Genomic DNA, 72,089 nt, shown 5'->3' with positions numbered 1-72,089 from the left:
TCGTGACACTATTGATAACCTTAAAAAAAAAAAAAAAGTTACTGATCGAGTAATTAGCTACACATTATTAGAAATAAGAATGAGTCCCAGAAGAAAAATTCTGAAATGTCATGATTCCTCTGATAAACAAACAACAAATTGGTGATATATAATGATGATCAAATGGTTCAAGACTTGTGACATGTTCGATCGTGGGCCATTGCTTAACTCAGAACCAGTTGGCATTTAATATATATAATAATACATATAGAGAGAGTGGTTTATATATTATATGGTATTTTTTTTTTTTTTTTAATGTTTCGATTTGTCGGGAATAAATGATATCAATTGGGCCTACTGAAAAACCGGGATATATTTTGTTATAAAATAAGTGGGTTGAGTAATCACATTGTATTTAGAAAAAGAGTCGACAATTGAGTTCGAATGACTTATCATTTTTCTTTTGTAGATAAATTATAGTCTTGTGCATTTTTTTTTGGGGTATGAATGCTTCGTTGCAATTGGATTATTTTATCGACAGAGTTTAGTAATGACACAAGCTTAGACTTAGAACACTTTTGATTAAATACCAATGTAGTATGTACTGGACATATTTCTCTTCTTTCAAATATGGACATTAATTGTTATTATAATTTTTCTTTTAAAAATAATTAGTTTAGGCTTTTTTTAAATTAATTAATTAATTAAAATGAAAGGGATTCAATTATAGATAGCTATCTCAATTTTACAAAATCACCTAAGCATATTACCTACTAATTGGACAATAAGTGAGTTAAAATTATATCTTAATATCAAATTATTGACACATCTTTGATGCATGCAATTTCATTATAATCGTCTTCATTTTTACAACATACCTAAAACTTATTTTATAGAAATTTCAAAATCTATAAATTTGGAATCACTGGATCAATTCAAAACATGATCACAATTGTTGAATTACTATTGAGTTTATTATTCTTATTTTTCTTTTTTTTAAATATTTTTCTTTTTGTTTTTTAAAAAAATAAAAAAAAAAATCCGTATAAATTTTGAAATTGGAATTGATTAGATTCAAATGAATACAAACCTAATTTAAGATCGACCATAATCAATATCATATTAGGTATTCAAGTCACACAATATTTACTTATGCATTAGGTATTCAAGTCACACCGTATTTGTTTTTCATACTTTCTCTCGTGACGAGGGAGATCACCAACAGAGAAAGTATATAAGACAAATGTTGTGTGACTTGTTTGCACTGTGCTATTTATATAAGATAAAACGGGAATTTGGTTGTTGCCAAGTGTCCCTGAATTTTTTACCTCTCTAAAAAAATTTGAATTTTATCTCTTTCACTGGAACCGTGAAAGAACATTCTGAAAGCTTCACCTCAAATTTTTTTTTTATTTCTTCATATTATATTCTCAAATTTTGTATTTTCTTATATTATAACTTCTAAAAAAAATTATTTGTTCATATTATAATTTTCCTAAAAATGTTATTTCCTTTATATTATTAAACTCTGCCCAATAAAAAGGCTCCAATTAAAATTTAAACTCTGCCAATAAAAAGGCTCCAATTTTTTTTTATTTCCTTATATTATAAACTCCTTAAAAATTTTATTTGTATCAATTATTATAACCAATAGAAATTTAAGAAGGACCAAAAGATTTTTATCTTTATCTTACCTCTTTTTTCTCTCTGTCTCAGCTCCAACTTTCCATAGTCTTATTTAACATTTATCTTCTTCTTTGTTTTTTTTTTTTTTCCTTCTTATTTCTGACATATTTTTTCTCATTTTTCATTAAGTATAAATTCTGCAGAAAAAATAAAAAATAAAAAATTGTATAACTCTAATATCAGTTATGTGACAAGAAATTATATATATATTAGATATTAAAATATCATTTTTATATTTTTTACCTAAGGTCTCAAATTATATTAAGTGGCCCTAATTATACCATTCTTCGCATTATTATAATATTGTAGGGAAATACTTAATTGTTTATTTACCCGGATTAATTATCATATTGGGTGATATTTTTGTCTGTTGACAAGAATTTCTTTAATGCCAATGAAAATGGTATCAATGCATAAGCATCACTATAAATTATTCTAACCGAAAGGCGTTAGTGAATATTTCTTATTTAATTAACTAAAATAATTGTAAACAGAAAACATCTTTCTACGCTAAAATGCATTGTTTGCTAGTGATGCCTTCTTCCAAACACACAAACACAGATACAGTGTCACACTAATATGTAATTTAATCATGTTTTTTTTTTTTTTTTCCGCCAACCAGAGAAGACTATTATAGAATAAAAGAAGAATTACAATCAAGAGCTAAGGCATCAAGAAGCCATGAAGGCCAGATCACCACATTCAGCCACCAAGGCCATTTTGCTCACTAAATGAGCTACACAGTTACCATCCCTAGGAAACTAAGCTAAAGAGGACCCCTTACATACAGAAAGAAGAATAGAGACATCTTGAAAAACCACATATAAAGCTGCAACTGAAGGCTTCAGCCACATCACTTGTTGGCAAACCCCTTCAATAATCACGTTTTGATAGCCCCATAAATGTAACAAAGAAAGACATTCACGTAGCACAAGACCCTCAGCCAAACAGGGACCCCCAACATGAGAGAGGAAAACAGATGCCACCTTAACCGGCTGTCCTAGATGGTTGCGCAGAATCATCCAACCACCGCAAAATTGTCTGGCTTGATTAAAACCCACTTCAAAATTGAGTTTGAGAAATCCCAACGGCGGAGGGCGCCACTGCAAAGGAGGATGAACCGATAAGGAAGAAGGAGAAGGAAAAGACATGGATTGAGATTGTCGTAGAATCTCTTGATATTCAAAGAAATCGGTAAGAGCTTTTTGTGATGCCTCAAAAGGATCCCATCGGCAATGATTAAAGAGAAGATCATTTCTGCATTTCCAAAGAGTCCAACAAATAAAAGCTGCAAGGCTATAACACTGCGAAGAACCAGAAGAGTGCCTCCACTTGTCAGACATCTCCACCCATCGCTTGGGCCAGACAGTTGGACCACAACCCCTAAAATCCAGTCTTAACGGACTTAATCTCCAAACCATACAAGCAAAAGGACATGTACAGAGAATGTGATCAACTGTTTCGGCTGGAGCGTCACAGAAAAGGCAAAACAGCACTGCAGAGGCTTTACGCAAGGACAGCAAAAAATTAACTGGAATGCGCTCATGTAAGCTTTGCCAAAGAAAAAATAAAATTTTTCGATGCGCTTAAATTTTCCAAATAGTATGCCACATATTAGATTTTGCAGCATCAAAACTATAGCCAGCAGAAGGAGATGGATCAGTCTCGCTTTTTAAGGTTGACAGAGCAATATGATATGCATTTTTGATTGAAAAAGACCCATCCTTTGTGGCACCCCACACCTTACAATCTACACCCCCACTGAAACTGATGGGTATTTGAAAAATAAGAGCACAATCTCTCGGATTGAAATGATGACGAATCAAATTAGAATTCCAGGAGTGTGACGAGGGAACCATAAGATCAGCTACTAAAGAAAAAGGCGACCCGAGAGGGTTTGATATGGCAATAGGATGAGCAACATCGGGAAGCCAGTTATCTAACCAACAATTGACTTTCGATCCGTCACCTATGCTCCAGCTCAATCCCTTCTTAATGACAGCTTGGGTAGATAAAATATTGCGCCATACCCAAGAGGAGTGGGATTTGGGCACAGCATTAACAAAAGCACATGATTTAAAATATTTCTGCTTAAAAGAATGATAGAGAAGAGAATCGTTACCTTGTTCCATATGCCATGTCATTTTAGTAAGAAAAGCAAGATTGAAGGCTTCAACATTTTTGAACCCTAAACCACCATCCACCTTGAAAGAGCAAAGACTGTCCCAACTCACCCATTTAATCTTGTTAGATTTCTCTTCGCCGCCCCCACCAAAAATTAAGGAACTTACTGGTCAAATCAGCACAATTCTTCTTGGGAAGACGCAAACATTGCATAGCATAAGTGCGAAGAGACGAGAGAACTGCTTTCAACATAACCTCCCTCCCGGCTTTAGATAACAACTTCCCTTTGAAAGATTTTGTTCGAGCAGAGATTCTGTTGGATAGGAAACCCATTGTTGCCACTTTAGATTTTCCCACAAAACAAGGGAGTCCAAGATAAACATTGTTCCAATCCACATTGTAAATTTCCAAAATCATAGTACACAAATTTTTTTTATCCGAAGCCGTATTTGGGGAGAAGAAAAGACAAGATTTATCCAAATTCACCAATTGGCCCGTTAAAGCCGAATATCTATCCAGAATGGATTTAATACAACGCACCTCCTGATCTTTGGCTTTACAAAAAAGAAGGGCATCATCGGCAAACATTAAGTGAGAGATCGATGGACAGCCCCTACCCATCTTCATACCCAAAATATTTTTCCGTTTGCCAAACTCCTAGAATAAAAGTGATAGCCCTTCAGTGCACATCAGAAATAAGTAAGGGGAAATAGGGTCGCCTTGCCGAAGACCCCAAAATGGAGTAAAATAATCTCCCCTTTCACCATTAATCATCACTGAGTAGGATACCGAACTAATACACTCCAAAATCAGACTAACCCATCTCTGGTGAAAACCCAACTGTTTCATAAACTGACAAAGGAAAGACCAACTGACTCGATCATAAGCCTTGGCCATGTCCAATTTGAGAGCCATAAAACCCAACTCACCGAACTTCTTAGATTGAAGAACATGCAAAAGATCATGAGTAAGTACAATATTATCATGGATTAAACAGTGAGGGACAAAAGCACTCTGGGCTTCATTGATCAGAAGAGGAAAAAGGGGCTTGAGTCTGTTAGCCAAAGTCTTGGAAACAATTTGTAGGCCACATTACACAAAGCAATTGGCCTGAAATACGTCATCATTGTCGGATGTTTGATTTTTAGGATAAGAACGAGATTGGTAGAATTCAAACTCTGTGGAAGTAAGCTGCCTTGGAGAAACGAATTAAAAGCTTGTAAAATATCAAATTTAATGACCTCCCAGTTGGTTTGAAAAAACAGAGGAGTAAAGCCGCCCGGGCCAGGAGACTTATACGGACCCATACTCGCCAAAGCTTCTCGCAGTTCCTCAACAGTCCCATCTTGTAATAAAATTGTATTCATATCCTTAGTAACTTTAGGGGCGACAAGATTCCAAAACTGATCATCCACGTGGGCCGGCAACGATGCATATAGATTATGGAAGTAGTCCTCAGCGACTCGCCAAATATCATCCTTTGAATCCACCCAATGACCACTTGGGTCTTCCAATCCAATAATTTCATTCTTTCGGCGCCGAATTTTTGTTTTTCTGTGAAAAAAAGAAGAGTTTTTATCGCCCTGCTGCAACCAAGAAATTCTGGATTTCTGGAGCCAGAAAAGCTCCTCATCCTTCCATGCAGCGCCTAATTCCTGTTCCAGCTTGAAGCATTCCAGTTGATCATAACCCTGCACTTGTTCCTTGAGAAACAATAAACGCCGCTCCAACTCCAAAATTCTAGTTTTAGCATTATTGGGTTTACCTCGACACCAAGTTCTCAAAACAGATGTGCAGTGTTGTAATTTTTGGTTGATGCCTTGCATAGGCGTACCAGTCATCACAGTATACCATGCTTTCTGAATAAGAGGTTTAAATTCTTCTTCTTTGACCCAACGAGCGTCGAACTGGAAACTGTGCTGAGAATGAGAAATCGAGTCATTGAGACATAACATGATGGCAAGATGGTCAGAGCCTTGGACAGTAATGTGATGTAACATACAGCGGGGAAAAGAATGGAACCATTGACCCGTACAAAGGGCTCTATCCAACCGAGCAAGAATAAGTTGACCACTTTCACGCTTATTACGCCAGGTAAAGGGAAAGCCCTTAAAACGGAGATCAATCAACTCACAATCTTCCAAAAACATTTTGAACTCCTTAAGCATCCAGCCAGACTTCCTTCTACCACCTCTTTTTTCGTCTCTATGTAATAGAGCATTGAAGTCCCCCATAAGAATCCATCGGGGGCCTAATTGAAACATCAAACTATGGATATATCGCCATTAATAAGCTCGTTCCTTGTCAGAGCAGGAACCATACACCCCTCTAAAATACCAAGGAGTACTTCCACGTCCCCCAATCACTTTGCACGTAATTTGAAAATCAGATAAATCAATTATTGAGATATTCCACTCTTTAGAGAAGAGAAGAGCAAAACCACCAGCCTTGCCCACTGATGGGACCACAAAAAAATCATAATAACCTAGTAAAACTCGCACTTTTCCACGCGATCACTGGCGTTCTTCGTTTCGGACAGAAAAATAAGAGGAGGGGAATAGAGGGTCACTAACCTCCTCAACTGGGAAACTGTCAGGGGGTCCCTAAACCCTGACATTTCCACACCAAAACTCTCATTGAGGGGGGTGGGGCCATTCGAGGTTGGCTACCGCCACTGATTTGGATGAAGGGATCGATTGCTCAATTGTCGACTGCAAGGAAGACCTAGTTTCCAACGTCTTTACTTTCTTAGACTCCTTGGAAGGATGAAACTCAGTCTCCCCGCATTTGCGTTTTGGACCGTCAAAAGAAATCGTGGTACCAGAATCAGAATGAATTCTGGCCAAACGTTTCCATGGTTTATTAGGGGAAACAGGTTTCTTCGGGTTGACACAGGCAAGGGGAGAGAAAGATTTAGATGCGTCAGGTAAAGAGTGCTGAATTTCAATTGGATTGAATGTAGTAGAAAAGGGCTCCCCCAAAAACTGAGAACTGGCCACTCCTGGATCAAAAGGGGATGTTGGGCTTGACCTGTGAATAGGGTTGGTAGTTAGGTCACTATGGGTCATTTCATGATCGGGGTGCAAACTGGGCTGACTAAAAGGAAGAGATATAGCTTGACTCTTAATGAACTTCTCCCTACGAGTATGTAGGCCCGGATTCGGCCCAGAAGCAAAGTTTGGGCCAGAGAGATTGGAAGACTTACCGTGGGTAAAGTGACCTTAGAATAGATCCTCACCTCTTAGTTATTAGTTCGGCAACAATCCCGACAAGGCAAATCCTCGCGCACTGTAGCCACATAATCAGCTGGCGGTGCAGAAGTACTGTATGCAGTAGGACCTGTGGGAGGTATTAATTGCCCATCCTGAAACATGACGTCAGCCACTTTAACCGGGGTTACGAGAGGAATAACCATGGTTTGGTTGCTGCTACTAGCTTCGCCAGGAGAGAAATTGGTCACTGGAGAAGCTGGAAGTACCGAATGCGAGCTGTGAGAATGGGAAGAACACGTGGAGTTTGCCGAGAGCTTACCTTTTTTAAGTTTACCCGCCGAGCCCATCGCACGCAGCCAAGTGCTAAATTGATGCTCATTCACCGGAGTATCCATCGGCCACGGGCAAGATCGGTTATCATGCCCAACACGCCAACAGTTAAAGCATAGAGAGGATAGCTGTGATACCCCTCGGATCCGAGACGCGGGTTGATCAAGCCCAGTCTCAAACCTGAGAGAATATCAAACAATCAATATTTTATAACGAGCACGGAATACAAGATGAAATAAGAAATAAAATAATAACGGAAGAATGCTAATTGAAAATCCTTAAAATAATATAATTATTGAAATCTGTTAAATCCAAACTCCATAGGTTTACAACTTGGGAATCCATCCATTGGACCCCTTATTAAAGGTTCTCAAACCGAAATTGAAAAACAAAAATAAAAACTAAAGCTAACATAAAGAAGATTCCTACATAGTCGGAGGAATGAATATCTGTATTTGCTCTGCACGTTCAAGCTCTAACCCTGGAACTAACGAACACTTGAAAAATAAAGAAATGGGTCAGGCCCACATGCAAGTCCTGATCCTACTACAATCCAAACAGTAATCCGATATGCAGATACATCCTAGGAAGACTCAATAATAACTAGAATAGTCCATATAAGTATATAGTACACACTATAGGACGCTCGTTAGTCCAGTAGGTTTGTCTCCGCCTGAATAGAAGACAACGTGCAAATACGCACCCTAAGGTGGGTATGAGTACCTAGACGTACCAGGGAATAACACCTATGTCCAGTTATCCATCCTAAGCGATATACGTGCCCTAACCATGGTCATGAGACTCAAGCTCATACCACGGCACCATATAATATATATATAAAGTCCGTACTCCTTCTAATACATAATACCATCCATCTGTGTAGTGGTATGATATATGTATAACAAATCCATCCTGAAACCATAGTGGATCATTCAATTCACAATTGATATGACACATGTTGGTAATGGACTTAATCTTTATGATTAATCCATACCTTAATCCAAATTTAGGTAGGGCTTAGTGTCTGAACTAATCCGTACCTAGTATGACACTGTCCCATACCGGTGCATACCATCCTCCAGTTTCCGTAATTAATAACACAGTATAATTACTTATTAACCACATCCCAGAATAAACATAAATATAGTTTAGCATGTACACAACCAATTTATGCATCCCATATAACATTTAGATATCCCATTACAGTTCTTGATATAAATGAAAAGACTGTACATTTAGCTCCTCCAGTTAACACAGTTGATGAAAACAGTATCAGATACTAATCAACCATACTCCAAAATTTGCATAATTACAGTTTAACATGTGTATAACTAAATTATGCATCCAATAACAATTTTAGAATCTAAGTTCCAGTCATTTAAATACATGAAATAAAACTGCACATTTAATTCCTCCAAACAGAACCATAATTAATGCAATCAATGGAAAAGGTAATCATCAATTAATTCCAGCTAAATAGATTTATGTTTCCGGATAAATAACTATATACTTGTACACAGTTAAGACAGGTTTAATGTCTTTAATTTAGACAAAGAACCCCAATTGTTTCAGAAAATAGTAAGAACAATATACTAGTTTCAATCCTTTCATCCACTGTTTCCCAAACATGTTTAATGTTGAACCTTATCTTTGTGCATACTTCAACATAATATCATTAACATGCTTCCCAACAGTTTATACATCTCTGGAATAATTATACAGATCATCCACATTCCCTGAACCAACCTAGGAACCTTCCTACAGGCCAAACCGGACCCATAACCACGCAAAACCTCAAGAAAATGGGTTGGAGCCGCCTCCACTTCATATGGAGCCGGCTCTACCCCATGTAGTGCCGGCTCTACAAGTCCTAGAGCTGGCTCTACCCTTTTGGTGAGCCGGCTCTCCTCTTTTGAGAGCTGTAATACCCCTAGTTTTCAAAAGGATAAAATGGGAATATTTTGGTTTGTTTTTCATTTTTATTTAAATTATTGGACTTATTTGTTATTTGGTTAAATTAGTTGTCTTATTATTATTTGTGTGTATTTAATTTAATTGTTGTATTGTAATTGTTTATGTATGTTAAATTAATTATTTATCTGTTTTATGTTAATTGGCTGTGTTACTTTAACTATTTAATTTTGCTTTAATTTAATTATTTTTTTACTTAAAAGTAAGATTAAATGACGTATGTTTTAATAGGACTTATTTGGTATATATATATATATTTTTGTATGGTTATATAGGATTAGGGTTTTCTTTTATAGAGATAAATAAGCCGACTTATAGTTAGCTAGGAATTGGAATTAGGTCTTAGTAAGTGCCTATATATATATAATCCTATATGTCTGTTAGGGTTAGGAAAAACAAAACCCTATTCACGGAATAGTATTTTGAGAGGAAAACAGAGAGGGTTCTTGAGAGAATCTGTGAGGCTAATGGAGGAAGGATAGAGGACAAACAGAGGAGTTGCTCGTGGGTAAGTCAAGAGGCAACAGAGGAATAGAAGGTTTATCAAAGGAGGAAAACAATCTGGGGAATTCTGAAACGTAGAGACAGCGTAGAGGTTTTAATTCAAAATCTCATAGGCAAGTTTCATTCTGTCTCCTTCCTGTAAACTTGTGTTCTGTGCATTCTAAATAGTCTCCAGGGGATTAATTAAAGTTTTAAAACTAATAATTGATGCATGTTTGCCGGACTGTAATTGAGGAACCTTTGAAATAACTGAAGCTTGTTTCTTTGCATAAACGGTGAGGATTATGTGTTAAACTCTTGTAAATTAATTCATAATGGAATGTGAGGAGTTGTTAGGATGGTTAAGAAGTTAAGTAGACTTTAAAAATGGATTGTATGCAGGTTAGAGTATTTCTGTAATTAGTTCTGCGTTTTTGAAATTGGAACGGTGGGTGTTTCTGCATAAACTGCCCTGTAATTGTTTGGATTTTTTATAGAACAATTGGCAGTAGAATCAAGGGAGTTTATAGGAGTATTAGGGCTTAAATTGAACCTTTAAAAATCCTTAAGAAACTTAGGACAGACAGTTGGAACTTCTGCCGGAAGCAAAGACGAAGCAGTGAAGTAGAGAGGGGCTCTCAGGGGTGAGAGCCGGCTCCTAAATAGTGGGAGCCGGCTCCCATGAAGAGAGAGTCGGCTCTCCATGAGGGAGAGCCGGCTCTAGAAGCCTAGGAGCCTGCTCCAATAAAGGGGAGCCGGCTCCCATGGAAAAAAAAACCCCTACGGGTGTTTTCTGCAATTTTTCTGAAGTCCAGGGGCTTAAAGGTAAATACTGGAAAGTGATGGGGGGTTTTTAATGATTAAAATTAACTTGTTAAAGCCTTCAAATAGTTTGTTTATGCTAAAGTGCTAAATCTAAATGCATGTCATAAAACATAAGCTTATAATAGGCCTACTGTCAATGAAGGAGGAATGCTTGTTTTGCTAAGTTGTTTTGACAACTTAATTTGGACTGACATTGTAATTATTGTTAGAATTTATATCAATGATATATTTAGCATAGTTCAGTTCCAGGAATGTTAGTTATGACGTCATGTACTCGTATCTAATAAGTTGTATATTGTCGGGAGTAGTGGAAGGTTAGTTGCTAGTTTCGTGTTAGCAAATTAAATGAAACTGGTATAAAATACTTTTGAAGTTTCATATGATGTACTTAAACTTTGGAGTGTCATTATATCTGACACAGAATTTATAATGGGGAATTACATAGATGCCATGAGATTTAATTATAGATTTGCATGCCGTAAAGGATTTGGGAGGATGTAAATGCTAGTCATCATTTTAACATTTAAAACGAACTAGTATGGATGTATTGATTTGGAATTCTAGTATAATGTGCAGTTTAAAATTCTGATATTCATTATATTATGATATGGAGGATAATTGCTGAACTGTCTTAATTTTGGTTCTGTCAATTACATGGAAATGGATGGTTTAAATTGTTTATTCTTATTTTAACAATTTAAAAGGAGGTTCTATGAATATAATCATATACTGGATGCACGATAGGAGCTTGTCTATATCTGATTTCTATTATGTTGGTTCTGGATATACTTGATGTTCATTTTGAATGTGCATCATGTGTGGATCATATGCATTATATGTACCGGTATGGGACGGTGACATATCAGGGATGGATTAGATCAAAAAGCTAAGTCCTACCCCTTTCATACATACGGAATGGATTAACTAAAATAGTTAAATCCTACATGGATGCATGTCCTGTCAACTAAAACAGTTGAACGACATAACGGATGTTTGTTTTATTTTTCTGCATTAGGAAAGAATTTATATATATATTTATGGTACCGTGATACGAGCTTGAGTCTCCTGATCACGGTTAGGGTGCGTATATTGCAAAGGTTGAGTAGCTGGATATAGCTAATGTTCCCTGGTAGGTCTAGGTACTTGGCCGCTAAAAAGCGTGTTTTATATGTCACCTTCTACCCAGGCTGAACTATGTTATAGGCTAGTGAGCATCCTATAGTATGTATTTATATATCTATGGACTATTGTAGATATTGCCAAGCTATCTAGGATGTATCTGTGTATCGGGTTTATGTACGGATTGTAGTAGGATGGAACTTGCATGTGGGCCTAACCCACCTTTATTTTTCAGGTGTTCGTAAGTACCAGGCTTAGGGTTTGATAGTGGTGATGCAGATACAGTCACTCACTCTTCCGACTAAATAGGATTTTTCTTTCTGGTTTTAGTTTTGGATTTTATTCTGTAAAGTTTTATCAGTTGAGATTATTAGGGGTCCACTAGTTGGATTCCCGAGTTGTACGGATTGGAAAGTTAATTTATATTAAAACTTTTATTTTTGGAGGTTTTATAATTAGAATTCTTTTCAGCATATCATTATTTTATTCTTAATTCAGTTTTATTCCTACTTGTTTATATATTGATTGTCTGGTATCCTTCGGATCTGTGCCCGGACTTGATCACCCGTGGTTCTAGAATCGAGGGGTATCACAAGAGCCGCATCCCCTAACCTGTTCGTCTTCTTCGCCTCCGGCGAAGTCTAGAGCCTCTGTAGTATTTTAAACTCCTATTCTGGTGTTTATTTAATGTTCCAGATTTATTTGAAAGCCCCTGACATGCAACAATAATCCCAATTAAACCAAGCTTAAACTCAAGAACGGCATGCAACAAGTCACAGAAACTTTAAGAACTTGCACCAGTTTGGTTCACGAGATTTATTATAGTTTAAACATGCATTCAAGATAAATTTAAACATTTATTTAATCCGTTTTAATGTTGGTTTAATCCCTGGAGTCTTTCTAAGCATGTACAGAACACAGATTAAAGAGATAGAGTGGAACAGAGACTTGCCTTGAGTTTCAGACTTTGAAACTCCAAACCTCCATCTCTGAATTGTCCGTCAACGTCGTCGACTACTGTCCTACTCCTCCGACGCTCTTGGTTCAACCCAAAAAACACCCCGTCCAACCTTCCTTGAACCTCTCTGTATAATACTCAAGTTCCCTCTCTGTTTCTCTGCTCTCACAACTCTCTGTATCACTGTATACGGGAATAGAGTTTTATGTATTTTTCCTCAAACTCTAAACCCACATGAGGTCATATATATATACGTAGTAAGCCAACCCTAATCCTTGTATAATTTGAGCCCTAATGCAACATTTAGTCGGCCCAAGAATAACCTAAGTTATAACCTATGTCGGCTAATATGTGAATATACAGAAAACACAATCTTAATTTAAACCAATTTAATTAAATAAAACCAATTATCAATTAAGTCAAATAAAACATCATAAAATAATTTAATTTAAAACAATTTAATAAAAGAAAACAAAACAATTTAATCAATTAATTAAAACAAAATCAAATTTAAATAACCATGGAAGAAACACACAATTAAAATTACCAATTAATAGAATAACACGCAATTAAATAATTAAATAAAAGATTAAACAATTAAATAAATGCCAGGACTATCCTTTTAAAATTAGGGGTATTACAATAGCCTCTCATACTGAAGTTTGGTCCACTTCCGTTGATTGTCATGCATAATTCGAACTCCTCTCCGGAAGGGTTTAGAAATATCCACTGTAATTCGGAGCCGGAGATAGCGTCCCTCGGTTAGGCCGTAATCTCGAACTTCCACCTTTTTCACAGGAAAGAAAAGAGGAACCAATTTCCCAAGCCCCTTCTTCAGTAACTAGCTGGATGGGGACATTGGTAACACGAACCCAAAATGGAACACGCTGGAATGAGGCATCTGTAAACACAAAATTTGGAGACCATAGTTGAACAGAGAGAAGATCGCCGTCAAAACTCCATGGACGATTTCTCATAATTTTCTCACTAGCTTCTGCCGTTGGGATTATAAATTAGAACATGAGATCTTTAATCTGGTACATCTGAAGACTCTCACAATCCCAAGCTTCACTTAATGCCTTGCGCATACCAAACAACTTCAGGGGTTTATCAATAAACAATTGACCTGCTAAACTGTGTGCACACCATTTAGATGCCTCTAAGGTCTTTGGAGCTGCAATGACCACCTCTCGATCTTCCTCTTCGGAAAGTTTGCAAAACTCAAGCTGAAAAGCGAGGTCGTCGTCCATCGGAAAAACCAAAAGGCAAGAAAGAACAAAGGAAAGGAATTTGCTTGACAGAACAAGAAAAGAAAGAAAACCTGAGCCGCTTGCCAAAACAAGAGCAAAGTAATAGATCCTCTCTCGCTGATCGGATTAGAGAAGAGCGAAAAGAAAACCCTCTGGAAACACCAAGGGAGTTTCCAATTATTTAATCATGGTTCGTATAGCTCGATACACTATTTTTTTTTTTTAGGGTCCTATACTAATCGATTCGGTCAATTTACACTGAGTTTGTCTGAATCTGTTATACCGCGATCTTCATCACGACCGATACCGTAAACCACAAATTAATATTATGCAAGACGAGAGTTACAAGTGGGACTTGTCCCACATCGAATTTGAATGGGGGTTGAAGTGTATATAAATGGGTGGGTACGCACCAAACAATTTAAGTTTTTTGGTAAATGGACAAGCGCTCCCTCGTGATAGTTGGTATCAGAACCAGACTCATTCCTTAATTCGGTGTCACGCTAAGCTCCCAGCCCGTAGGGCGTCCGGGTTGTGTAAATTCGGATGGGGAAGAATGCCACATCGATCGGGTTTGCGTGAGAAAGAATGCCACATCGAATTTGGATAGGAGTTGAGTGTCTATAAATAGTTGCGTAAATGATTTATTTATATGTATATTTACACTTAATATTTTTTGTTATGTAGGAGGAAGTGACCTTCAACAACTTGTATAATAGGGTATTATTAAAAATTGTGTGAGGGCATATTTAAATTTTCATAAATAAAAATAAAAATAAAAAAAGAAGACATTTTTGAGATTTTCACAAATTTTAAAGGTAATTTTGTAAATTAAAAAAAAAAAATAGTGGGAGCAGCTAGGTGCACTGGACCCTTCATGGGTCCGTGCCTCTATAAGAGGTTTATAGTGTATTGTTGAGAAACATTGAAAATCTTACTGAAAGAGAGTTAGGGACTATAGTAAACGCTTTTGTCAAATCTCTATCAATATAGCATACTTTACCGAATCATGTATAAATTTTCGTGCTTGATATTTTTACTTTTTTATTGTGTCAGTTCATTGCGTTTGTCGTGATACTATCAATAACCTAAAAAAAAACAAAAAAAAACAAAAAAAAAAAAAAAAAGTTACTGATCGAGTAATTAGCTACAGGTTATTAGAATGACTCCCAAAAGAAAATTTATGAAATGTCATGATTTCCAGTCTATGATAAACAAACACATTGGTGATATATATAATGATGATCAAATGGTTCAAGACTAGGGACATGTTCGATCATGGGCCATTGCTTAACTCGGAACCAGTTGGCATTTAATATATATCATACATATAGAGAGAGGTTTATATATTAGCTGGTATTGTTTATTTTATTTTATTTTATTATTATTTTTTTTTTATGTTTTGATTAGTCGGGAATAAATGATATCAATTGGGCCTACAGAAAAACCAGGATATATTTTGTTATAAAACAAGTGGGTTGAGTTTGTTGAATTCAAGGTAACCCCGCCATTTTGCAGATAGATTATAGTCTTGTGCATTTTTTGTTTGGCTTCATTGCTCTTTTCGGTGGAATCTCATGTTTTATTTATAATCCTTAACTACGAGTCTTTCTCAAACAACAACAACAACTCCTCCTCCTCCTCCTCCTCCTCCTCCTCCACCACCACCACCAGGGTTTTTATAGCACTGGAAAAGGATATGGGTGCTTACAATATCTACGTTGCAGTTGGATTATTTTATCCACAAGGTTTAGTAATGACACAAACTTAGACTTGAACACTTTTGATTAAATATTTGGCGTGACACCTAAGAGAATGGATTAATTTTACTATCACTCGTAATAAATCAGACGCTTTTCATTTGATTCGAATTCAAATTTAACGTATAATGCATGCAAGACGGCTCTCTTATCACTTGTGAGCCAGCTAAAAAAACATGATACCATTAATTAGCTTGTTACAATTAATGTTTGATGACATTAAACATAATGCCATAAGACTTCTAGACTTTCTAGTCACTCAAGGATGTGGCATTGACTTTTTAATCAAAAAAAGTCTTTTGTTTTTATATAAAAAGAAGAAGAAGAAAAAAAAAATTGTAACGTTCTCGAATTTTATTTTTATATTGTTAATTAAATTATATTCAACGGTATAAAATTAGAATTTTAAAATTAAAATTTCATTATACGAAATTATAATCATTTTCAATAAATAATTGTGGTTTTCAAACGCTCTAGTCTTCCTGCATCTTTTGTTTTGTTCATCTTGGCCAAAAAAATCTGTTGTTGTGTGTCCTTTTCCTTTTTATCATACCCTTCTTCAAATTTTCAAACTCAGCTATTTTATCTTTAATTAGATGTTTTTGGCATTATTAATATATTATAAAGAAATACTTAATTGTTTATTTACCCAGATTAATTATCATATTGGGTGATATTGTTGTCTGTTGACAAGAATTTCTTTAATGCCAATGAAAATGGTATCAATGCGTAAGCATCATCTAGACATTATTCTCACCGAAAGGCGTTGTGAATATTTCTTATTTAATTAAATAAAATAATTGTAAAGAGAAGACGTCTTTCTCCATTAAAATGCATTGTTTGCTAGTGATGCCTTCTTTCAAACACACACAAACACAAATATACTTTGTCACACTAGTATGTAATTTAATCATCGTATCGCTCGATATGCGATTTTTTTTTAATATCCTACATTGGTCGATTCGACTAGTTTACATTAATTTTGTTCGAATCTATTACACCACAATCACGATCACGACCCATACCGTGAACCATAAATTTAATATTATGTAGTTAATACACAACCACATATGTATACGCACAAGCATTTATATATATAGTGTTTGAAAACCTTCTTAAATCTTAAGTGCATATAGTCGTGTGTTACAAGTAGGACTTGTCCTACATTAAATTTGGATTAGGGGTTAAAATGTGTATAAATGGATCAGTATTATCTAAAAGGTTAAACTTTTAGATAAATGAACAAGCGTTTACCCATTACAGTTAATATCAAAACCAGATCCAACATGGGTAATTCTACGTTGGGACGGCATATTGTGTCTGCATTCATCAACAAAATTTGAAACTACTTTAATCATGCTATGCATATGCCCCCACATGCCTTCACATGCTCGAGCATTAATGCCACGTCAACAAACAACAGCTTACGTGGCCACCAAAACAGACTACATCACAGCACTTATGCCAAGTCATCTGACATATCATTAGTCATGTCATCAATTGTTTAATTAGCAACAATATTGACAAATTGAGCCCTTAATTTAGTGTCGCGCCAGGCCAGGAGGGCCTCTGGATTGAGCGGGTTCAGATGAAAAGAATGTTACAAGTGGAACTTGTTCTATATCGAATTTGAATGTGAAGTGAAGTATGTATAAATGAATGGATAAATGAGGGACTTGTCTCACATTGAATTTAAATAGAAATTAAAGTAAATAAATGGACAAGTACCCACCGTTATAACGTGTATATATAAAACAAGAGTTTGTATGTCTATATGTATATTTACACTTAATAATTTTTGTTTGAAATTAAAAATGGCTTAATGAATGTTACTTATCTCTCACACTATAGACTATGGTCAACTCAATTATTATTGCGGAATATTGTAAATGGGCACAGCTAAGAAACAAAAGTGGTTGATATATAATTAAAGTAGGAATTTAATGAGCATTGAAATATGTACCTAATGACATTGCTGTCAAGAATAAAGTTGTTAGGATACACACCATAGATTTTAGGGACATTGATGTATATGTCTCACAAGCACATTCATTTATAGAGCTTAGTCTTTCAGGCTATATATATTTATATCTATATATATATATATATATATATATATATCCACACACATTTTACTTTTAGGTTGAGTTGGGCATTTAAGTCAAAAGTTTGGTCTCCCCAAAATAAAATGATCCTCAAATGAGGAAGTGAGTGTGTGTTTTTGAGGTGTTTGTGTGGTCCTTAAAAAATAAAAATGGCTTTGTACAATAATGTCATTTATTACATTACACTTTCAATTGCCAAGACAATCCAAAAAAGAAAAAAGAAAAAGTTGGATTCTTATAATTACTAAGTACTGCTCATTTATGATATGTAACACCTTCATGAATATTGAATATGGAATTTCCACCTAAAGTGTTGATATTTGAATTATTTAATTTTGGAGTAGGTAGATTTGGTCGATTCTATTGTAGGATCATGATTGGTATTAGGTATTCTTAAATCCTACACATTTTTATTACCATAAATATCAATATGGTATATGCAGCTGGTCTTTTAATGTTATGCTCTATTTTTAAGTAGGATTAAAAAAAATAAATAAATAAAGAGAGAGAAAAGAAGTGAAGAATAAATTAAGAGGGTTGGCAAGAAGGAAAGAAAAATGTTTCTTCCTCTTTCTTTTAATTTTGTGTAATAGAAATGAAAAGGAGAGGGGAGGGAGAGAGGAAAGAGTTTTATTTTAATTATTATATTAATGGAGAAAAAAAAGTTTTACTCATTCATTCATTATTCATTATTCATTATTTTTATTATTATTATTATTATTAATATTTTATTTTGTTGAGATGAATGAGATCGACACATACATTCTCATTTTTAATTATATTCTTTTTATACAACATTAGACTTTTTAATATTTATTTTTTAAAATCATTTTTAATTTTTATTATAAAAAAGGTTGTACTTCCTTTAAACAAAATATATAAACTTCACAATTCAAAAACAAACTTAAAACAAGCAAACTCATGTCCAATCGAATTAATTTGCGCCATGAACTGAAATTACCTCAAAAAATTATAAACACACTTTTTGAACAATATATATATATATATATATATATATATATATATATATATATATATATATCGACTAAAATTAGCCTAATTAGAGTTGGCCCGGGGGCAGACAGGTAGGTGGTAATGGAGAAGAAAGTGTTTGATTTTAATTTCTACAATAAATCCACAAAAAAAGAGTAGGCAGGTGGAATCATACAAAGTTTAGAAAAAGGGTTTGTTGATTTTGTACCGCAAAGTTTTTGATTTGTGGGTGTCATTCATACTTGACCTTATTGTTCAAGACACCACCCTACTATTGATTGAGCCTAGTGTCACGAAGTGATTCCTAAGACGCTTGAAGGATGGAAGACACGCATGCTGGTTGGCAAAGAGCAGAGTTTGACTGGGAATGGTTCCAGGGAAGGGGCGTGCAGGAGCACAGGATGGTACCTCTTCAGAGTTCAGGCAGGTCGACTCGGTTCAGTTCGAGGTGCTTGTCGCTGGTCTTGGACTTGACTATGAAGAAGGGAGTTGGCTATCCCTGCACAAACTGGTCAGGAGCTGGAGCCGTTCCCCTGACGAGGCCATGGCAAGCCGAAACCAGTCAGCATGTATCCTTGGGAGGGCAGGTCGTGGTGGCTGACCAGGGCGCTTGCGCGAGCTGAAGCAACGCCTTGGTGCCGCACGGGCCGTGCCGCTGCGCCAAATCTCTAGGCCCGTGACAAATGGTATCAGAGCAGGACTTGGGGTAAAGCACGGTGGGGTGCCCCCTTGTCGGTCCGGGAGGGGTCAGAGAATGAAGACGGTGCATTGAAGTTGCGTCGATGTGGAGGAATCAATGCAGTTGGGGGGGAGAGCCTCCATCTCCCCAGGAAGAGGCGTCCGTTGAAGTTGCGCATTGAAGGGCCGGAGGGCCGCGCGCACCAAAGTTCGTGCTTAGTCCTTGGGTGATGCAAACCATGGTGAAGGGCGAGCATCAAGTCGGCAGAAGGCCATTGCTTGCTCGGGATGTCGCGGAGGCGGCATGACGGAGAAGAGTCACGTCCTTGAGGAGTGGACGTCCCCTTGGTCCGAGGCCTATCATTGGGCGAGTGCAGTGCAGGGAGCTGCACAAGGAAGCGATGGTGGGAAGGCGAGCATACCGCATGGAGGCAGACTTTGGAAGGGAGTGGACGCAGTAGTGAAGCGCCGCACTGCGACGAGGACGTCGCAGGATTTAGGTGGGGGAGAATGTCACGAAGTGATTCCTAAGACGCTTGGAGGATGGAAGACACGCATGCTGGTTGGCAAAGAGCAGAGTTTGACTGGGAATGGTTCCAGGGAAGGGGCGTGCAGGAGCACAGGATGGTACCTCTTCAGAGTTCAGGCAGGTCGACTCGGTTCAGTTCGAGGTGCTTGTCGCTGGTCTTGGACTTGACTATGAAGAAGGGAGTTGGCCATCCCTGCACAAACTGGTCGGGAGCTGGAGCCGTTCCCCTGACGAGGCCATGGCAGGCCGAAACCAGTCAGCATGTATCCTTGGGAGGGCAGGTCGTGGTGGCTGACCAGGGCGCTTGCGCGAGCTGAAGCAACGCCTTGGTGCCGCACGGGCCGTGCCGCTGCGCCAAATCTCTAGGCCCGTGACACTAGGGTTCACGAGCCATCAATTTAGTCCTTAAAATCAGACACACCTTCTTTGGTGACTCTAATTTTCCTTTTTATTTTATTTCTTTTGAAAGAAAAATTGAATATGTACTACAAATAAGAAAATATTTTCTCATAATAGGTTTTAGGGTCCATCAAATGCAGAAAACACTTTAATAATAACACACTTTCATTACCTATTTTAAAAAGTGTGTTAATAACTCCCTTATTCTTTTAACATTGTGTTGAAACACCCCTCAAACATAAATCTGATATAAAGTTATACTTGTTTTGCTTTGTTACTCTTTTGAAAATTCCCAAGAGGTATGTATGTTAATAATTTCATAGCATAAAGTTGTTATGTGGACATTTAACCTACTTTTAAGGATTTTTTACTCACTTTTACAAAAAATTAGTAATAAAAAATTTCTCTCTATATATTAAGAGTGTATTATCTGTACTAGAGTTACACATTTCCTGGTACTTAATGACATTTATAAGTTAGAAAATTCTAATATATGTATTTCTTTTCCTGATAAAATAGAGATAAAAAAAAAATATCGTAAAAAAAAAAATTTGTTCTCACAGTTGTCAGATTAATGGAAAGTATATCACATGTAATGAAAGTCTCACTTGTTTTTATAATTATTAAAAATAAAAAATTTATTCTCAATTAAAACTTCATATAGTACTCATTTTTCATTACAAATATAATTAAAAAATTAAATTAAAGATACTTATTCATTATAAGTAAATGAATATTATTTATATAACAATAGTCTTTATTTTAAAGGATAAAAAACACCCTTATAATATGCTTAAAGTGCATATCACACCCCTCATGTGATCAACATCATTTCGCTGTGTGTCCATTTTCGTTATTTCACAAAATATGTAATTTTAAATACTACGTAAATTATGTATATAAGAACAATTTAAATAAACTCTATCTTAAATGTGTCGAGAATGATTTATTTGCATAAATTAAAACTTAAAAGAGTGTTTTATATAGATGAGGGTGTGATACCACCCTAAACATACTATAAGGCAAATAGGTCCTTTCTAATAAACAAATAGATGATGCAATTACAAATTGTTGAAGGTGTGGAGGTTGAAAGAGTCAATGTAGAGAGAATACTTTTTTCACAGCTATTTTAAAAGTGTTCTTTTTGCCTTTTAATTGATTTTGATATTTACTTTTAGTTTTAGGTAACAATTAAACCACGAGAATAAAGACAACGTTACGAAAAAATAAAATTGAAAAGAAAACATCTCTTTTACTCTATTTTATCTTAATTTTGTATACAATATAACTATAAAAATTGAAAAATACAAAAATGCCATAACAATCAATGAGTCCAACCAAAAAACACACATTGTTGCTCAAACAATTATAGAGAACCAAAAGCACATTGTCATGTGGAGTGGGTAGGTGATCGAGGCCAAGTGCCAAAGGAATGGATAGACCTAAAATAGGTGGTTCTCTGCTGACATGGCAAATCCATATCTATTTGCCACGTCAGTTTTTTAAAAAACCATAACAACCCGTCCCCTCTTGACAGCTGGTGGGCTGTGATGAGTTGGACTCCAAAACTCCATATCCAAAAGTGACATAAAGACATTTTATCATAGACTATTTATTATGAAATTTCAGCAACAAAATAGTGAAAATTTAACCCTTTTTTTACCCTGAAAATAAGTAGTACTTTTTAGGGATAATTACTAATACATGGGCTTAAGGCCCAAATGTTACTCTAAAATGGAAACAAAGTCTTGATTTTTCCTAAAATGATTGACCTAGAGAATATTTCTCTAAAATGGATTCCACTTTATACTTTATACCACAAAAGAACTTATAATACTTAAATGACCCAAAGTAATATTTTAATATAACAAAAAGCCTTAGATCATGAAATAAAAGTACAGCAATGTCTTTAAACAAAATATTTAATATATATATTAAAATTATACAGTAGCTCAATAAAGACTTATAGATTTCTTTAGACAAAAGATCGTATATATAAATTATATTTAACGAAACAGTATAGCTCTGATACCAAAATTGAGACGGATCCGACCGGATAGAAGCATGCAAAATAACATAGAATCAATTTAATAATTAAATCACAGAAATGAATGCCGAACCTAATATCGCTCTGATAACGCCCTGTAAAAACGCCTGAACACCGGCAAAGAACAAGCCAACAAGCCAACAGTTCGAGTCAACTCACAGAAGAAATTACTAAATTAAACTAAGGCTGCTTGTACTGGTTGGAATATGTGAAAATTCTAGGATCTACACTGTCTGGCTAAATAAAATCTATATATTTGATCTATTTGTCGACAGAAGTCTTTTGCCCGAAAGTACTGAAAATACTAAATAAGGAAAAGAAATTTGTTGAACATGAGCAAACTGGATGATTTATTTCATGGAAAATATATACATAGATACACACTGTTTAGACATGGATACACTCTCACACTATATGTTACAAAGGAAATATACTGAAGGAAGTCACAAAGGAAAACACACTGGAAACTGAAGGCTAGGATGCTTGATGGTTTGAGACTTGTTTGCTCTAAAACTCGATGATCTTTACTTGAGCAGAGAGGCTTCTTTTATAGCAGAAGAGAGGGATGAATCGGCGGTTGAGTTTGAAGATGCTGCATGGATGGTTGAGATTCAAGATGCTTTAGAGATAAGATGACATAAATTATGGCTGAACTGTTGATATCTTCTTCTGAAGAATTATATCTACTTTTGCTGTTGAGAATCTGTTTTCGGTGGATCTGCTTTAACTGTACACTGTTGAGGATTTACTTTTTCTTGGATGTTGAAGTTGCCTTTATCTTTAGACTGTGGAGAATCTACTTTTCCTCAAAATTCGTGCATATTATCTAGATTTCTATCGGTTGGGCTAGCTGGTGAGATATCTCCTCTGTGCATGCGGACCAGATATTCATCAGTGCTGTCTGGTGACCTAGTTTCTTCATTTCTGTAGGCCAGTTCAAGCTGTTCTAACAGCATCTTTTCCTCGTTTATTATTTCTTCAACTTCCGGGGATATCTCAATCTCTGGAGGAGACTTAATGACATAAGGAATTCTTGCCATAACAAAATTTTCTATATTGATATTATGATCGTAGAGTCTGAAACCAGGATTGTAGCTTTGGTAATTTGTCGATAAGCTTTATAGTACACCAAATGGTTAAAGGTAGTAGGGTCAATTTCAACACGAAAGTTATTTGCGAAATCAACAGGTCGTGTTAGAATCTTGACTTCAGTTGGATCAAAATGAATGTAAACTTGATGCTGTCCCAAAATTATCGTTCCATCTTTTACCCATTCTGGGGGAGTACTGTGGATTTAAAGGAGAATTGGACTTTCTGGTATAAAACTCTGGGTTATTTTTTGTTCGAAGGCGATGGCTTGGTTTAAACGGTTGGGAAAATTACACAGAGAATTAAGATATTCTAAAGGCGTATCCTTGGGTATTGTGACACTGTAGATCATTTCTAATTCTAACAGCTTGCTTAAATAACAAATGGTTGTTTTGGTAGAGAAAAGGGTTTTTCTAGTTATTTCAAAAGGAATAAAGAAAATAGGATCTACATCTAACAAGATAACGGACATAGATATTTGGGTGCGTGTTTGTATAAATCGTAGGAAAAAATAGTTATATCGGGTTCCTTTGGGTGGACTGTTATTTTGAGGTAGTTTTGGATATCAACCCATTCGATGAAACCATCAGACTTAATCTCTTCAAGGATAAGGTCTTTGAGATCATCAGGGAAGAGCTCAACTTGTTGTCTTAGGATTCTCTGTAAGTTGGGGAAAAGAGGGGTAGAAGCTTAGCATGCTTGGTTTGTATCTGCAAAAATTGAACTTTCTAAAGATTTTCATCTTCATTAGTTATTTGTTCGGAAATGGTTAGTTCTGTGGGGTTTTCTGTTGATCTTTGATAGGCTAAATTCAACTTTTTATAATGAGATATAAGAATCTCGTGCTCCTTTTGTAAATTCTTATATGCTGTATTAGTTGATACAAAATATTCACTTAAGGTATTTAAATTTCTGACGAGGGTTCTATCGGGGTTGTGTCTAGAAAACCAAATATTATCTAAAATAAGTTTTTGGTCAGGAAAAAGATTATGTTTAGCGCGGAACTGCTGAGCTGGGTTTTGGATAATTAAAAGAGGATTAGAAGTGCCTAGTATAAGGTTATAGCTATTGTTGCTCTTGATCTCCATTCCTGCAAAATTTAACAATCGATTAGTAAACGAGTTAGAATATCTGCTAAATAATTATCTTTTCCTCTGACATGTTCGAATATCGGTTTAAAACCTCTTCCAGTAATACAGTCAATAAAGGAAATCCATCTCTTAGCAGACTTCCGCTGTTGTTTTGCTTTATTTGCAAATTTAACTATGTTATCACAATCTGTTCGTATAAGAAATTCTTTATCAAGGAATATCTGAAATTTTTCAATAGAGTTGGTTACTCCTAGAATTTCTAAGTCTGTTGAGGGTAAAATAGATTGTGTTTTATTAAAAGTTCCACTAGCATGGCGACAAATTTGTTCTTCATCTCGAGAAGATTCTTTTGTTGGTCTTTGAAGAAGTAATCCTGCCCATCCTTGAGCTGATGCATCTGTTTGAATAATTTGATAACTTTTTTCAAGTGGGAGTTGTAAAGGTTCTAACTAAGAGACTAAAGATTTAATTTTCTTAATTAACTCCATATCTTGGGTATTAAAATACTTTTGACCATGTTTTCCTAATTTTGAATATAAAGGTCCTACTAATTGTCTTAATTTGGGAATAAAATTACGACCATAGTTTAATAATCCTAAAAATGCTTGTAGCAACTTGGTTTCTTCTAATTTATCAGGAAAGTCTAGAATCTTTTTGACAATATGGGATTGCAATTCTATTTTTTCATCTTTTATGTATAAACCTAAGAATTCAATATCTTGTTTTTCTAATATCATCTTTTTACAACTTATAATGAGTCCTTGTGTTATAAATTCATTGAATATAATTTCAAGATGTTTTCTATGCTCTTCTTTAGTTTAACTGAAGACTAAGATATCGTCGATGTAAACATAACAGAATTTTGAGTGTTTATTAAATATAGTATCCATTTTACGCTAAAATTCTTGTGGCGCATTTTTTAATCCAAAAAGCATAACAAACCACTCATAATGTCCTTCAGGACATGTGAACGCTGTCCATTTAATGGATTCATCAGCCATACGGATTTGCCAAAATCCTGATTTACAGTCAAATTTAGAAAACCATTTTCTATCTTAGACTCGATTTATTAAAACATCTTTATTAGGGATTTTATAACTATCATCATAGGCATTATCATTTAATCTTTTATAATTTATAACCATACGAGTCTTTCCTCTTTTTATTTCGGCATGATTTCTAACCATAAAAGTTGGACTCCTATGTCTACTATTACTTTTTCTTATTATTTTTAGTAATAACAGTTCTTTAACTTGTCTTTGGAATTCTTCTTGATCGTCTAAGGTATGAAGATTATCTTGTGTCTTTATAGTTATAAAATGATTTATTTTATTTAATTTTGCTTCAATTTTATTTTTATACCAGTGTTTCTGGGGATCTTCACCTAAAATTTCTATGGTTTCAGCTAATCTTATAAGATTATCAATGTTTAGTTTGGGGTTTTTTAATATAGCTTTATTATTTAGGAAAATCTTTGGTTCCTCAAGATGACTAAGAAACATTAAGGCTTCTGAAACGTCTTCTAAAAATTCGGATACATCAAATAAATTTTTGGTTGTTTCATCTATCATAGGTAGAGTATTAACATATGTAATGACTCCTTTATCTTTTTTAGGAATATAAGGATTTCTAGATGGAATAAAGGTTCATTTCTTAAAAAATTGTAAACCTGTAGGGGTATACATAAATCCTCCGGTAAGTGAGTTTATAAAATTTAATCCTAAGATAAAATCAAAGATGCTAGGAATATTATTAACTACGTAAGTCTGGGGTAAAACAAACTTTTCATTATTAATTAATATAGGAATGTTCTGAACACAATGGGTTATTGGAAGTTTTTCATTATTATACTGACTCATGTTATCATTATAATTTAATTTTATTAAGGCTTCGTCTGGGACTAAATGTTTTTGAATTATACTTTTAGATGCTCCGGTATCAAGCATAGCTGAGGTTTGAACTAATTTTTCTCTAAATTCTAATGTCACTGGGAATTGAATTAGACCAGATGGTTTATATATTGAATTTATAGATTCGACTAAAATATCTTCTTGCGTATCTTCATATTTTGTGTAGCAATTATAACATAATAAAGTTTTACAATGGTTTTCACAGTAATGACCATTTTTAATAGATGTATTGCACTGTTTACAATTATAAGAAGAAAATTGAAAATTAACTAAAGTATACTGACATGAGGGATTACTTATAGTGTGAACGAAATCTTCTAGTGAATGAAGCCCTTGTTCAAAGTCATGAGGGATTACTTATAGTGTGAACGAAATCTTCTAGTGAATGAAGCCCTTGTTCAAAGTCTTCATCATTATCAAAGTTACTATCTAAGCTCTCGATACTATATATACTTTCATTATCATCGTCAGAGTCATAAATACTTTCTAGTTCATATAATTCTTCTATCTGTTCTTCAATATCTTCAAGTATGTTGATATTTTCTTGTATCCTTTTAATAGGATTCTGTTTGTATCGATGAGGGCAATTTGGTCGAATGTATCCTGGATCTCCACAAATTAAACATTTGCAATGTCTTTCTTTTGTGGGTAATGTGTTCACCTTATTATCCTTATCTTTGTTGTCTTTTTTATCTTTATTTATCTTTTGCTTCTTATACCAAGGCCACTTTCTGAATTGCCTAGGGTTAGTTCTAACATAGGGGTTTTTATTACGAAAGTTCTTGTAGGTTCTGCTTTTACGCAAATTATATTTTTTAGGTTTATTATGCTTATAATTATAATTTTTCTGAGGCATACGCCTATATTGGGATGGAAAATCTATTTGTCTACACGTATAATAAAATTATTTTTTAATTTGTTTAGACTCTTTACGTTGTCGACATTCTGCTTTTAACATGTTATATACATGATTAACTCTATCTCCTATGGTTAGAGTATTGCGTCTAGGGTTTTCTAACCGTTTTTTCCATATTTTAGCTCCTACGCTTCCAGGTAACTTCTGAAGGTATCGATCGAGTAATGTTTTATCACCTGTTTTACCAGTGGCTGCAAAATACTCAAAAAACTTATTGGTATAGGGTTTTATGTATCTAAAGTCACAAATCTGTAGTAATTCTAAATTACGTAAAGCTTCGTTTTGTTTTATTAAGGTGTCATCCAATAATCTGTCTTCACCAATTAATACCTTTTTAATGAGGCTTGTAAAGCCTTGAATGGTAAAATTATCATGTAAGATGGCATAATCATTTGGATAAATTACTTTATAAGCTTGCCACTAGTCATGAATGGTTCCTCTTAATAAGGTTTCACAATAGGTTAAGGCTTGAGTTCTATTGTCAAAATTGGTCAAAATAGATTGCCTAATACAATCTTGTTCCCAAGCTTCGATTACCTTTGCTCAGTCTTGGGGATCGTGCCTTGCTATGTCTAATATTGTTCCTGATGATTGTGCTGGTATATTTTCATATTGTCTATGATATTGTGTTAAGGTGTACATATCTGGTATATTTCTATTTTTTACATAAGTTTCTCGTGAGAGATTTAATCTTTGTCCAGTAGTAAAATCATCACTTAAGGTATTACTACCTAAGGTGTTATTCTTTCTTTGGTCACTCATTTCTTGGTTGATTGAATGAGATTTTGATGCTTCTAGTGCTTTCCCTTCTCTATGTTCTATTACATTTAACTATTCTTTTACTGTGTTTAAATCTAATGCTGTATAAAAGGATTCAAATCCCACACTTATAATATTTTTCTTTATATCGTCATTATTTCCTTGTCCTAAATAAATACTCTCGATAAGTTGGTATTTAGGTTCTGGATACTTGTCTTGCAATGCTTCTAATTCTAAATTATCAAAATCATATATTATTTTATCTAGAATTTCATCTTCTAATCTATCATAAAGGACATTTATTTCTTCAGGAGATTCTATCTCTATTAGTGTAGTTAAAAAGTCTTCTTGAGTATCATCAACTAAATTGTCTTGTTTTTTATAATTATTAAACTTTATGCTAACATCTTCGTTATTTGAAACATATATCATATTATTTTCGGGAATCTTTTTAGGTGTAGTAGTAAGCTTAGGTAATTTCCATTCGATTCATTCATGGGTAATACTACTTACTTTTCTGGCTTCTATCATCTGGACATATTTGCTACTAAAATGTTTAATTATTTCACTAAATTGGGCTTTAAACTTTAAGTTATACTGATTAACTGCCTTTTCCATAAATAAAGTATTAACTAATAGATTTTCAAATTGTCTTGTCATATTATATCCTTTTGTAGATATAGCTATTTTAATATGTTTACTAAATTTTCTAGTAGTCATCGTATAATTGGGAATACATCCTACTATTGCGGCATTGTCGGCTAAGTCTATTTCGGCGCTGGCTATTTGAGCTTGTTGATGGTTATTCCATCGATCATCATAAATATAAGCAAGTGTTCTAGTTCTGGTTTCTGCTCTATTTAATCCTACTAATCCTATCATTATGACGCCTAAATGCATAAGTTCTAAATTATTATCATTTAGTTCTTGGCATGCTTCTGGTGTTATAAGGTCTAAAATAACTTGATTGTTAACTGCACTTATTTTTCTTTAGCTAAAATGATTATATATCTTGCTCTAAAAATCTAATAAATTATTAGAATAAAGATTAATTTTATTTTTTACCTTCTTCATTCCTTGTTCGATATATTTTTTTAGCATCATGTTCATTATCATATAAATCTTCTACTCTTATTATTTCTTTGGCTTTTCTAAGGATAATGACCATTGTGGTATTTGCTTATGAGGTTGAAGTTGTAATAAATTTACACGCTTGGCTGTTGTAGGAGAGTACTGGTTATTAACTGACAATTTTATTTCTTTTATTTTATTTGATAATTCAGATAATTCTTTTGAAGATTCTCTGGGAATACTTTCTTGTATTACTTCTAATTTCTCTTCAAGTTTATTAACTTTATCAGATAACTGAAGTAATAATTGAATTAAAAAGTTATTTTGTCTAATGTGTATATTAGTAGACTGTACATCTGTTTTAAAGCTAGTAAATCCTATAGGTTCTTTATCAATTTTGTAAAGTTCAGCTAACGCGGTTAAATATTCAGGACTACTGGTGCTCATAAAACTATTGTAATAATTTTTGGATATCGGTTTTAAGGGATTTTAAAGAGCCTATGATTATTTTCTGGTTTTCAGCAATATTTTTAATATCACTATTAATATCTTTAATTGCGACTAATATTATCTTATTGTCTAAATTATTTGGACTAGAATTCTGAATTACTTGTTTTTTAATATAATCTAAATTTTCTCCTAATCGTTTTATAGAAATATCTAAATTATTAAAGTCAAATATATTCATAAACTAAAATCGTTGCCATCTAACTTCTAAAATATTTTGTATTAATATAATTTTAGATCTAAATTCTTAAATTCTTTTTTGTAGACTACGTGTTGTGTCTCCTAATTCTAGCGCTATGTAGCAGTTCCTAAGTGCTGTTTGACAAAATTCTAATACTTGAATAAGTTGTTCTTTGGATAAATTGTGCATAAATTAAACTCTTAGGGGTGAGAATATAAATTCAGCTTAATAAAGGGCTAAAATAGAACTTGGTTCATGTATTTGTAAATATGCAAACTACGTTTGGTTATGGGTAATATACCTACACTAAGACCACTTTACTGTAAAAGTCCCTACTTTTTACCCTATTGTTCCTTTATATATATATATATATATATATATATATATATAATATTTAATAATAATAAATAATTTTTGACTGGTTAATATAGTTTTTAAATAAAAATTGCACTGACCAACTGTTTTTGATGATTGAAATGCATCTCTACAACAAACTCTTAACATAAACTTTAACACTCCAGAAATTATTACATGGTCTCAAGACCAATGGCCTCTTGTCAATCACCAATAGACACATAAATAGTTGTATGTATAGAAAATATGTAAGTTTTATGTAAATTTATAATTACATGTTCAGCGATGATCGATTGAGACCAATAATTCTGAAACCATTTAAAAATTAATTTGACGAGAGTGAAGGTTTTTTTTTATTTTTTTTTTATTTTACAAAATAAAAAGGATTAAAAATTAGATAAGTAGATGTAGAAAGTTAAAATCTGATATTATAAAATTTATCAAAAATACTAAATCATTAAGATATCGATACGAAAAATATTCCTATATCAGCACCAAAATATTCGTATATCAGCGCCAAATTTCATCCTGTGGTTGATGATCAATTATATGAAGTGTAGTTGGGATTTTTTTCAGAAAAGATAAAAAAATGATGGAGTTTAGTCCAAGTGTGGTCACGTTACAACTAACGACTAGTGCTGAATAGTCAATAAAGTATTAATGTAACGGTAAACTGATGGGCAGACGAAATTTATGTGTAGTTAAAATGTTTAATTCATGCCTGACTTTCGATGCCCCCGTTTTTTTTGTTTGGCCTGTAATTTCAGTGTGTTAGTCTTTGTACTACTTCACTAGTGGGTCCCATATATAGAAGTAGAGGGCGCATGCAGAAGCCAAATACACCAGTATTGATGGAAAGGGTGGGATGATTGACTAGACATTGTAAATCTGCAGGTTGGCCCCGTGTATTGAATCTGCAGGTCACGTGCATCAAACCACAGGTAGAATGACATCAGCCCTCACCTAGCTCCAACGCACCTAGGGATCCCAGGTTCCCCAATGCCAGTTGAATCTGGTTCTAGTTATCCGCGCACTTTAGCCATAAGTAGAGTAAAATCACGATCGAATTTAAAAGCGACAAAATTAAATTATAAATAATAAAAATTAAAGTAAAATTGTGTGCATAGAGTCGGAATGAGAGTGCATTTAAAATATAAAAACAACACTCGCTAAAAAAAAATGATGTAACTTAGCTACTCCCAAAATCAGCTAATTTGTACCCAAAAGCATGCATACACGGCCACACACACCATAACCTTGAGACCTTTCCCAGGCAGGTGCACAGATTTCAACAACAAAAATATATAAGCCAGAAAAATGTCCTCCAATTTTTTATACTACTTTATTTGGGATGCAGAGTAATTAATTACAAGGAAAAGCCAATTGTATTTACTGTTTATCTGATTAATTTAAAGTGGCTGCTGGAGTGAGCATTTTTGTTAATTGAATAATAAGACCAATTATGTTTCATAATAGAATGCGTTAGGTATTATACATGAAGGGAGTGGACTGAGTAGAAGAGATATAAGATCGCTAATGAAATAGTAGACTTTGTCTGAATAATAATAATAAGAATAATAATAATAAGGGTAAATTTCTCAAAACTCTCAAAATTATTAAAAAGTAATCATAAAATCCCAATCAGTTTTAAAAACCCCTAATAATATAACAACGTTATCATTTTTCCCCAACTTTGGCAATTCGCCATTAAGGATATGTGAAATGACTAAATTATCCTTATTATATTTCTTTTTATTTAAAAAACCAAAAAATCATATTTTTGAAATTACAATATTATCCTCTACAGTGTACCTAACAGTGAGTACAATATTAAATTCAAACGACGTCGTCACTCCTCTCTCTCTCTAGCTCGGCAACAAGAATTGGGTTACAAGAATTGAACCAGAGAAGTATTCACCACACCCAAGCTTACAAGATAGTCGTATATTATATAGAGAGAAAAACAAATACACCACCACCAACAATAGTCATCAGTCAATCGCAATAGTTTTCAATTCTATTTAAAATTCAATTCGCATGATCAGATTTGCGATTGGGAGTTTTGTGAATCATCGACCTGATTTGCTAAATTTTCTATAACAATTTATTAGAAAATGATTGAATTTGAATTCTAGGGTTTGATACGATGACAATTTCTTGATCGCCGTTTATCAGCGAGCAGAATCGTAATTGAGGGATCAGGGTTTTGTATGGAAACTCGGCGCCGGAAGCGAGAGGAGGCCAATTCATCAGCCCCTTCATCTTCATCTTCTGGTCCCGCCACCCGTTCGAGGAAAAAAACTCGTCTCTCTGCAACTTCGTCTTCAGTCCCCGCCACTGCCACCGCCAACACAGTCGTTGTTTCGTTGACCTCTACTCGTTCCAGAGCTTCTCGTACCAAAAATTCATTGCCTTCTTTGTCTTCTACACCGATGGAATCAATGAACGAGCCATCCGGGTCTGTCCCTCGTCGCGAGTCCAGTGGCCGACGTAGAAAGAATAACGGTTAGAATAAGGACAATTCAGATAAAGGGAAGAAAAAGGAGCATGAAGTTAGGGCTAGGGTTAGAGATAGGGATACCGAGAGGAGCTCAAGATTGAATATAGACGGTGGCGCAAACGATGATGATAATGACAGTGATGGTGATGAGGGGATTATCGGTCACCTCCACCTTCTCACCGACATGCCCCACCACGCCTTCGCCCAACTCGCTCGCAAACTCGGACCCATCATCTACCTCCAACTCGGCCGAGTCCCCACCCTTGTTATCTCCTCCGCTCCACTCGCCTAACTCGTCCTCAAAACCCACGACCATGTCTTCTCGAATCACCCCCAACTCGTCGCAGCTTAGTACCTCTCCTTCGACTGCTCCGACGTCACGTTCTCCCCTTACGGCCCATATTGGCGCCAAGCCAGAAAGATCTGTGTCGCAGAGTTACTGAGTCCAAAATGAGTCAACTCATACCAACTTGTCCGGGAAGAGGAGGTGAACAGGTCGATTTCCACCGTGTTAACTCAGTCTGGGTCCAACATCAACATGAGCGAGTTGTTCTTCATCTTGGCGAACAACATACTGTGCCGAGTGGCGTTCGGGAAGTGATTCACGGACGAGTTAGGTGATTCAGCTGGTGAGCGAAAGAAGCGAGTTGGTGGGTGTTTTAATGGAAACGCAGGCTTTGCTTGCCGAGTTTTATGTAGGGGATTTCTTTCCGGAGTGGGACTGGGTCAACTCAGTGAGTGGGTCGAAACGGAGGTTGAAGAAGAACTTGGATGATAATGACATTGAATTTGACTTCAAGGGCTTCTTCAAATGAACACGTGAGCTCTGATCATATGTTTATAGAAGGAAATTCGAATAAATAATGCTGAATTATTAGTAAATCACGTTGTCGGAAGTGGGTTTGGCGGAAAAGAAATGCATCGGACTGAAATGGGTTTCGTGGACATCCTAAACCCATGACCAAACCCATAACCAGCTACCTCATCCTAGACTAATGGAGGAAAGAAGATGAACTAAAACGATGACACTGTGGGTGTGTTTTACTATTACAAGTTTGGGGGTATTTTCGGTATAACACATTTAAATACACATTACTTGTTTGGCATATGTGACAACAGGGGTATTTTCGTCACAAAAGTCAATTTGTCAAAGCATTTGTTAAACACGCGCTAGGTTAACGGGGCCAATTACCAAAGTTGGGGTAAAATGATAATGTTGTTATATTGTTGAGTGTTTTTAAAATTGGTTGGGATTTTATGATCACATTTTAATAGTTTTGAGGGTTTTGAGAAATTTGCTCTAATAATAATAATAATAATAATAGACTTTGGTGAGAAAAATCGAAAAAGTAGACTTAAATGATTTAGACATACATTAAAGATCTAATTTGCCGGTCAAATGAAGATGATTAGTTACAATAAATATAAGAAATGGAGAGGACGATAAAAAATACTGTAATATGGAATGGAGTTATCAAATTGATTTTAAAAGTTAAACATAGTGAGTTAGTTAAGGAAAAAATGACTATGATACCTTGAATGAGAAGTCTTAGTTAATTATTTGATCAACAAACACTTGTAAAATTTTAAAAATATATATAATAAATTTTTTAAAAATATATATAATAAAATGAGAAAAAAAAGAACAACTAATTAAAGATAGCATGATATTAGAAAAACAAAATAAAATGCAATGAGAAAATTATCAAAAAACTAGTGTGAAGAATAAGTTATACTTGCTAATGGAAGTGAAAAGAAACATCAAACATATAATACTGATAAAACATAAATTACTACTACCAACGACTTTATAGACGTTATGATTCTAAACAATTTTTTTTTTCCACCTCTCAATAATGATTGAAGAAACAAAATTTATGACACTACTGTTAGTTTCTCATTTAATTAATATTTTAATATTTTAATTGGTGATTTTCATAAATACTCCGTACAAATTTCACCATATCTCAGAGAGAAAAAAATTAATTATGTCTTGCTTTTTTTTTTCTCACAAAGTCGCAAGTGAAATGTGGAGCCCACCCATGAGAGTGACGCCGTTCTCGACGGACGTTATGAGCCTCCTGTCTTCACTTTTAACGGAATTTACCCCACGATGGACGCCGTTAACTCCGCAGTAAAGGCCCCATAAATTACGCCCTTCTCCTCTCTATGCATAGTGGGGTCCATGTGGGGACAAAAGGCAACGGCTAGTTGGTGATGATGTGGAGGGAACAAGATGTCCCGTCAGCAATAAAAAAAACAAAGCAGAGTTATATTAATATATATATATATATAGAAGAGACACGTCGAATCACCGATTTATTATGTGAGTCACCAGATTTTCGTACACGTGTCAATCAGCTACACTAGGTGGTGGCCCACTCGAGCGTCTTCTTCCTGTACCCCACACTACTCCACTTTTTATTCCATTAAATGCCCTTTATGATTTTATTTGACTGCCACAGTCACACAGTTCTTCTCGTGTTGCTCTTATGCGTGTATTTTTACTCCCAGTATTTTTTTTTTAATTTTTATTATTTATGAAACAATTTTGTCTGAGAGCTCAGGCTCCCGTTTTCGCTCCGCTTTATATCCCTTGGGTCACGTTCCTTGATAGTGGCAAATCCTCCGTGGATTTGCCAAAAAGTGAGGGTTTTTTAGGAATTTACCACAACCCACCTATAAAGGGACGGCGCCTGGGGCGGTTACCTGGTCAGGAATGCAACGAGTGTCTTTTTTTCTTCTTTGTTTATGCAAATTAAAAAATATATATAATTAATTAAAAGTGAAACCTCTTTTTGCCCCCAAAAAGTATTTATATTTCATTGTTTTTGCCCTAATGATTTATACCTTTCATTTTTCAGGTCAGCCCCACTGTTCGTTTCTGTTCGTTTTATATTTTATTATTGGTTGGCTTTTGTAATAATTTTCCTACTTTATCTCTTCTTGAAGACATCAATCATATTCATACTCAATTTAAAGTCTTCAATGAGGGCTGAAGTGCCAAAACTCATTGTAAAAATAAAGCAAGCGAGGTCAATTTGTATTAACAACATTACACACACACACACACACACATATATATATATATATCTTTCTATTACATAGTATTATAACAATTTATTTCTCTTAAGCATATAAGTTGAAATAATTCTTGTGTTCATTGATGGAAAGAACTTTTTAGTCACAAAAAATGCGTATGTTAAAGTAGATAAATGTTAGCATCAGTCATGCAAATGTTGTGGGTGGGATCATAGGTGTTGAATAACATGAACTTTATTGTAAAAAAGACATTATTGAAACTTAACAGTAGCATACGACATGTGTGACAGTTGTTATTATTCTCTCCGGATAAAATTTTAAACTTTTCAAAAAGAAAAAGTAGTTAACGTATCTACATAAAATTTGGAGCACTTCACCATTAGCAATGAATATATAAATATCATACTAACCCATCAGATATTATTTACCATGTCTATAAACTAATGCCATTGAAAAGTAACGGAATGTAATTTTAAGGGGCATACATATGAAATATTTCAAAAAATGGTAGGAATAGTGGTAAAATGATAAAATTAAGTGGTGGAAAGTGAAATGAGACAAGTTGACAAAGTACTTTCGGCTAGTTCTTTCACGGGGAAAGTGAGAAACCCTAAAAATATTAATTATTTCTACAAAAAAAAGGTTTATCGACAGTAACAAGCAACTAATTGAATTTTTTTTTTTTTTTTTTTTTTTTTTTTTTTTTTTTTTTTTTCTGATTGATTAAATAAAAAAGTAGTTTCAGAAAATGCGTCTACATTGTCAACAGCTCGACCCCTCTCACCACCAATAAAATGACCACCTCCCCTTTCTTTCTTCATAATACCCTTTCCACAAACACACACTCTCTCTCTCTCTCTCTCTCTCACTGTTCTAGAGATTGATGAGACACATTTCTTCATTTCTCTCCCACTCATTCCCTTCTTCGATACTCTTCTTGAACATTTAAGGGAGACCCAGAGAAGAGAATCTGTGTAACTTGAGCTTTTGAAGATTACAACACCAAAAAATGGTGGATTCTCATCTGGGCTTCATTTTCCTTGTGTTATGCTCTGTTCTTGTTTTGGCTTCTGGGTCTTCGAGAAACCTACCGATACTGTCATTCGACGAAGGGTATTCGCAGCTCTTTGGCGACGATAATCTCATGGTGCTTAGAGATGGTAAATCGGTTCATCTCTCTCTAAGTGAACGAACAGGTCATACTTTCTTCATCTTCTTCAGCCTTTTTTTTGCTTTGATTTTTTTTATTTTCCCAGAATGTTTTGTTTTATTTTTATTTATTTAATTTTTTTTTTTTTTTTGGGAATACGCAGGCTCTGGTTTTGTGTCTCATGACCTTTACCTTCATGGGTTCTTCAGTGCTTCTATCAAACTCCCTGCAGATTACACAGCTGGTGTTGTTGTTGCGTTTTATGTGAGTTATCCATTCTATAAATCTAGTCTATTAAATCATAATATTAATTTTCTCCATTTTAAGGTAATAAAATTTGTTTTTATGTTGGAAATAATTAAACCCTTCACACCCAGACGGTTTAATTAAAAAAACTCAGTCTGAAAACTTTTGAGGACTGATATATATAGATTCATTTAATCACACCCATATGAAATTCCTACCAAATTTTCACTGTATGCTAATTTTACAAGTTTTTCAGAGCATTCACGCATGAGTACTTCTTACAAGTCTCTTTTTATAGTTTATAATCGAAACTCTGCTAAAAAAATCTGATTGAATCGATCACACCTTCAATGTGTTCTTAGACAAATTAGTCATTTTCAGTTGAGAATATATGATCGGATTAATCAATACCCATATGGATGTTTAACATATTTCTTGAATCTACTTAATCATACCCAGATTTCGTGAGAAGCGTTTTAATCATCAAATCAGTCCTGTCTTTGTTTTGAAGTTTGTTTTCCTTGATTACAGATGTCAAATGGAGACATTTTTGAGAAGAACCATGATGAGCTGGATTTTGAGTTTCTAGGCAACATCAGAGGCAAAGACTGGAGGATTCAGACTAATATTTATGGGAATGGAAGCACAAATATTGGGAGGGAAGAGAGATATGGCCTCTGGTTTGATCCTTCTGAAGATTTCCATCAGTACAGCATTCTCTGGACTGAGAATCAAATCATGTAAGCCTCCAACCCCCCCCCCCCCCCCCCCCAAAAAAAAAAATCTAGGGTTCTTTATATTTTTTCTCTTTTTGGTTAAAACCTTTGTTTCTGAACAGCTTTTCCTTCATCAGATACTGTGGACTATTTTTCATTTTTAAGCTTATCTGATACTCTCTCATGTACTATTGTGTGTGTGTGTGTGTTTTAAAACTGTTTTAGGGGTTTATGAAGTGGTGTCTCAGTTATAGGGTAGGAGCATGCTTTCTATTTTTAGGCCTTTTATATTGGTGGATGCCTTTGTTTTATTGAACAATCACATCTCCCTTTTCTGATGAAAACTTGAAACTCAGTTTCTATTCTTCTACATCAACTTATATATCTAAAATTCTTCTAATTTTGGTTAAAAAGCATACTTTTAGTCTCTGTAAGGGGGTTTTTTATCTGCTATCTTCATAATTTGTAATCTAGTTGGGATATTGTAATTCCTTTGTAATTGCCTTTTGTCTAATCTTATCAGACAACTGTATTTTATTTATTTATTTATTTTTTTAATAAGGCATTCAAATTTATTTGTTTTTAGGTTTCTAATCAAGTATGGTAGTCTTATAACACAACAGAATAATTTTCTGGTTGAGCAATTATGTTATGGATCATACTGTCTGGTTGACCCATTATCTAATGGTTTTTCACTGTCCATAATATTTAGATTCGTTTTGTTCATTATATTTATCTATGTTTTGTGATGTGAACTATGTCTTCAACAATCCAAAAAAAAAAAAACAATCTTGGATTTTTTACAATAATCAAGGATTTTCCGTCTAAATAATTTTCTTCTGTATCAAATAAGTGGTAAATGAACATTAGCTATATTTTTTCCTGTTCTATAATACAAATATATGTGTGTGTGTGTAGAAAGAGAGAGGGGAGTGAGATTTTTCTTACTGATACTTCATGGATAGTAACTGCCCCTTCACAGTCCTGTGTGTTTTAAGATCAAACAACTAAGATGAAACCAGGTTTTTGCTCAGCCATCTTTAATTTTGTTATTTTCACGTTTTTTTTTTCCTCCGGAAACAGATTTTATGTTGACAACATTCCCATAAGAGAAATCAAAAGGACAGAAGCAATTGGTGGGGATTTCCCCTCCAAGCCAATGTCTTTGTATGCAACAATATGGGATGGGTCTGATTGGGCTACAAATGGTGGAAGATACAGAGTCAATTACAAGTATGCTCCTTATATCTCCGAGTTCTCGGACCTTGTTCTACATGGATGCGCGGTTGACCCGATCGAACAGTCATCCAAGTGCGACAATGCCCCGAATTCTGAATCAATTCCTAACGGTATCATCACTCGAGAACAAAGGACCAAAATGGAGAAGTTCAGAAAGAAGCACATGCAATATTCCTATTGTTATGACAAAACTCGGTACAAGGCTCCTCCATCTGAATGTGTGATTGATCCCGAGGAAGCTCAGCACCTCCGAGGTTTCGACCCAGTTACATTTGGGGGAAGCCACCACCGCCATGGAAAACACCACCACCGGAGCCGATCGAGCAAGGCCAAGGCAACCGCTATTTAAGAAGGGTCCATAATTATTTGTATGTTGTCATATGGTCTTTACTGTCATCTTTCTCTTCAGTTCGATTAAGTTGGGCAGTGTTTTTTTTTTTTTTTTTTCTGTGAATAGAGAGAAAAGGAGGGATAGGATATATATTTATGGAGGGTGATAGGATTTTATATGGGGTCACTTTGATCATGATGAGGTATGTATATAGTTCATACCTTTTGGTTTCCAGCCACATTCTCATGATGTTGTCTTGGGCTTTATATGTTAAATTTGGTGATGATTTGTGTACTGTACTTGGACACACCCTCATGGTTTCATCAATAAATATTTTAGCATGTGGAGTTATTATATGGTTGGTAGGGTAAGTGTTTCCAGTTTTTAATGGCTTAATATATATAATATGTATGTATATATAGTGTCCAAAACTAAAAGGTAGGCATGTTTGGTCAGCTAATCTTTAAGGTCAGACCTGTCATGTTATGGGAGACATTTTGTCAATGACCTAATAGGAATCCCAAGTGAGTTGGATGTGACAGCTGATGAGTCGTGTGATTTAAGATCATTTCCGGTAAATATAGATTAAATTGTATAAAATACTAAATTGTATAAAATACGACTTCTCTATGCATGGCCATTTGGGCTCAAATCCCTGCTGTGAATTACTCTATAGTCCCCTGCTGTGAGCTGATGAAAGGCCTTAGTTTGGCCACGTATGCTTCAGTTTGTAATATGTCTGTGGACTCCACTAAAATGGTGCAAAACGCATCATTCCGTTAAATCTGTCTTCCGTTAACTTATATGGTAATTTATTACATAAAAAGAAAAAACAAATACTCAAAAAGCTAACCCTATTGACAAAAGAGTTAGCCCTAAACCAAGATAATCTGAGAAAAGACGAACCCTGCAAAGAAAAGAAAACGGCGGCAAAGAACCCTAAATTCTTTGGGTTTCGATCAAAGAAAGGAGAATCAAAATTCAGCGTTTGTTGGTCGCGATCTTCGCTGGCCTTGGTTTGCTTGCCGTCAAATTCCGGCGCCGTGATTCTAGGTTCTTCTCTGGCCACGGTTTGCTTCGCTATCTTCGCCGGCCTTAGTTCGTCAAATTCCGGCACCTTGATTCTGGGTTCTTCTCTGGCCACGGTTTGTTTCGCTATCTTCACCGACCTTGGTTTGCTTGCCGTCAAATTCCGGCGCCGTGATTCTGGATTCTTCTCTGGCCACGATTTGCTTCGCTTTTGTGTTTCTGTTTAGTTAAGTCGAATTTACTCTTTTTTTTTTTATGCTCTTAGATGCTGCTATTTTTCATGAATAAGAAGGTCACAGTTGTGATTACCATTGATATGATTTATTGTCTAAATTTTATCTGCATTTGTAAATTTAATTAAATCTTTACAACTTGCTTGTTGAATTCAGTTTTAATTTTTTTACTAGTGAGGCAAATTGATTAAATTTATAATGGTGATGAAAAGTTCACCATTTAAAGTGTCAGAAAAATCTAAGTAAATGTGGTGGTTGAGAAAACCTCTAGGATGAGTGATGGATTGCCCCTGACAAGGTCATGAGTTGGTGACAAAGAAAAGAGTAGTTCATAATTGAGTAGCTTTAACAAGTCGAGTTAATCAGGAGAACTAAGAATTTACTTGGAAAATATGATTCTGATCAGTTTATGTATCATGTATTGGTTTTTTTTGTGTTACTCTTCCACATCAAGTTCCAAATTTTAATTTTATTCTGTTTGTTAGGTCATTCCACCAGTAGCTTGGGGGGCTCATTGTTTCTAGTATGTCAATAAAGCTCCTTATTAGATTCAATCACAGAATATCAATGTACTTGGTTTCTCAAGTACCCTAAATCACTTTGAAACTTGCTGTAAATTAAGACCAATCTCTCTCTTATGTTAGAATTATGTGACATAGCCTACAACCAAGTATTCTCCTTGCTTACATGTCAAGACCACAGTTGTTCCAAGCGTCATACTTTATGCAGTTAAGTTTACATGTGCATTGCATAAACTTACTTAAGTAATGTGGAGATCTCCATGTTAAAGTCATAGAACCAGAAATCGCTAAAAACTAACATATAACTCAAGTAATTACTATTTATGTGTAAAATAACTAAACTATTTATAAGTTCTACACTACATCACTTTGTGAACTAAAATAATCCAATATGGACTGCAAAAGGTAAAATTATATATATGTTTGTAAAGTCTGTATGCTTTTTGTAATAATTGCAATAATTTCTTATTTACGAATACATTGAAATTCCATTTTTTTTATTTACATTGCACAAAATAAAAATTGATGAATGCGAAATTTTGTGAAGTCTGCCAAGAGAGTAGCTTGCAGACTTTCATTATTTAGTCATTAGGCATCTAATCCCTTCAATATGCTTCTTCTTCTTCTTCTTCTTTTATTGCACTAAATAAAAATTGATGAATGCGAAATTTTGTGAAGTCTGCCAATTTATTATTTAGTCTATAACCACACAATATTCATTCTCCAATTTTGGAGTAGGTTCGTGATTGTGTTAAAATTCAATTACATAAAAGTGAAAATTGTTGACAACTAAATACCTCATAATCCCTTTCAAAATCCTCTTTAAATTAACACGTGACTGTATTTTTTTGGATGCTTTTTTTATATGATAAAATTTAACTTTTAACTTTAAATAAAATATAAATAATATGATCTTTTAAGCTTGTAACTTTTAACTTTTATGCTTCTAAATTTACTTAAAGTCTTATTATGAAATCTGTTTTTATAAGTGCAACATCTCATTATGAACTCATAATCTAGGAACATCAAATTGGAAGGATTAAGCATGTGGCCAAGCGCGCTGAAAAAAAGGGAAAAATTGCAACAAAAGCCAAAGAAGATGAACAAAAAAAAAAAAGATGTGGCATCTAAACGCGATGGAAAAAGAATTGCTGTAGATAGTGAAAGTAATTGTGATAATGCTTCATACTCTCTTTCTGCCAGTTCTCCATCTCAATCATCAAGTAGTAGTGATGAGATTGAAGGTAGAGGTCATTTAAAGCGTAGAAAGGTTAATTGTCAATCAAGACAGAGTGAGAGTGTGAAAAACACTGTAGGAAGTTGAAAACTGAAGCAGAAGGGACGAACTGTAAGCCATCATGGACATTGCTTCTTCAAATTTAGGTATATTTTCAAAACCCTAAATGACAATGAGATCAAATTATTATAAATTTCATATATTCTGTTATTATTTAAAAAAATTTCTTTTTGTAATTGGTGCGACCGAGCGTGTGCACAAAATAATGCACAACACTTTAGGTTTAGAAATAATGTCAAGTGGGCACCATATTTTAAAATTTATAAAACCACTAAACACTTATACTATGGAGTATGAAGTGAGCAGGGATCGTCCCAAGAGATCTAAACAATTATAGGTTTTCCAGAATTGAATTATACTTTAGTGCTTCTGTGATTGCCAAAAGGGTTTTGTTTGTGATTAAAACTAATTTTAAACTAAATGATTGCAATAAAGAAATAGAGTTTAAGAGATTGGAAAGGGACTTAGGGTGTAGGATTCACCACTAAGCACATTCCCTAACTCACTCACTTTCAACTAATTGGGGAAATAATACTATGTAATCTATATGTGGCTAACAAGTGCAATGAAAAGTGTAAACCATCAATTTCAAGCATGAATCAATTACCTAATGACAATTAAACTAAGTGTAGTGCAATTCACCCATTCAAAGCATGATTTATCAATCCAAGTTACAAATTTAACACACATTAATCTAGAAGATAATGCAATTGTGACAAAAAGTATGGAATTCAAACATAAGTATGGATGGTCTACTTACCTAATAATTGAATTGCAATTAAATTAATTAAACTTAAATTAAACTAATTAAACATGAATTTAAAACTAATTAGATAACAAATTAACCTAAACATGTAGTACCATCCATCAAATGGAAGCATTTTTCATCAATTTGAAACACAATTACAACTAAGCAATACCATGCATAGTCATCACAAGAATCAATTAACAAAGAATTCACGTGTAAAATTTGTTTATCAATCAACCGCACATAAGACAATATGAGATTAATACAGATAATCAATTGGAAGAATTTAATTCATAATATTCCAGACTATACACAAATTACATAAATTAATCCCCAAAAAGTATGAAAAGAGAGAGAGAATAGGTTACATGCTTAGGGTTTATCCAACCCTAAGTAGAAGAATCAGCCACTCATGGTTGATGGAGTCGAAGATAGGACAATCCCCATCATCTGCTTCATCTTCTCTGAACTTTTCTTCCAAACCCTAGCCTGTTCTTCTTTTTCCCTTTCTTCGCGTGTTTTTCCAGAGAGAAAAAACGATACTACGATACAGAAAAATAAATAAAATAAAACTCTTCCTTTTTTTTTCTAATAATCTTTACCTAAATAAAAACTAAAACTAACCCTAATCTAATGGCTCACTGGGCCTTAGGTAACAATCTCATTAAAGCCCAACAGTTCCCAAAATGAGCCCAAAAATTAAATAAAAACTGTAATGTTGCTAAGTCCTGGGGGATCGATCCCCCACCCTGGGGATCGATCCCCCCAGAGTTGACAAATTCCTTTAAGCCCTATTCAGCTCCATTTTTGCCCCGGGCTATTTGGTTTGCTTCTCCATCTTTGGGAACATCATCAAAGGCCCGAAATTGACCGCTTTGTGCCATTGTCTGAAAATCTTTGCTTAACTCCAAAATGGCTTAATTGGACTGTTCTTAGCTCATTTTAACTTTATTGCCCTGAAATACACATAAACATAAATTAGGACTAAAATATAAAATTAAGATAGATGCAAAGACTGAAATACCTTAGCTTAGGTGCTGAAATGTGCAACATTTAAGCACTTATCACGCCCCCAAACTTAGATATTGCTAGTCCCTAGCAATAAACTACAGCATGGAAATGAAACAAACATATATACGATTATGAACTAATAAAGCAAATAAAGATAACACCACTTTCGTAGGGATCACGGTTGCATTTAGCATATGCAACAAGCCTTTTAAACCCCTAGGTTACCCCTAGTGGACGAGTGAAGTCTCGTGAAGGTTTACAGAAATGGTACCCACAAATATCAACAGCTCTTTCTTACTTGAGAAGTAACGACACATATTAAACAAGTGTTGAAAGTAGACTACCTCAAGTATGCAAATTTCTGCCATTTCTAAGCTATTCTCAATATTTCAACATCATGTAAGCAAAAACGGTCATCCACGCATCAATCAATTAATCATGCAAATTGAATCAATTATATCATCCTTTTAAGTGAACCGGCATCAAAATGTGTTGTTATCCTAGCAAATCAAAGTAATGGCATAGCCTTACCCTCAAACTAGCATGCAGATATAGTACCAAACATCAAGACATTGAATGAACCTTGTTATTTAATCAAACATTCTTTTTTTTTTTTTTTTTTTTTTTTTTATTGATTTCATTTTTTATTTTTATGTATGACCATGTGCAATGTCCAAGTTCCTTAAGCTCTCTAATCACCCCATGTAATAAGCGTTGAGCCAACGACTCCCAAACCAGATGGTCTTAGGGCGTTAAGTGTAAAGACACTCCTAAGGGCGTAATGACTCGGAATGGCTAGGTTACGAACTCAAACTAATTATACATCTTACATTCTTCCCTTGTCTTCCTTTTTAATCAGTTGACATGTTGAAAGAATGCAGTTTTTTTTTTTATTTTTTATTTTTTTTATTCCTCACTTTTGGTGAGTGCTTTTATTTATTTATTTATTTTATTTATTTATTTATTTTTTTCAAGGTCATTTTATCAAGAATGAAAGCTTTCAGAGTATACTAGCTCAATTGGGATAAACCAAGACAATAATCAACTAAGCATGTACCCCACAAATTGAATGCTAGTGTGCGCAAGTGCAAGTGTAGAATTCTAGAATCAACTCTCAATGCATATTCAACCAACAAGATGATGTGTACCATAAGAGCAAACATGATATCAAAAATTAAAAATTTACCCCTAAATGGCATCCTAGAGCATACAAGAAGTATTAGACCCTGACAACTTGCTTTTCAAAGGAACTATACTTTAAAAGTTCAAAATCATTGCCAAATATATCTCAAATCTCAATCATGCATTTAAAGCTCAACTTAAAGTAGAATGTAACAAGCCTACTTTACCCCCAAACTTAAACTGCACATTGTCCTCAATGTGCAATGAGAACAATGAAAGAAATGGAAAGAGTATACCGTGATGGCAAAAGTTAATGACGCACGGCAATGATCCATGACGAAAGAGGTCTCCCCCAAACTTGGATGCAAAAACCTACTAGAAAAGCCACACTAACAACTCACATCAAATATCAAATGGGATAAGTAAAACATACATTCCAAAACAATATAGAATAAGATGTAAAGAGATATGATATCAAGCCCTTTGTAAAAGATGAAAATATGCATAACTAAGCAGAAGGGCATAACGGGGACACATATTTTTGAAATTTTTGTGATATGTTTTTTTTTTTAATTTCAAGAATGGGATTGATCTCCCAGTGTTTTTTCTTTTTTTTTTTTTTTTTTTTTTTTTTTTTAACACAAAGAAAAATATTCTAAACTAAAAAGAAAAAATATATACTAAACTAAAAAGAAATAAATATATACTAAAATAAATCAATTCAATTTTTTTTTATTTTTTTATTTTTTTTTGTTTTTTTTTTTACAAAGGAAAAGAACATGTATATACAACCAACGAAATAAAATAAGAAAAATGGGCTAAGTTTAACGTCTCTAGCAAGACGGAATGTTACTGAAATTTTTTTTTATTTTTATCAAAAATAAATAAAGAAATAAATAACTAAAAACACTACTACAAATTCTACTTAGCCTTCTTTTTTTTTTTTTTATTTATTTTTTTTTAACATCAATGCTACTTTTTTTTATCTATTTTTTTTTTAATAAATCAATTCAATATATATATATATATATATATATACTTTTTAATTATTAAAATTTTTATGTTATGTTTTTATTTTTTTTATTTTTTTGTTTTTTTTATTATTTTATTATTTTAATTTTTTTCTTTTCTTTTTCTTTTTCTTTTTTTTTTTATTTTTAAAATTTTTTTTTTTTATTTATGTATCAATTGGAACGGCGAAGCCAAAAGCTCGCCGGAGAAGATGAACAGCCGCGACCGCTGTTGGAAGAACCAACCGCCGGAAATCGTGGCCGGAGAAGAACCAGCCTTGTTCGCCGGCGAAACCAAGCCGAGATCGCCAGAGAGAAACGAACCCGCGACGCCGGAAAAATGAACCCAGTTGCGACCCAGCAGCGATCGGAGAAGAACCCAACCGCTATGCCGTTGGACGAACCAGCAGCAATCGCCGGAGAGACGACGCCGATGCAGCCGCGACCAGCCGCGATCGCTGGGAGAAAAGGGACGCCGATGAAGCCGAGATCGCTGGAATATGATGCCGATGCAGCCGCGACCTCGCTGGAGAATAACGAGCGGCGAACCCACCAGCTGGAATTACCGGCTAACGAACCCAGAAAACGGCAAACGGCGTCGGAAAGACGAACCCAGATGCAACGCAGGAAAGCAACGAACAACCGCGTCATCGGATGACGAGACAGATCACCGGAAAGATGAACCCAGCTGCGAATCCGCTGCTGGGTCTCGCCGGCATATGAAATAGCCGTGACCCAGATCTGACGGCGGAAAAATAAAGGCCGAAACAGCCTTGATCGCTGGAGAACACCAGCCTAAATCGCTGGAAAAACTCAGCCTCGACGCCAGAGAAGAACTATGAACAGCCAAGAGAAGAGAAGAGCGAACCGTGAGGGTTGGACAATGAAATTGGGTTTAGAGATTTTTGGGGGAAGAAGCAGAATTTCACGCAACAGAGAGAAATGTATTCGCGGCTTCAACGGCTAAGGTGCGATCGATCTGCTTTGATGGGGGATCGACAATTTTAGGCAAAAAATGTCCCCTTCACTGTTTAATAAGAAGGGAGAAACATAAGTAAAATGGGATCGATCCATTTGGACAGGGGATCAATCCACTTGGCCTATTTTTTTGTTGCTCTCTGCTAATAAAATGGGATCGATCTCCTACCCGTTTTGGGATCGATCTTTCTTTTTTTCTTTTTTTTTTTCAATTTTTCAATTTTTTTTTTTAAAATAATAATAATAATAATAATAAAAATAAACAAAAAAAACAAAACTAAAAAGAATATATACACTAAAATGAAAAATAGATAAAAAATAAAATAAAAATAAAAATAATAATAAATAAAATTAAAATAAAATCACTTATCAACCTATACTAATTAATACTTTTTAAAATTTTTTTTTTTTATGTTTTTGAATAAATCAAAATTAACATGAAATATATACAAAAATAATAAAAATAATAATAAAAAAATAGATAAAAAATCAAACACCAACCTACATTACTCATTTACAATTTTTTTTTTTTTTTTTAATTTTTTTTTTATTTAAAAATGCATAAATGTACAAAAGGAAAAATAGAAATAAAATAATAATAAAATGAAAATTAAAATGCAACGAAGGAGAAACTCGATACAACTAGTGTTTAACGTCGCTAGAAAGACGTGAGATATTCTCAATCTTCAAAATAAATGGGATCTACCAAGAGGGCAGATTCCACATTTCTTTGAAAATTTTGTCCATCAATATATGGTTTAAGCCTTTGACCATTAACTTTGAAGGTCCCTTCATCTTTTAGATTTTTAAGTTCAACAGCCCCATGAGGTGAGACGGAGATAATTTGATAAGGGCCTTCCTATTTGGTTCGAAGCTTTCCAGGGAAAAATTTGAGCCTAGAGTTGATAACCAAGCCTTTTGACCGGCTTCAAAGGACTTTTTCACAATATGTTTATCATGAAATGCTTTTGTCCTTGCCTTGTAAATTTTTGAACTATCATAGGCATCATTTCTCAATTCCTCTAGCTCATTGAGTTGGAGTAAACGGTCTTTTCCAGCCTTATCAAGATCAAAGTTGAGCCTTTTTATTGCCCAAAGTGCTTTGTGTTCTACCTCAACCGGAAGATGACAAGGCTTCCCATAAACAAGTCTATATGGAGACATGCCTATTGGAGTCTTGTAAGCTGTCCGGTAAGCCCACAAAGCATCGTTCAATTTTCTTGACCAATCTTTTCGGGTCGGATTGACAGTTTTCTCAAGAATATGCTTGATTTCCCTATTTGACACCTCGACTTGCCCACTTGTCTGGGGATGGTAGGGAGTGGCCACTTTATGTGTGACGGAGTATTTCAAGAAAAGCTGCTTCAAGAATTGATTACAGAAATGTTTTCCTCCATCACTTATCATAGCCCTTGGCATACCAAAACGAGCAAAGATATTTGATTTAACGAATGCAATTACCACGGAGTGGTCATTCGTTTTGGTAGCACAAGCCTCAACCCACTTTGAAACATAATCAACGGCAACGAGGATATATTGAAAGCCATAAGACATTGGGAATGGTCCCATAAAGTCTATGCCCCATACATCGAAGATTTCAACTACAAAGATTGAAGTTAAGGGCATCATGTCTCTCTTTGACATTGATCCCAACTTTTGACACCGAACACATACCTTACAAAAGTTATAGGCATCTCGGTGGATAGTGGGCCAGAAGAGCCCACTTTGAAGAACCTTCAAAGCGGTCTTCTTTCCACTAAAATGCCCACCACAAGCAAGTGTGTGACAAAACGCAAGGACGCTTGGAACTTCACTTTCTGGCACACATCTCCTGATGATTTGATCCGGGCAATAACGAAACAGAATGGGATCTTCCCAATAGTATTTCCGGATGTTAGCAAAGAATCGGTCCTTTTCTTGTTTTGACCAATTAATGGGAAGTTTGCTGGTTGCAAGATAGTTAACAATGTCGGCGAACCAAGGCAACGTCCCATTTGAGATTTGAAAGAGTTGTTCATCCGGAAATGATTCATGAATTTCAAGATTTGGAGAAGATTCAACCATTAATCTAGACAGATGATCGGCAACGACATTGTCGGAGCCCTTTTTATCCTTGATTTCAAAGTCAAATTCTTGAAGAAGTAGAATCCATCTTATCAAGCGAGGTTTGGTTTCCTTTTTCATTAAAAGATGCCTAAGAGCGGCATGATCGGAAAACACAATTACCTTGGATCCTAAGAGATATGACCGAAATTTATCAAGGGCATATACTACGGCAAGTAACTCTTTCTCGGTGGTAGAATAGTTCAATTGGGCACCTGAGAAAGTCTTACTCGCATAGTATATAGCATATGGTAGTTTACCTACCCTTTGCCCCAAAACAGCACCCATTGCGAAGTCGGAAGCATCACACATAATCTCAAATGGTAAGGACCAATTTGGAAGTTGCATGATAGGAGCGGATGATAGATGAGTGCGAAGTTGATGAAAAGCATTTAGGCATGCTTCATCAAAAACAAATGGAGTCTCCTTGGCAAGAAGGTTACACAAGGGTCTAGCAATTTTGCTAAAGTCTTTGATGAATCGGCGATAAAAACCGGCATGTCCTAGAAAGGAGCGGATTTCTCTCACCGTAGTAGGTGAAGACAATTCAGAAATTAGCTCAACTTTCGCTCTATCTACTTCTATTCCTCTTTTAGAGATGACATGTCCAAGCACGATTCCTTCTTGAACCATGAAATAGCTCTTTTCCCAACTTAACACAAGATTAGTCTCACGACATCTTTGAAGCACTTTTTTGAGATTTTGGAGACACGAATCAAATGAGGACCCAAAAACCGAGAAGTCATCCATGAAGACTTCTAAATACTTCTCCACCATGTCCGAAAAAATTGACATCATACACCTTTGGAAAGTGGCAGGAGCATTGCACAATCCGAAAGGCATCCGTCGATAAGCAAATGTACCGAAAGGACATGTGAATGTGGTCTTTTCTTGATCCAATGGATCTAAGGCCACTTGATTGTACCCCGAGTAACCATCTAGGAAGCAATAGTATTGTTACCCAGCCAATCTTTCCAAGATTTGGTCAATGAAAGGCAATGGAAAATGGTCCTTCCTAGTAGCAGAATTCAGCTTTCGGTAATCTATACAAACACGCCATGAAGTGGCGGTGCGTTTCGAAATAAGATCACCCTTAGCATTTTCAACAACTGTGATTCCCGACTTTTTAGGAACCACTTGAGTTGGACTAACCCACTTGGAATCAGAGATAGGATAAATGATTCCCGCATCTAGAAGTTTCACAACCTCCTTCATGACCACTTCCTTCATATTTGGGTTCAATCTCCTTTGAGCATCCCTAAATGGCTTTTCATCCTCTTCCATGTGTATGCGATGCATACAAATAGAAGGGTCAATGCCTTTTAAGTCAGCCACACTCCATCCAATGGCTTCTTTGTTCGCTTTAAGCACTTCCAAAAGATCATTCTCTTGGTCATTTTCAAGATTGGAAGCAATGATGACCGGAAGAGTCTCTTTTGGGCCTAAGAAGGCGTATTTCAGATTTGATGGAAGGGGCTTAAGCTCCAGAATAGGAGGAGAGATGAGAGATGGAACTGGTGGAGTACTAGAGAGTGAAGGAAGAGGTTCTTTCTTGCTTTTCCAAGGTGGGTAATCCAAAGCGGCCACAGAGTCCATTAAAGCATTCACCTCACTTATGGATCCTTCTGTGTCAAAACCACAACTTTTAAACATTTCGCAAAGGCACGCCTCAAGAGGGTCCTTAGATAAAATAGAGGGAAGAGTCTCCTCTATGGTTTCATCCAAGACATCTACTAGGAAACACTCGTCTTCATCTGTGGGATGTTGACTTGCATTGAATACATTAAGCTTAACCATCATGTTGCCAAAAGAGATGTCCATAATGCCAGATCTACAATTAATGGTGGCATTGGCAGTGGCAAGGAATGGCCTTCCTAGGATGACTGGAATGTGATTGGTGAGATTAGGGACTGGCTCAGTATCTAGTACCACAAAATCAACCGGGAAATAAAATTTATCAACCTTAATTAGAATATCCTCAACAATCCCCCTTGGTTTCTTAATTGATCTATCGGCTAGTTGGATTACTACCGATGTTGGCTTCAAGTCCCCTAACCCTAACTGCAAGTAAACAGAGTATGGAATGAGATTGATACTTGCACCTAAATCAAGGAGAGCTCTACGAACTTCTTGGTTTCCAATAACACAAGAAATAGTCGGAGCACCTGGATCCTTGAACTTAGGAGGAGTGTTAAAAAGAATGATGGAACTCACTTGTTCTGTTAAAAGCACTTTCTTAAGGTCCCTTCCCTTGCTCTTCCTCTTTTGTGTGCACAAGTCCTTCAAGAACTTTGCATATGGTGGAATTTGCCTAATTGCATCTAGAAGAGGAAAATTGATTTTCACTTGTTTAAACACTTCCATCATATCATGAATTTTTCCTTCTTGTCTCCCAAATGATGAAGTTTCTCTCAAAGCTTGAGGAAATGGAGCTTTTGGCTCATAAGGCTTCTCTAATTGGGGAGATGATGATGAAGATAATGGAATGTCCTTTTTGGAACCACTAGCATCCAAGGAAATTGGAATAGAATTTGGAATGGGATGGATGCAACCACTTGGTTGTGCCAATTCATTATCCTCCTTAGGTACCTCTACCTTATTATCCACTTTCCTACCACTCCTTAAGGTAGTAATTGCTTGAACTTGCTCATTTCCAGAAAATTCTGATGAAGGACTTGCTTGCGCCATAAATTGCCCTTTAGGATTGGTCTCAGTTTGACTAGGCAACTTACCTTTCTCTCTCACATTTAAAGAATTAGCTAATTGCCCAATTTGAGCTTCAAGCTTTGCAATTGATTGAGAGTGAGAATGAAACAGTTGATTATCTTTTTGAAGATTACCTAAAGCTTGCAAGACTTTGTCCTCAAATGCAGAACTCTTAGGAGGCGCTTGATTTGGATTAGAGTAAGATTGAGAATTTGATGCTTGAGGATGAGAGTAGGACTGATGATTTGATGCTTGTGGATGAGAATATTGATTCACATTTTGAGGATAAAATGAAGGACGGTAACCTTGAGAATTCTGATTTTGATTTTGGAGATGTGGGGGAACATACTTTGCTTGGTAACCTTGATTTTGAGGAGGGTTTGCACCGTCTCCTTGATTTCTCCATGCAAAGTTTGGATGATTTTTCCATCCCGGATTGTAAGTATTGGAATAAGGGTTGTTCCCTTGATGAATGAAAGCAGCATTTGCTTGTTCTTGAGACTCACTTGGTATAATTTGTCCAAGAGGGCAATTTGAAGTATGGTGAGTGTAACTAGAACAAGTCATGCACATTTCATTGGAATGGTGAGGATATGATTGAGTTGCCGGACCTTGATTCAAAAGGAATGTATCAAACCTTTGAGTAAGATTTTTGACCTCAGCGGCAATTTCCATGGAAGAGTCTATTTGATTTATAGCTTTCTTTCCTCCCATATGTGCTAGGTGACTACCCCTAGAAGATGAAGATCTATGCATTGAGTTTTCACTCATTTTTTCGAAAAGTTGCCAAATTTCATCTTCATTTCTTTCAATGTAGCTTCCGCCACAAGAAGCATCAACAATGCCCTTATTGGCATCGGATAAACTTGAAAAGAAACATTGAACTAATTGCCACTTAGGAATGTCATGATGTGGACACTTCCGTAGCAAGTCATTCAAACGTTCCCATGCTTCATGAAGGGGTTCTCCTTCTTGTTGTTTAAATTCACGAATGGAAGTTCTCATGGCATCAGTTCGACTTGCGGGGTAATACTTTTTTAAGAACTCTTGTTGCAATTGTGCCCAAGAGGTGATTGTATTTGGCCGCAAGTTGTTGAACCAATATTTAGCTTTATCCCGAAGAGTGAAAGGGAAAAGCTTCATTTTTAGGACTTCTTCCGGAACATCCGTGATTTTCACGGTGGAACAAACTTCCAAGAACTCATCTAAATGTTTATAAGGCTCTTCATTGCTCAACCCATAGAAAAGGGGGCACATGTTAATGGTGGAAGCCTTAATCTCATAATGATGAGCACGAAAATTTGGCAATTGAATGCAAGTAGGTGCATTATATTGATTTGGAGTGTAACGATCCCTAAGGACCATTGGAGGATTGAGAGGATTGAGAGGAGGATATGGCATTTGACCTTGTTGATGATATGCCATTTGACCTTGTTGAGGGTATGCCATTTGAACATATTGTTGTTGTTGCTCACCAATTGGGGGAACAACATTTGGCCTTGGCATCCCTAGATTAGGTTGTTGCACCGCATGATTAACTGGTTGTGGCATTCCCAAGGGTGGATGCACACCTTGAGGATCCACAATATGAACTTGTGGTGGGTGGTGCACACCATTATGATCCACATGACCAAGATCTATAATGGGATCTTCAATTGGATCTTCCATTAAAGGTGATGGAAGATCAAAATTTAAAAGATTAAGATGACTATCCCTAGTACTACTTCTTAAACGCCGAAGAAAAATTTCGAGATTTTGATTTACAGGAGCAAGAGGACGATTAAGTGATCTACGACCATGCATGCACTAGAACAAGTCAACACACCAACATTTCAAAATTTCAAACTCCACATACGATGTTCCCAAACTCCTCAATAATATCAATGCACTTAAAACAAATAAATGCCTCCACACGGGCCGATGCCTTCTACAAGAAGGTATGCTTTGGACAGCCCAAGTGGAGGCCCAAAACTATGGTGCGACCGAGCGTGTGCACAAAATAATGCACAACACTTTAGGTTTAGAAATAATGTCAAGTGGGCACCATATTTTAAAATTTATAAAACCACTAAACACTTATACTATGGAGTATGAAGTGAGCAGGGATCGTCCCAAGAGATCTAAACAATTATAGGTTTTCCAGAATTGAATTCTACTTTAATGCTTATGTGATTGCCAAAAGGGTTTTGTTTGTGATTAAAACTAATTTAAACTAAATGATTGCAATAAAGAAATAGAGTTTAAGAGATTGGAAAGAGACTTAGGGTGTAGGATTCACCACTAAGCACATTCCCTAACTCACTCACTTTCAACTAATTGGGGAAATAATACTATGTAATCTATATGTGGCTAACAAGTGCAATGAAAAGTGTAAACCATCAATTTCAAGCATGAATCAATTACCTAATGACAATTAAACTAAGTGTAGTGCAATTCACCCATTCAAAGCATGATTTATCAATCCAAGTTACAAATTTAACACACATTAATCTAGAAGATAATGCAATTGTGACAAAAAGTATGGAATTCAAACATAAGTATGGATGGTCTACTTACCTAATAATTGAATTGCAATTAAATTAATTAAACTTAAATTAAACTAATTAAACATGAATTTAAAACTAATTAGATAACAAATTAACCTAAACATGTAGTACCATCCATCAAATGGAAGCATTTTTCATCAATTTGAAACACAATTACAACTAAGCAATACCATGCATAGTCATCACAAGAATCAATTAACAAAGAATTCACGTGTAAAATTTGTTTATCAATCAACCGCACATAAGACAATATGAGATTAATACAGATAATCAATTGGAAGAATTTAATTCATAATATTCCAGACTATACACTAATTACATAAATTAATCCCCAAAAAGTATGAAAAGAGAGAGAGAATATGTTACATGCTTAGGGTTTATCCAACCCTAAGTAGAAGAATCAGCCACTCATGGTTGATGGAGTCGAAGATAGGACAATCCCCATCATCTGCTTCATCTTCTCTGAACTTTTCTTCCAAACCCTAGCCTGTTCTTCTTTTTCCCTTTCTTCGCGTGTTTTTCCAGAGAGAAAAAACGATACTACGATACAGAAAAGTAAATAAAATAAAACTCTTCCTTTTTTTTCTAATAATCTTTACCTAAATAAAAACTAAAACTAACCCTAATCTAATGGCTCACTGGGCCTTAGGTAACAATCTCATTAAAGCCTAACAGTTCCCAAAATGAGCCCAAAAATTAAATAAAAACTGTAATGTTGCTAAGTCCTGGGGGATCGATCCCCCACCCTGGGGATCGATCCCCCCAGAGTTGACAAATTCCTTTAAGCCCTATTCAGCTCCATTTTTGCCCCGGGCTATTTGGTTTGCTTCTCCATCTTTGGGAACATCATCAAAGGCCCGAAATTGACCGCTTTGTGCCATTGTCTGAAAATCTTTGCTTAACTCCAAAATGGCTTAATTGGACTGTTCTTAACTCATTTTAACTTTATTGCCCTGAAATACACATAAACATAAATTAGGACTAAAATATAAAATTAAGATAGATGCAAAGACTGAAATACCTTAGCTTAGGTGCTGAAATGTGCAACATTTAAGCACTTATCAGTAATGATAAATTATGTTGTTTCCATATATTTTTTATTGAAGTATTGATTTGATTAATACAAAAATTTGATTAGAAAGAAATAAAATAAGAAAATATTGAGACTAAGGTACTGAATATATATTGATTAGAAAGAAATATAATAACTCAATATATATATATATGTATATATACAAGAATGCTTTGAGACTAAGGTACTGAATATATATTAGTATATAAGTATGTATATATAACATCACTATGTTGAATTGACTTAGATTTATTAGTGACTATTAGTTTTTCATCACTATGTGAATACCTTAATTAGATGGTGAAGGTGTTGAGTGTGGCAATTAATAAAAAATTTTGCCAAATTTTTTCTTTTGACGGTGACGATGAAGGTGGTGAGTGTGACAATTAACAGTAAACTTTGCCCAAAAATTTTCAAAGATATGTTAAATAATCTATAGCTAAGTGTATGTTTTTTTTAATATCGGAAGAAAAAAACAAAAAAATAGATGTCGCTCTTTTCATTATTTCACTTTAGAGGATTCGCACCCATTTAAAAAGGCACATGAAAAATTGTTTGTGCTGGACTTATTTTGTGGACTGTGATGTTATCAAGTAATGTTATGAAGATCCTTGGTACTGATTTTAATTTTTCTGTTTTTTTACTAAACTTGATTTAATTATATTTTTTGTTTAAAGTGATGTATTGCACCAATGTTCTTACCTTAGTGATATATATGTTGATGTATGGAAAACAAAGTCGCAATGTAATTAAACAATAAAGTTTAGAAAATTTTAAATGGTATTAAAATTTTTAATTATTTATTGTGTTTATAATTTCAGGAAATATTATCAGGAGAAGTGCAAAGCAGAAAATCCATCCAAGAATTGGAGAAAAGTTGATTATACACAAATCAGTAAAGATGCCGGAGAAGTTTGGAATAAAATGAGTGAAACTGAAAAACAACCTTTCAAGGATGAGTGGGAAAATGAAGAAGCGGAAAGGAAAAAAAATGCACCAAAACAAGCCCCTAAACAAAAGGTATTATGTCATTTTGCCTTCCCTTCCGTCCTATTATTGTTTCATTATTTGAGACACGGTCCCTTGTTTATAGTATTTTTGTTTTGTAATTGATCATTTAATTAAACTTTTATCCGTAGAAAAATCAGAATCATTGGCACAGATGCTCGATCGATCAATTTGTCAAATGTGTATCCCAACTTGGTGCTCAGAAGATCAAAGCGATTGAGGAAATTGGCTTTAGGAAGTTGCTGAACTTGAAATGCACACGTCTGGATCGTTACCTCTTTCGTTATATATTCAGTAACTTCGACTGCCACACCGGTCTTCTTAGAGTCGGCCATAATGAATATATCTCTATATCAGCACATGATGTCAATTTTATATTTGGCTTGCCTTGTGGGGAGACGGAAGTGCCAGAAGGTTCTGATGTTGAAGCAGAATGGATAAATAACTGTGGATTTCGTAGTCCGGGAGGGATGCACATAAATGTTTTGCAAGACAAGGTTACACAACTTGATGTTGGCGACGATTTTAAGCGAGCATTTGTTTTATTTGCATGTGCAACAGTCCTAAGGCCAAATGGTCGGAGTAATGCCCACCTAAGGGGGTTTGAATCTGTGAACAAAGTCAATTCAATTAGGACTTACAACTGGTGTGGTTATACTTATAAACATTTGGTTGAACCCCTCAAAAAGCCGGGAAAAAAAGACAGAGTTGGACAGGGTGTTTAATTTTTCTGCAGGTATAATATTTTTTTTTTACTGAATGTTACCTTTTAAAATACTTAGTATATTGGATAAAGAAAAGCCTTTCCTAAAACCTCTATATCTCAAGGCAAGTGTATATATGTTAATTATTTGATGTCATTGCATTCAGTTACTATATTTCATCCGAGTTGATGTGAAATGGCCCGGCAAAGGGGATGTCCAATCTGTAAGTTTTTGGACAGATGAGAATGTAAAGAAACGCCTTCAATGGGAGGAAAATATGGGAGGCTTTGGACATGGTCAGGTAATTTAAATTTTTTTCGTACTTGTAGTTTTTAATTTTTAATTAATTAAAGCATCATAGTTGTATTCATTTTTATAACCGAGTGTAAAACACTTGTGATAGGCTCGTCCCACAACCAATTCTACAAGTGGTCATGAAGTCCCTATCAGTGATTATTATTCGTCACCCTCACATTCTACATCTCATATGACCAATCCAACTGCCGATACAAGTTCGGACTCAAAATACGAGGTAAATATACATTCCATTAATAAATGGATATTTTTATGAAGTTTACATTACATTATGTTTTTTTTTGTATATTTGTTCTTATTATCATAAGATCGCAACTTCTTAACCTATTATCTGATGTGTGTAGCGCTGCTTTCAAGAATTGAAGATGCAACTTCAAAATACTAACTAAATTTTCAGGAGACTTCAATCCATTAGGGAAAGGCGACGGGAGAAATGAAAGAAAGGTACTGTGGAGGGTAACACCAGTTCAGGTCGCACGAGTATTGGAGAAGAAAGTGGTGAGCATTTGAATATGCAGCCGCAAAGCAACTCGTCCGATCCCCATTTGGTGGTTCATGGAATAAGCGGTGAAGGAGTAAATATTGATGAAAATGACATTGTTGAATTTGACGATGAATGTGGAGTTGATGACAATTCTGACCAAGTTGAAAAGTGCTTTAATCATGTAGAAGAATCAAATGTCGAAGCCAGTATCTCAAATACTGACCAATCCATGGCTCATGCTAGGACGGGTAATCTGGAGGCTGCATGGGAGGGTGTTGAAGATGGCTTAAATGTTGTGCAAGAGGCACAAAAGGATATCAATTTCTCAAACATCCCTATAGGTATAATTCTTTAAATGCTCAACCATCTTTTCATTTATCCTATTATGATTACCTTAAATTAGTAATTGATATTGATTATACATGACAGGAGTTGATGATTATGTTCCCAAAGAAATTGTTAGTGGTCGTCGACGAGATAGGTCACAATATGCACACTCTCCCTGGGACCAAACAGAGTCTAAGAAAAAAATTAGACTTAGTATTGATGACAAAATGTTGTTGAAATATGTCAGAGCCCCTGACCGTGACAAAACGTAAGTAATGGATATGACAGATTCTAGGCATGCCCTTTTTTATGCTTAATCTTATGTTCAATGTTTTTTAAATACTTATTTTATTCCGTTATGTTAGTGAAACTTTGGTAAGTATTGATGCTGCACAACTAAATCGGGTTGATGTTCTTACGATGTTCGGTGATGAGTGGGTGGCAAATGTTGTGAGTGGATTACATGAATATTAACCCCATTCATATTTTTAGTCCATGTTAAAAATTTGGGCTTTTTTTTTTTTTTTTTTTTTTTTTTTTTTTTTTTTTTTTTTTGTCCTTAACATATGATTTTCCTTTCTTATAGGTAATTGATTGTTATTCGACGCTTCTAAACAAAAAACAGGATGAGAAGAAAATGAAGTACTATTTTTCCAATTTTGCGGTAAGTTGCATCAGGGATGAGAATGTGGAGTTTGTAAGTAATAAGGAGGAGCGCAGGAAACGCTTGGTAAGCGCCTGGGACAAACACTGCAGAAAATTAAAAACAAAGACCAGCGACTTTCATAAATCTGAGTTAGTATGTTATTTTCTTTAACAATCCATGTCTTCTGCCTATGGTTTCTGGTTGTGACAATATTCCACTACTAATATATGTCATGTGTTTAACAGTTCTATTTCCCTGCATGCGTCAGTAATCATTGGTTCTTGTTTGTCATTCACCATCCGGATAAGCTTATTCATTACATATGTAGCAGCGGACTTGGTTTTAGGCACACAAATTATGGTTTATTGGTGGTATACAACTCTTTTATTCTAATTCATTTCATTTTTTAATTTGATATGATCATATTGTTAGTAATTTTGTTTTTGTATTGCAGAAAGATTTTCTTGACATTGCACTAGGAGAAAAATTGGATTTTTATGATATCATAAAGCATCAAGATTTACCCGTGCAGCCTGACCCGTATGTTTGACTTTATACTTTTGAAATCTTTTTGTTATTTAACTTATTACTTATATGTTTGACATGAACTTCCTCAGTAGCTCTCTTATACAATTTTTAATTATTGTTCAGACATTCATGTGGACTTTTTCTTATGAGGTTCATGGAGTTATGGGATGGCAGAAGATTGTTGGGAAGCTTCAATGTTAGTATAATGTCATTGTGAAATATTTTTCTATTTTACAGTGGTTTAAACATAATATATATATTTTCCTAACAATATGTTACTTCTATGTAACGGTACAGACGGACTCTACTGTGATCCGAATAGAAATGGCACTGCAACTTTTGACCGATCCTTTGAACGAATGTAGGTAAGAGATTTTGAACAACAGTGCCAAGCATGGGAGAAAAGTTAAATTTGCACCAGGTTGCAAGCTTTAATTTTAGGTGGTGATGAAACTGGTGCTATGTTAAGGTTTAATTTTTGTCAATGGAATGCCTTTTGTCATGAAAGTTTCTCCGTTTTATTTTTGTCGTACCTTGTAACGATTCAGGCTTGTATGGTGCTATTATGTGAATGTTTTGTACATGTTAGTTTTGTATAAATTTGTGTACAAGGTAGTTTTGTAAAAAGTTGGGCTCTGTATTCATATACTGAATCTGGTCAATCTTTAAACTACTTTTCATATCTCAACATGTTTATTTGGTTGATTCATTTAGGAAATCTAAGCTTATTAGAGCATATATTTTATTGCTTTTATATGCTTTGCAAGTAAATGGTTGCACCCACTATGGTGTTTTTGAGTAGTTCACAGTTAATATTGACGTATCAAATTAAATAAATAAATACCTACTAGTGAGGTCTGAAACACACTCTATCCTCTGCATATTTTTGAGGGCCTTTTAAGGCGTCAGGTTTATTTATCTGGATTCTACGCACCATGGGTCATGTTGACCTCATTAACATATATCCTTTAGCAAGTCTCTACTATCTTAAATTGTTCTCCATTTTCAAAATTGAAAGCTTTCACGTAAGGCTGTCTTAAATTCTTCTCCATTTTCAAAACTGAAAGCTTTCATTGGAGACTTGTGTGATCCTTTGATGTAATTGAATACAAGTGTTGGCCTAAGGATTTTATCTAAAGGTCAATCTTATGTTTTGATGATTACAACCCATTAATGATGTTTATATACTAATATTTTCATTGAGTGAAGTATAGTTGTTCAATCATTCAATCCTTAATGATGAGCTAGAAGTTCCATTTCAAGCATTCCAAACACTCAAGCAATGATTTCAAAGAAGCATCAAAGTGCAAGAAAATAAAGAAGAACTCGGTCTTCAAAGATCATTCAAGCTTTTCAGCAAATCTTCATCAAGCCTAGACGATCATGATCAAGAAATGAAGAAAAAGGTAGATAGGATGGTGAGATACTAAGGTTCAATGTCAAAATTTAGTTGAATATATTTCGAAGCTCAAAATTACAATTCATGCATATCATTCTCATCTCATCTCTCAAAGAACATAAAATTAGCTCATTAGGTTTTTAAATGCATTCATATGAGCCTTACATCATACTGGAATTCATTTTAAGCCTCCTACTGAAAGTAGAGAAGGCTCTACAAAAATTAGAGAAGGCTCAAGGGAAAGTAGAGAAGGCTCTAAATTTCTAGAGAAGGCTCAGAAAATTAAAGCAGGCTCCATTTCAATTAGAGACGGCTCTAAAAGCTTTTTTCAACGAAAAATGAAGTTTCCATCCAAAGAGCAGGCTCCCAAAAAGGAAAGCCGGCTCTCAAGGCTAGGGAGCCGCCTCCTTTTGTTTACAAGAGCCGGCTCCTTCTAGGGTTTTGATCTACAACAGAAACTTTTTCATTTATTATTGTCCAACCACCTACAACAGCTATATCGACCATTGTTTATCTATAAATACAGAGGTTGGTCTGCATAAAAAATAACACTATTACAGAGAGCATTCTACCATTCCTAAAAAGTATTAAAGAAGCATTCGTTGAGCTTTCATTCCCTCTGCTTTCATTTCCTCTCTTACATTTCATTCTACTGTAGTAATTCTGGGCTTCAGATATATATTCATCTTTACTATAGTAGTGAGCAGAACTGTGTACTTCTATCTTTGAGAGATTTATTGTACAATTCATTTCTTTTCCAACTTATTGTAAAAGGGTTGGTGTGACCCAAAAGAAAGTCTAGGAGAAGGGTGTTCTCTTAGCAAGGAAGAGAAGCAAGGTCTTGCTTAAATTGAAGGTTTGCTCTCCACCATTAAGGAGAAGCTCTAGTGGTTTTGGGAAGTCTTAAGGGGGACCTTGAGCTGAGGAGTAGGAGTTTCCGAACCTCGCTAAATCGCCGAGTCATTGTTTGCAATCTCTCATCTCTATCTCTCTTATACTTGTGGCATACACTGCTTGAATATTTCAGTTTCTCTGTGATTAATTGTCTGTTAGATTTAATATTTTTAAATTGCAAAAATTGGCCCTTGACTCTATACAAGTGCAATTTGTATTTCAAAAAATCCGATTCAGCATTCTAGGACAAAGCATATAGAAATTAGGTACCACTTTCTTAGGGATCATGTCTCTAAGGGCGACATTGAACTTATGTTTGTCAATACGGAGAAACAATTAGCTGATATTTTTACAAAACCACTCCAAGAAGATAGGTTTTGCTTGCTTAGAAGGGAAATTGGAATGTGCTCAGAAGAAGAAATACAGCAGTAAAGCAAAGCAGCAGCAGAGCCAGCTTCATTCAGAAAAAGAGTCGTCTCTTTGAAGAAAAAGAAGCCGTCTCTACACAAGGCAGAGCAGTCTCCCCAGATGATATCAAACTGCTTGCTCTCGGGATCTCAAAAATTTTAAGATAGAGCCTGCTCTATAAAAACAAGAGCCGGCTCTCAAACCTGCATACAAATTGGAATAGGAAGAGCCGTCTCTAGAAAAAGGCAGAGCCGGCTCCTTCAGTGCTAATTTTTTTTTTTTTTCCAACTCTCGGGATCTCCTCTGCAGACAATTGAGCCTGCTCAACAAAAGGGAAGAGCCGGCTCCTAAAAATGCCTTAAACATCCATCTCTCGGCATCTCTGAAAAAGCCCAAAAGAGCCGGCTCTACAAATTAATTGAGCCGTCTCCAAAAAATTGGGTTGAGCCGTCTCCACATTTCTTCTTGAGCCGGCTGTCCATTATTTTTTTTTTCTTTTATTATTATTTTTTTTTGCTTGGCAAAGAGCCGGCTCTAAAAATTCTGAGAGCCGGCTCCATATTTATTATGAGCCGGCTGCCAACTCAAAGAGCCGGCTCTATTGAACTTCAAGAGCCGGCTCCATTAAATCCCAAGAGTCGGCTTCATCTCCTTAATATATCCCTTCGAATTGCTCTCTGTTGTATATCATTTACTCACTGTTAGGCATAATTTCATTCACTTCCAGAGAGCATCTCAGCTAGGGCTTTCTTCATTCTCCTCTAGTCTCTTCAAGCAAGCAAGTTTTCATCTATTTTTTCCTATATTTCATAAATTCATTACTTGTTTATTGAATGTTCAGTAATTAATTTTTAATTTACTCTTTTGATTTCATCATTCCATGAGACCCTTGATTGCAATGTAGCCTTTTTCTTTCACATGTAAAAGACTTATTCTAGCAAGAATTGCTTAGTCTATGGTCTGCAAATTCAAAATTTATGCACAAACTTCCATTTGTCCTTTAATCAATTTGTTGATCCATCATATTTTGATCAAATCTTGTGTTCTTGCATAAATTTTGTCATAAAAAAAAAATAATTTTTTTGTTTTTTTTGTTTTTGTGTTTTATTATCTAAATTTATTTTTGAATACTTGTGATGACTTTGGTTCATTTGAGTAGTACATTTCACAATTATGTTGAATTCCTACTCTTAGGATGAATTTATATATATCTCAATCCCTATAGCATGTTATATAAATTTTTTTTGGTTTATCAAGCAAACATTTTAAGACTGTTCCATGCACTGTCCTGTTAAAATTCCATATGCTTCCATTTCAGTTTAAATTTGAATCCTCTAGTATGCCTCCATTTTGGTTCTTCATGTCTAGATAAATTATTTTTAACCAAAATTCTAACTAAATGTGCAACTTTGACTGGGCCTTTCCATTGATTCAATTTGTTTTACTGTTAATCTTCTGTCTACACTTATTTGAGATTTGATTTTTTCATTGCCTTTTAAATTGGATTTTTATTCAGAGAATTCCTCTGTAATTTCAGTTTAATTTCTCGCAATGTCCACGGCTTCATCCTCACGTGGAAAGAATCCCTCTCGTGGACAAAAACGGTCTACTCAACATAATGATGAATCAGGCCCTAGTGAACCAAATCCTCTTCCACTTCAAATCTCTGCCACCATGCTATATAAAAACCCCACATACAAAAGCATATATGACAAATTCTTTCAGCATAGAAAAGTGGCCACAACAATGGTATTGTCTGACACAATTTGCAATGATCTTCATCTCAACACCTATAGATTGTTTGATGCAATTGGCCTTGGATCATTTGTTGGAATGAATGAAGGTTACTATCCAAAATTAGTAAAGTTATTCTACACTCATCTTGAAGAAATGCCTGGAGAAGAAAAACTTAACTGCTATGTGGCTGGAATATATTTTCACCTTGATACAAACAGCATTGCTCGAATCCTTCATCTTCCCTCTGTGGATGGAATTCAATTCTATTATCATTTCAACTGGTTTAAAGGACAAGGCTTTGATAAACTCGCGGCTATTCGAAAAATGAGTTATGATTGAAATGTAACAAATACCAGAGAAGTCAACACCAAATAATTAACTACGGAAGCTCGGCTGATTCACAAGATCATCATGTACTCTATTCTTCCTAAATCTGGCAGTCGATCCAAAGTTTCCCACATGGACGTCTTTCTTATCTAGTGTGTCTTAAATGGCAAGGACTTTGGTCTTGCATACATTATATTTCATCACCTTCTTACATGCAAAAGAAAGAAAAAGGTCTCTCTTTATTATCCCATGGTTCTCTCTCACATATTTATGGCTAAGAAGGTTCCGCTTGATAGTCGTGAAGCAGTCAAACCAGGGCCAAGACACATTCTCACTGCCTCCAATCTTGCGTCAGTGGGGCTAAAAAGGGATTACAATGGAGTGTGGTTTTATCCCAGGCAACGAAGGTTGAAAAAGGCTCAAGCTAGAGGAGAAGAGATTGAGGATGTTGATGATGGGGATGAAGACGACCATGAAAGTGATGCCGATGATGAAAATGAGGAAGTTCCAGTTGAAAATCGTACCAATCATGCTCTCTTGTGGGAAATTCTCAAAGGGACTCGTCAAAACCAAGCCACTCTTGAGAAATAACAAACTCAACTTGACGAAATGCACATGGCAATCGCTTATCTTAATGAGGATTTTATAGAATTTCGAAACCAATATGGACCTTCTTCTCCTTAGAACAATTTTTCTCCATTTCAAACCCTCTTTTGTGTGCACTTATTAGCTTTATTTGCTTTAGAGAAGCATTTTTCTGTGTTTTATAAACTACGCCTTTATCTGTCATATGGTACTCGTGTTCACAGTCTCTTTCTGTTATCTATAAAATGCCATATTTGCTTATCTTTTGCCCTTTAATTCATTCTTCTCTGATATTTCCTGAAATGGCAAGTTATTTTTCTTTATCTATTCATTTAGTCTCCCATTTTTTTTAAGATGACAAGGGGGGAGAAAGATGTGTTATCATGCTAATGTGCTATTCTATTATTTTTTTAAGTAACTTGATAGATGCATATTGATAGGGGGGGTCTTCTAAAAATGTCTGTGAAATTTATATGCTTTCAAATTGTCTAAAATTATTGCTATAGAATCAAGTTTGATATAATTTTCAAAATATGCTTATTGATAGAGGGAACATTCTTTCTAATGCAAATCCATGTTGACTATAAACACATCAATGTTTTGTCATCATCAAAAAGGGGGAGATTGTTGGCCTAAGGATTTTATCTAAAGGTCAATCTTATGTTTTGATGATTACAATCCATTAATGATGTTTATGTACTAATATTTTCATTGAGTGAAGTATAGTTGTTCAATCATTCAATCCTTAATGATGAGCTAAAAGTTCCATTTCAAGCATTCCAAACACTCAAGCAATGATTTCAAAGAAGCATCAAAGTGCAAGAAAATAAAGAAGAACTCGGTCTTCAAAGATCATTCAAGCTTTTCAGCAAATCTTTATCAAGCCTAGATGATCATGATCAAGAAATGAAGAAAATGGTAGATAGGATGGTGAGATGCTAAGGTTCAATGTCAAAGTTTAGTTGAATATATTTCAAAGCTCAAAATTATAATTCATGCATATCATTCTCATCTCATCTCTCAAAGAACATAAAATTAGCTCATTAGGTTTTTAAACACATTCATATGAGCCTTACATCATACTGGAATTCATTTTAAGCCTCTTACTGAAAGTAGAGAAGGCTCTACAAAAATTAGAGAAGGCTCAAGGGAAAGTAGAGAAGGCTTTAGAATTCTAGAGAAGGCTCAGAAAATTAGAGCAGGCTCCATTTCAATTAGAGACGGCTCTAAAAGCTTTTTTCAACGAAATGAAGTTTCCATCCAAAAAGCAGGCTCCCAAAAAGGAAAGCCGGCTCTCAAGGCTAGGGAGCCGCCTCCTCTTGTTTATAAGAGCCGGCTCCTTCTAGGGTTTTGATCTACGACGGAAACTTTTTCATTTATTATTGTCCAACCACCTGCAACAGTTATATCGACCATTGTTTATCTATAAATACAGAGGTTGGCCTGCATAAAAAATAACACTATTACAGAGAGTATTCTACCATTCCTAAAAAGCATTAAAGAAGCATTCGTTGAGCTTTCATTCCCTTTGCTTTCATTTCCTGTAATACCCCTAGATTTAAAAGGATATTCCTGGTATTTAATGTATTGTTTAAATAGTATTTTAATTTAATTAATTGTTTGAATTGCGTTTTTATTTGATTAATTGATTGATTGCTGTTAATTTAAATTATTTGTGTGCATTTTTATTAAATTAATTGTTTAATTGCTTATTTTGTTTGATTTATTTGACCTAATTGGATTTTGTTATTTTAGTTGATTTATTTGGTAAATTATTTTTTTTATGATATGTATTTTCTGTCTTTAATTATTTAGTTGTATTTTTATTTGGCTTTTATTTATTTAAGGAGGTTAAGTTAAAGATTTTAGTTATTAAATTAGGGTATAGTTTTAATTGTATAATGGAATTCACGTATGTAGCCGACACTGTTTTAAAACGTAGGTGTTGTTATAGGCCGACTACATTAGGGCTCTGTCTATAATTATACACGGATTAGGGTTTTAATGGTAAGCCTATAAATACTCTGTTGTGTCTTAGCCTAGGGTTTTAAAATTACCAAAAGCTTTGTCACATCTCAAAGTTACAGAGTGAAAACAGAGAGGGATTTTGTAAGGACAGAGCATTGTAAGGTTTGTCAAGGGAAGAATAGGGAGGACCAAGGAGGTGTAGTGGTAGTGGACTACCTAGAACCAGAAGAAGGTTGGATAGAGGGTTGTGTTGCCGGAACAAGCAAGGGCTGAACAGGCAAGTTCTTCTCTTTCTCCTTCCCTTTGGCTTGTGTTCTGTGCACCTAGATATACTCTAGGGTTTTAATGGAATAATAATTGAATCAAGCATGTTTTATATGTCAAATTAACCTAATCTTTGCCGTGAATTAATTCGATGATGGGTTTCTAAAAGTTCATTACAGTACTTGTGTTATAAGCATGCGTGGTCTGTGGAACTTGTTGATTGTAATTTGTTTGTAACTTCTGTAAACACATCTTGGGACTATACTGGACTGAGTTTTACATGTATCTTAGATGCTATGTTGATAACCTAGATGTGTTGGAAATCTGTTATTGATGGTTCGTCCATATTTGTTTTAGTTATGTTCTTAAAGCATTGGGAATCTGTATAACTTGTAGACTCTGTATTTGTTTTTAACTTCTATAAGTACATCTTTGGGATTATACTGGACATAGTTAAAACCATTAGGGACTGTATCAGAGAGGGACAAAATCAATGGGATTCACCGGAGACGAAGCAGGTGCTGAAGCGAGGCTGAACGGAAGAGAGCAGGCTCTCTTAATTAGAAAGGCGGCTCCATTTGAGGATGGAGCCGGCTCTATAGGACATGGAGGCGGCTCCATGTGGATGGAGCCGGCTCCATTTCCTTTTGGAGGCTGCTCCAAGTGGGGAAGGAGCCTGCTCCTTTATTTTTTTGAGCAGGCTCCATTCTTTTGTGCGTACTGTTATGATTTAAGGTACTGTTTGGGCACTTGGGGTTCTAGAACAGTTTTGAAACTTTAATAGGGTTTTAAATAAATACTTTAACATGAAATCAAAGTCTTGGATTGCATAAAATACCCTCTTTTTATTAATGGAATTAACAGTGCGCAAATTAACCACTTTGCGTGCGGTTAACGACTGGAAGGTAATTCATTGGCTAGTTCTAATTTGCTAATTTATGGTGCTAAAATAGGATTCTAAATTAAATTTTAGATACACGGAGAAGTCTTTTAATTGATGAATTAGACTTATGGATAGGCTAGGGCTCTGTGCTAAAGATAAAACAGAGTACAAGTATACAAGTCAGTACGCTGTTACCGGATGGAAGGAAATAGATTGCTTAAGTTAATTTTAACAATTTACTGGACTATAATATGATTATAGAATTGATTTTAAATACGTGATAGAGTCAATGATATATTAGATTTGATCTATGCATATCTGGATGTTAATTGTTGAGTTATGAAATCATAATCTGCAACTATATGGTTTAATGCTTGGATTTAATTGCTGGAACTTTAACTGTTTTCCTGCAATTACTTGGATATTGGTTTTGGATTATATATATGTGGAATTTTAATTGCTGAATTAATATATTCTGTCAATTATATGGTTATGGAGGATTGTATGCACCAGTACGGGAAGGTGGCATACTAAGGACGGTTTAGCTCAAAATGCTAATACCTAACCTATCGGATGAAAGGGATGGATTGTAAACTATTGAATCCTAAACCTTGTTTAGTCAGATCGACTGATTAAGTTGAAAGACTATCTGGATTAATTGTGTTTGTGTGTAGTCGGATCGACTGATTAAGTTGAATGACTACCTGGATTAAATGTTGGTTGTGTTTAAGTTAGATCGACTGATTAAGTTGAATGACTAAACTGGATTAAAATTCTTATGTCAATTCAATAAACAATAAAATGGCATACCTTGGGTTAGACGAACGTTATATATATGTTATGGCACCACGATATGGGCATGAGTCTCAGAGTCGTTGGTTAGGGAGCGTATATGCATTGGGATGCATAGCTGGATATGATGGTTGAGGTGTACCCTGCTAGGTCTAGGTATTCATGCACACCTTTGGGTGCGTTTTTGCATGTTGCCTTCTACTCAGGTTGAGACCCCATTATAGTCCAGTGAAGGTCCTCTAGTGTGGATATATTTATGTATGGACTAGATAGATATTGTGAGGTATTTAGGTGTATCTGCGTATCGGGTCACTGTATGGATTGCAGTTAGATTAGAACTTGTTCGTGGGCCTGACCCACTCTTATTTTTCGGGTATCGGACGGTTCCAGTCTTAGGCTTGATCATGCTGTGCAGGGATTATCATTCATTCCACTGACGACGTAGGATGTCCTTCCATATTTTAGTATTTGGTTTTATGTCAGTTGTTTACGTTTCAGTTGAGATTTTTATTTAGGGGTCCACTAGATGGATTCCCGAGTTATAATTCATGGAAGTTTTGGAAGTTGGATTTTATTAAGTTTTATCAGGTTATTGAGGATTTTATATTAGTATTCTGTTCAGCTTTTAATAGTTATTCTTATTTCATTTTTTTTCATCTGTGTTCGTTTTAAAATACTTTAATTGTTTGATTTCCCTCGGGTTTAATATATTCATCTTTACTATAGTCGTGAGCAGAACTGTGTACTTCTATCTTTGAGAGATTTATTGTACAATTCATTTCTTTTCCAACTTATTGTAAAAGGGTTGGTGTGACCCAAAAGAAAGTCTAGGAGAAGGGTGTTCTCTTAGCAAGGAAGAGAAGCAAGGTCTTGCTTAAATTGAAGGTTTGCTCTCCACCATTAAGGAGAAACTCTAGTGATTTTGGGAAGTCTCAAGGGGGACCTTGAGCTGAGGAGTAGGAGTTTCCGAACCTCGCTAAATCGCCGAGTCATTGTTTGCAATCTCTCATCTCTATCTCTCTTATACTTGTGCCATACACTGCTTGAATATTTCAGTTTCTCTGTGATTAATTGTCTGTTAGATTTAATATTTTTAAATTACAAAAATTGGCCCTTGACTCTATTCACCCCCCCCCCCTCTAGAGTCAATTAGTGACTAACAACAAGGACATAGGAAATTAATCTTTTTTCTTTGAAATTATGTTGCAGCTCCATTTGTTATAGCTTGTTTAAAGTTAGGATGTTGTGGCATTTTGACTAGCAGTTCTGAATATTTACAAGTGTTTCTTATATAACTCTTTAATTTTAGTAAAAATTATAAGATACTCTTTATGCATGAGAAGACAAAATATAATAAATGTCTGAATTAACATACTAAAAATTGTGGTTTGGTTAATTCATATAGTTTTGTATGTGATATTACTTATACAGCAGGGTGTAAATACTTAATTATGAAGGTGAAGATTGTATTTTTTTTAATTTTTTTTATGCTTTCTTATTAATATACACACACGCGCCCACACACACACATATTATTTTCTCTATATTACACTTCAAATCAGAAAAACAGTATGGTGAATTCAGATAATTTCATATGTGCTATTACTTAAATAACAGGATGTGAATACTTAGTTGAGATGGTGAATGTACTTAGAGGAGATTTGCCGGTTCAACCAAATATCTATATATAATAGAGGAGTTGTAGATATACTTAGTCATATCAAACAAGCAGTGCATTTAATTATACATTTACAGCTAATGTTGTGAGTTATTACACAATTTCGTGTTCAACTAATCCTAACCTTCCACATTAATTGGCTATGCATATTGACTATATATCCAACATAAGTTCTTCCCTTTCTGGTAAACCAATGGTTAACCTTCCCCCAAAAGGTAACCAGCATACACAAAACAAGTAGTCTAAAAATGAAAATAGAAGAACTCCCACCGCCGTTGCTCAGTGAGGTGGTTAGTAGAGTGGCAGCAAATAATTTTCAAGACCTACTACAACTTCAACAATGATAAGGATTTAATTGTACATTATTGTTTTATGTTTATAATATTTTTTTCATTCACGAAATTTTTTGTTAAAAGTGTTTAAATATGTGCAGTTCTCATAAGCTAGCTATGGTGTGTTTGGAGCCACATATGTTACGACTTCTCAGTTTTAAATCCTTGTACGAAATACAAACGGGGGGGTACCAGTGATACTTACTATTTGCGATGCGTGTTCATGCAAAAGTGTGTTGATGATGGCAATATGGAGGCTATGTTTGTCTTCGGAGTGGTACGTTGCTTGCACTCACTTTACTAAATTGTGAAAGTAATTTAATCGGGTTTATTTTTAATAACTTTATGTTGGATGTAGGAGCTATTTTTCTTGCATCAAAATCGGGCAGATGGGCTAAGTATTCTAACCAAAGGTGCATATCTTCAGCATACTGGTTGTAAGTTTGCTTTAGCCATTGCATTAATACATGGCGATGATGCTGATAAAGTAAATGGTATTCAACAACTTTCGAACATGAACACAGACATAACAAATAAACTGATCATAAAACATCGGAGGGAACAAATGATTTCAATAGTGAAAAGAGGGTGGTCAAATGGGTTATTTCATAACATTCTTGCTTGTTGTGAGGAAGATTTTGGACCACCGAACTATGAAGGTGACATGGTTCACGTCAAATGGTGGATGGTCGAGTGAATAAATGAGGAGAAAATAAAATATAATCTTTGCCATTGCGATCTCCACATATTGATGGTGTCTGGCATTATTGGAGAAAAAGTCATAGTCAACTGATGATAACCGTTGATGTCATTTTCTGTATGTAATGTGATGTTGTATTTAACTTTTGAAGTAACAAAATGGAACTTTTGGGATGGATAATTTA

At 35.0% G+C, this 72,089-nt stretch overlaps 2 protein-coding genes and 1 non-coding gene across 3 annotated transcripts; 2 read left to right on the top strand and 1 right to left on the bottom strand.

The window, feature by feature from the left end:
• Positions 1 to 2,426: 2,426 nt before the first annotated feature.
• Positions 2,427 to 3,086, bottom strand: LOC132304599 (uncharacterized). The gene has a single exon (XM_059802353.1). The coding sequence runs from the start codon at positions 3,084 to 3,086 to the stop codon at positions 2,427 to 2,429; it is 660 nt and encodes a 219-aa protein (XP_059658336.1).
• A 33,590-nt stretch (positions 3,087 to 36,676) lies between these two features.
• LOC132302442 (probable xyloglucan endotransglucosylase/hydrolase protein 28) lies at positions 36,677 to 39,666 on the top strand. Its single transcript, XM_059799310.1, has 4 exons — positions 36,677 to 37,064; positions 37,182 to 37,282; positions 37,796 to 38,004; positions 39,064 to 39,666. The coding sequence occupies exons 1-4, from the start codon at positions 36,878 to 36,880 to the stop codon at positions 39,566 to 39,568; spliced, it is 1,002 nt and encodes a 333-aa protein (XP_059655293.1). The 5' UTR covers positions 36,677 to 36,877; the 3' UTR covers positions 39,569 to 39,666.
• A 13,543-nt stretch (positions 39,667 to 53,209) lies between these two features.
• LOC132305713 (small nucleolar RNA R71) lies at positions 53,210 to 53,316 on the top strand. Its single transcript, XR_009481670.1, has one exon. It is a non-coding gene; the product is annotated as a small nucleolar RNA R71 (small nucleolar RNA).
• Positions 53,317 to 72,089: the final 18,773 nt, after the last annotated feature.

Source organism: Cornus florida, unplaced genomic scaffold, assembly GCF_030987335.1.
Source record: "Cornus florida cultivar Cherokee Brave unplaced genomic scaffold, ASM3098733v1 CherokeeBrave_3.0.0_Hap2_Chr04, whole genome shotgun sequence".
In the NCBI taxonomy this organism is placed as follows: domain Eukaryota; kingdom Viridiplantae; phylum Streptophyta; class Magnoliopsida; order Cornales; family Cornaceae; genus Cornus; species Cornus florida.
Note: the sequence above shows the minus strand (reverse complement) of the source record. Positions and strands in the feature narration are given on the sequence as shown.

Coding starts and splice junctions, on each gene's coding strand:
- LOC132304599 (XM_059802353.1), bottom strand. CDS start 3,086: ATGGTTTGGAGATTAAGTCCGTTAAGACTGGATTTTAGGGGTTGTGGT.
- LOC132302442 (XM_059799310.1), top strand. CDS start 36,878: ATGGTGGATTCTCATCTGGGCTTCATTTTCCTTGTGTTATGCTCTGTT. Junction 37,065..37,181: donor CTCTCTAAGTGAACGAACAG/GTCATACTTTCT, acceptor GGGAATACGCAG/GCTCTGGTTTTGTGTCTCAT. Junction 37,283..37,795: donor GTGTTGTTGTTGCGTTTTAT/GTGAGTTATCCA, acceptor CCTTGATTACAG/ATGTCAAATGGAGACATTTT.